Source organism: Aegilops tauschii, chromosome 5 (assembly GCF_002575655.3).
Source record: "Aegilops tauschii subsp. strangulata cultivar AL8/78 chromosome 5, Aet v6.0, whole genome shotgun sequence".
NCBI classification, from domain to species: domain Eukaryota; kingdom Viridiplantae; phylum Streptophyta; class Magnoliopsida; order Poales; family Poaceae; genus Aegilops; species Aegilops tauschii.
Window position 1 is genome coordinate 484,722,592 of NC_053039.3, and position 71,662 is coordinate 484,794,253.

At 46.3% G+C, this 71,662-nt stretch overlaps 3 protein-coding genes and 1 long non-coding RNA gene across 4 annotated transcripts; 2 read left to right on the forward strand and 2 right to left on the reverse strand.

Moving 5' to 3' along the window:
* Positions 1 to 6,082: 6,082 nt before the first annotated feature.
* On the forward strand, positions 6,083 to 7,800 carry LOC141022435 (uncharacterized). Its single transcript, XR_012183743.1, has 4 exons — positions 6,083 to 6,188; positions 6,281 to 6,343; positions 6,434 to 6,513; positions 7,490 to 7,800. It is a non-coding gene; the product is annotated as an uncharacterized lncRNA (long non-coding RNA).
* Positions 7,801 to 31,114: 23,314 nt separating this feature from the next.
* LOC109758700 (uncharacterized protein C630.12) lies at positions 31,115 to 37,783 on the forward strand. Its single transcript, XM_020317568.4, has 13 exons — positions 31,115 to 31,647; positions 31,894 to 31,932; positions 32,058 to 32,236; positions 32,686 to 32,821; positions 35,349 to 35,445; positions 35,626 to 35,688; positions 35,767 to 35,867; positions 36,110 to 36,144; positions 36,508 to 36,565; positions 36,633 to 36,707; positions 36,785 to 36,933; positions 37,035 to 37,295; positions 37,405 to 37,783. Exons 1-13 carry the CDS (start codon positions 31,510 to 31,512, stop codon positions 37,649 to 37,651), a joined length of 1,578 nt encoding a protein of 525 aa, XP_020173157.1. The 5' UTR covers positions 31,115 to 31,509; the 3' UTR covers positions 37,652 to 37,783.
* Positions 37,784 to 40,722: 2,939 nt separating this feature from the next.
* Positions 40,723 to 41,605, reverse strand: LOC109758707 (early nodulin-like protein 19). Its single transcript, XM_020317573.4, has 2 exons — positions 41,303 to 41,605; positions 40,723 to 41,227 (listed from the first exon to the last, which is right to left on the reverse strand). Exons 1-2 carry the CDS (start codon positions 41,451 to 41,453, stop codon positions 40,854 to 40,856), a joined length of 525 nt encoding a protein of 174 aa, XP_020173162.1. The 5' UTR covers positions 41,454 to 41,605; the 3' UTR covers positions 40,723 to 40,853.
* Positions 41,606 to 45,411: 3,806 nt separating this feature from the next.
* LOC109758719 (early nodulin-like protein 3) lies at positions 45,412 to 46,234 on the reverse strand. The gene is made up of 2 exons (XM_020317584.4): positions 45,993 to 46,234; positions 45,412 to 45,913 (listed from the first exon to the last, which is right to left on the reverse strand). The coding sequence occupies exons 1-2, from the start codon at positions 46,162 to 46,164 to the stop codon at positions 45,495 to 45,497; spliced, it is 591 nt and encodes a 196-aa protein (XP_020173173.1). The 5' UTR covers positions 46,165 to 46,234; the 3' UTR covers positions 45,412 to 45,494.
* Between the last annotated feature and the right edge of the window lie 25,428 nt (positions 46,235 to 71,662).

Genomic DNA, 71,662 nt, shown 5'->3' on the forward strand with positions numbered 1-71,662 from the left:
ATCAGTAATATGCAAGTAAAATTCTTGTAGCAATAGAACCCACCTAATGAGTCTAGGTTTATCATCTTTATTTTTCATAAGATATTTAATAGCATCATGATCGGTGTGAACAATTACTTTAGAATCAACTATGTAAGATCTAAATTTGTCACATGCAAACACAACTACTAAAAATTCTTTCTCAGTAATAGCATAATTTCTTTGAGCATTGTCTAGAGTTTTACTAGCATAATCGATAACATTTAATTTCTAATCAACTCTTTGTCCAAGAACAACACTGACGACATAATCACTAGCATCACACATAATTTCAAATGGTAAGTTACAATCGGGTGGTTGAACAATACACTACTGGAATCAGCTAATTTGCCATTTGCCAGCTCTTTGCCGTCTGCTAGCTGACGGCAAAGAAGCTCTTTGCCATCAGCTACCCAAAAGCAGACGGCAAAGAAATGGCAGATGGCAAAGAAGCTCTTTGCCGTCTGCCAGCGGACGGCAAAGACTTTGCCGTCCGCTGGCAGACGGCAAAGAGAGAGGTGGCCCCCACCCCCCGCCCGTTTGGAAAAAACTTAACGGCCCACCTCTTTGTCGTCTGCCAGCAGACGGCAAAGAGGCAAAAGGGCGGACGGCAAAGAGAGGCGGACGGCAAAGAAGACAGTACCTAACGGCCCGTACCACCCCCCCCCCCCCGCCCGTTACTCTGCTCTCTCCTCGCCGACGCGCCCCGCCACCACTTCCCACCCCACCGCCGCCGCCGCCGCCGCCCGGTCGCCCCACCACCCCGCCGCCCCACCGGCCCCCCGCCCCGTCGCCACTGCCGCCCGGCACCGTCGCCCCACCACCCGTCGCCCCCGCCGCCCCGTCGCCCCACCGCCCCGGCCCCCCGTCGCCCCACCGCCCCGTCGCCCCCCCCCCCCCGCCCCGGCCCCCCGCCGCCCCGGCCCCCCGCCGCCCCGCCGCCCCAGGCCGCCCCCGCGCCCCGGCCACCTCCTCCACCGGCCACCTCCTCCACCGCCCCGCCCCCCTCCTCCACCGGCGACGGCCTCCACTGGAACTACCCCAGGTGAGCCCCCCTCCTTTTTCTGTTTTTTCTGTTTTTTTCCTTTTTAGTTTTAGTTTAGATTTAGTTTTAGGTTTAGTTATAGTTTAGTTTAGATTTAGTTTTAGTTTTAGTTTTAGTTTTAGATTTAGGTTTAGTTTTAGGTTTAGTTTTAGGTTTAGTTTAGTTTGAGGAAAGAAGAAGAAGAAGAGAAAAAGAGGAGAGGAGGAGAAGAAGAAGAGGAAAAAGGAAAGGAAGAAGAAGAGGAGGAGGAGAAGATAAAAGAAGAAGAGGAAGAAGAAGAAGAAAAAATAGGAGAGGAGGAGAAGAAGAAGAGGAAAAAGGAAAGGAGGAAGAAGAAGAAGAAGAAGAAGAAGGAAAAAAAGGAAGAAAAGGAAGAATAGGAAGAAGAAGAAAAGGAAAAAAAACCCGACCCGACACGGCACCCCGACCCGACACGGCACCCCGACCCCGACACGGCACCCCGACCCCTAGACCCCGACCCCGACACCCCGACCCCGACCCCGACACCCCGACCCCGAGCCTGACCCGACACCCCGACCCCGACACCGAGACGGCACCCCGACCCCGACCCGGCACCCCGACCCGACACCCCGACCCTGAGACCCCGACCCCGACACCGACACGACACCCCGACACCGACACCCTGACACCACACCCACCCTTACCCCGACACCGACACGGCACCCCGACCCCGACCCTACACCCCGACCCGACACCCCGACCCCGAGACCCCGACCCCGAGCCTGACCCGACACCCCGACCCCGAGACCCCGACCCCGACCCGACACCCCGACCCCAAGACCCCGACCCCGAGCCTGACCCGACACCCCGACCCCGACACCGACACGGCACCCCGACCCCGACCCGGCACCCCGACCCAACACCTCGACCCCGAGACCCCGACCCCGACCCTGACACCCCGACCCCGAGCCTGACCCGACACCCCGACCCCGACACCGACACGGCACCCCGACCCCGACCCGGCACCCCCCGTCCCGACACCCCGACCCCGAGACCCCGACCCCGACACGGCACCCCGACACCGACACGACACCCCGACCCCCGACACCTCCCGAAAAGGTGTTCTTTGGCCTTCCAGAAGCCGACGGGGTCATATATTTGTGAATTATTAGTTAGGTCATATATTTTTCGATTTTGTTATGAAAAACATCATATATAATTGTGTTGATCGGGTAGTTTTAAATGTGCAGTTGTTTCATCGCTGCGAGGTTTGGTGTTCGACGACCTCGTCGTGCGTTTGACGAGCTCTGCCCCTTCGTTCGTGGGTGAGCACAAATGACATGTCCTCCTCACCCATTAATTATTTGATATATTCCGATGAAACTTGATAGCTAGCTATATATGTGTCTTGAATCATCAGTATGCGTAACCAATATGTGTCTCCCGTTCGAAAGCGTCATAGTTATAAATATGCATGCATTTGCATATTTATAACCTTGATTCTTTTGAATTGTCCAACGCTATCCATGGACAGCCCGAGTATGTTTAGATTGGGTTCGTTTTCCCATATGCTTTGCTCCGGATCCGACGCATAAATTTCGTCACTGCCTCCCCTGTTGTTCTCCGGGTACACATCCTCTCTGTTTATTGCAGAGACGTGTATCAGGAGAACAGCGGGGAGGTGTTGCCGAAATTTTGCGTAGGATCCGGAGCATAGCATGGGAAAATGAACCCAATCTAAACATACTCAGGTGGGATTAGGACCTATCATTACCTATTAGAGTGTAGGTTGCATGGACGTAATGACAAAGTAGATCAACTGATGAATATATACATGGTGAATTATATATATATATATTTGTTGTGTGTCTAGTAGCTCTGAAAGTCAAGATGAGTGATCGTGCGTGGATGTACACCGGTCACACTGGTCAGAACAAATGGAGCACTGAATGGTTCACAAAAACCAAGGGGTTTGTGCGAGCCGCATTTGCAAATGGCCAGAGGAAAACCTGGTGCCCCTGTTTATGGTGCGGCAATTGGGAAAAGAGGACAGAGGCTGAAATGGGCAAACACCTGCAGAAGAGTGGTTTTACACCCGATTATACGGTGTGGACATTTCATGGTGAGTCTGCCCAACGTGACCGAGCTGAGGTGGATCGTCGTCGCACCGACGAGCATGGTACCGGGATGGAAAACATGGTGCAAGACTTCGATGATGCTCGGGATTTGGACGAGGAGATGGAGGAATCTGCAAAGGCCTTCAATGAAATGTTGGAGTCTTCAAAACGTCCGCTCCATGAGCACACTGAGCTTTGTCAGTTGAATGCCATCTCACAAGTAATGGCTCTGAAGGCTCAATTCAACTTGGGCAGAGAATGCTACGATGCAATGATGATAGTATTTGGACGCTTTCTACCCAAAGGCCATGTAATGCCTGCAAACCTATACCAGTCGGACAAAATCCTCCGTGCACTGAAGATGCCCTATGATAAGATACATGCCTGTGAGAAAGGATGTGTCTTGTTTAGGCTTGACTATGCAGACTTGAACTATTGTCCCATTTTCAAGTCTTCCAGGTATGTTGTGGTAGACAACGGTATGGGTGAGAAGACACAGACCAAAATCCCCGTTAGTGTTCTTCGGTATATGCCAATCGTACCAAGACTTCAACGTCTTTTCATGGTCGAAGAGACGGCCAGACAGATGACATGGCACAAAACGGGCAAAAGAACCGAACTAGATGCAGATGGGAATCTGATGATTGTACACACATCGGATGGTGTTGCGTGGAAAAAGTTTGATGAATTACATGGTGACAAAGCGGCAGATCCGAGGCATCCTCGAGTCGGCATCAGCACGGATGGGTTCAGTGTGTTTGGTATGACGGCAGCCCAATACAGTTGTTGGCCTGTATTTGTCTTTCCACTCAATATCCCCCCCGGACATATTATGCAAAGAAAGAACATTTTCCTGACGTTGATAATTCCAGGGCCCAACTATCCGGGCCGGTCGCAAGTTTTCTTGCTTCGACATGCATAGACAGTTCCTGAATCCTCGCCATAAGTTCAGGAAAGACAAGAAGAACTTCATCAGACGCACCTCTCCGCCGAGCGTTGCTGGACAGTATGGCCACACCGCCGGGCCCTTCTTCGTCGACCGCGGTGCCCAGCAGGGGACGAGGTAGGAAGAGAGGAGGTGGGGCACGTGGTCGTGGGAGAGGAGGTAGGGTGACTGCTAGGGCGCCTTCCTCGCCGCCACCCCCAGCTATTTCACCCGAGCACGTGACTGCTAGGGTGGACTCGTCCGAGGAGGAGGCTACACGGACTCCGGTCCACGAGCCTCCGGTCCACGGGTCTTGGGCCCACGAGCCTCGGGTCGACTGGCCTTCGGCCCATGAGAGTTCGGCCCACGAGACCCCGGAGGAGCACACGTCCGGATGGGGTACCTGGCCGGATCAGCCCGAGGAGCCGAGTGGCCATGCTGATGATGGCGGCGAGCCGACTGATCTTGAGGAGGAGGGGGGCACCGTCTACCAGCGTGGTGCTACACGGCTCCCGTCCGTGCCGGCGACCCGCGAGCAGAGGTGGTTGATTTTCCCTGATGGGGAGAGGTACGTAAGTGCATTTAATATTTTTGTACCTTGTGCATTCACGTTTCTTCAAATAACTAATGCGTTGGCCTTGTCATGCTGCAGGGGTTGGGACCACCATCATAGTGTCCGCCGGCCCAACTCCATCCTTGGAGTTCTTTGCCGGCAAAACTTCCCGGGGTTTGTCACGTTGCCTGGTGAGGGTCGGCTTCCAGAGCTTGGATTGAGCTGGGAGCACTACGTGGCTGCCCCGGCCCCGCCGGATGAGATTATCGACGGTGTCGTGTGCGACACGAGGGCAGACATGGTGATCAGAAAGTTCTGGGTAATTTCTCCTTTACACATTTAAAAATCTTCAACTAGCTAGTTATTAATTGTACTAATCAATATTGTCTCATTTGATTGCAGACATTCTACAGGTGTGAGGAGGGATACGAGGAGGACGCGGCACATGTTATCGAGAACGTCTGCAAGCGCCTACTCCAGAACTTACGGCACGAGGCTCGGGTGCAGGCCGTTCGAGACTACTACGCCTTGCGTGGTATCAAGAAGACCAAGCCGGCGTGCCGCGATAAGTTCCTGAGTAAGGAGCAGTACATGAAGGTAATTCTTAAGGCCTTCTACTTAAGTTCCTTCATTTAGTAATTCTTAGCCGTAGCGCTCAAGTTTCTATTTGCTAACTTAGGCGCCTCCGAGATGGTGTGCGGATCGGATGGATTGTTGGGAGGTGTTGGTCGATGAGTGGTGCTCAAAAGAATGGCTAGCCCTCCACAACGAGGCCAAGGACAAACGTGCCCAAATGGAAGGTGTGCCACACCATCAAGGCAGCTCCAACTTATATCAGTTCGGGCGCAACTGGGTATGTGGTTTGCTTCATGATTCATGCAATTCATTCATCATGCTAGCTTGAGCCCTTTAATTACTAATTTTCATTGTTTCTCTCTTTCAGGCACGCTACAATAAGGCGGATAAGGTGCCAGAGGTGTATGACCTGTATGCCATGGCCCACACTGCCTCTTTCAAGAAAGTCAAGGCTTTCTCTCAGTCTGACCTCGATGATGCAAACAACTTCACCAACATCTCCTCCCACAACAAGCTCGTGAGATATAGAGATGAGGGGAAGGCGAGGAAAGGGGAGGACTTTAACCCGAGCCAGGGTCCCATTGATCCAGAGCTGGTGATGATATCTGGTGGCGGGAGGTCCCATGGCTCCATAGCCATTGGAGATGGACTTATCCGTTGTCCTAGCACTCTCCCGGAGATCAAGGCGCGCCAGTCGAGCTCCGCTCCTGAGATAAGGCCTCGTGAACGGCCAGTGCAACTCGCCATCAAGGTTAGTGATACGTACTCAGTTATCTTTCTCCATTACTTTGTGTGCGCTTCCATCAATGATTACAAATGGTCATGTGAGTGGTGTTGCAGGCTGCTATACAGAGTGAGAGAGATAGAACGGAGAAACTTCTAGCGGAGGCGGCGGAGAGGCAGCGGGAGTTGGAGGAGAGGACGACAAAGATGATGGAGGAGGAGAGGGCACGGAATGACATGCAGGCAAGGGACATGTACGAGCTCCTTGTGGTAAGTTTCTTCTGCAGATTAGCCAAAACATTCATGTAGTGTTTGTCTCATTACTAACTAGTATGACTAAGTCGTCAAAACCAAATGTGCAGTCTGTGTGCGAGAAGACAGGTCAGACCGCTCCGCCGATGCTAGTGATTGCTCCTGGGACCACGGTGAGTTTTATTTGAATGGACATTACTTGCTAGTCTTAACATTTGAGTGTCATCATGCTAACAAGACATTGGAAATTATCTTTGGTGCAGCGTAACTCCAGACAAGCATCGCACGATCCTTCTCCAGCTACCGACACGAGCCACCCCGCTCCTACACCTCCTGGATCTTGGTAAGTTTATCTAGTATTTTGCTTAACACATGCATAAAGACCTAGACTTAGCTTTATTTCCTCCAATGCTTACCATAATGACCTAGACTTAGCTTCTTCTCCTCCAAAATGACTTAATAAGCTTACTGACCTCCAAAACCATCCATTTTACCTAAGTTAGCTCTAAAACGATCTGTACTTAGCTTACTTATGTCAAAAATTGCATAATTAGCTTAGTTAGCTCATAGACGATCCATTTTACTTAAGTTAGCTCTAAAATGACCCATTTTACCTAGGTTAGCTTATAAATGATCCAGTTCATCCAAGTTAGCTCAAAAATGACCCATTTTACCTAGATTAGCTCCTAAATGATCCATTTTACCTACGTTAGCTTTAAAATGACCCATTTCAACTAGGTTAACTCCAAAATGACCCATCTTACCTAGGTTATCTCATAAACGATCCATTTCAACTAATTTAGCTCATAAACGATCCATTTCACCAAGTTAGCTAAAAACGATCCATTTCACCTAAATTAGCTCTTAAATGATCCATTTCACCTAAGTTAGCTCAAAAAGATCCATTTCAACTAAATTAGCTCATAAATGATCCATTTCACCTAAGTTAGCTCAAAAACGATCCATTTCAACTAAGTTAGCTCATAAATGATCCATTTCACCTAAGTTAGCTAAAAAATGATCCATTTCACCTTAGTTACCTCAAAAACGATCCATTTGACCTTAGTTAGCTCATAAACGACCCATTTCAACTAAGTTAGCTCATAAATGATCCATTTCACCTTAGCTAGCTCATAAACGACCCATTTCAACTTAGTTAGCTCATATATGATCCATTTCACGTAAGTTAGCTCATAAATGACATACTCTTCTTGTTCTAGTCTTCTTCTTGTTCTAGTCTTCTTGTTCTAGTCTTCTTCTTGTTCTAGTCTTCTTATTCTAGTCACCTATTTCTAACTTTCTTATTTTTCATTTTGCAGATTTCATTCACTTGACGAAAGCTTGCATAGATGGAGTGCTCCTTATCCCTTTCTCTGTTTCTTTTGTATCGTTGAACTATGCATGTATCGTTGGATGAAACTATTGTAATATATATGGTTGGATGCCTCTATGTTGAACTTGCTATGTATGATGGAACTATGTGATGAAGTTATGTGATGGAACTATGTATGATGGAACTATGCATGTTGGATATCTTATATGTTTGCTCTGTAATTGCCTTGTGAAATATATCTATATATGTCATATATATTTTCTGTGAAAATTGTTGGATTTAATAAAAAACAGAAAAAAAGACCCAATATGCAGGCTCTTTGCCGTCTGCCAGCGACGGCAACGGCCTCTTTGCCGTCTGCCGCGGACGGCAAAGAGGACACGTGGCATCCAGCTGTGCTTCCTGGGAGCTGACCCATTTGGTCAGTTTGCCTACAGTGGCAGACGGCAAAGAGTTTGCCGTCAGCGGCAGACGGCAAAGGCCTGCCATGTAGTGACGTGTAGATGACATCATACGGCGGACAGCAAAGACAGTAGAAACTTTGCCGTCCGCTGGCAGACGGCAAAGGCCTGCCGTTAGCCACTTAACGGACTGAGAGCACAATTATTGTCGTCCGCCCTCTTTGCCGTCCGCGGCAGACGGCAAAGAGCCTTTGCCGTCAGCCGCCAGGAAGCAGACGGCAAAGTAGCTGTTTACCATAGCCTACTTTGCCGGAGCCTTTTGCCGTCCGCGGCTGACGGCAAAGGCCTTTGCCGTCCGCCGTTCATGCCTTTGCCGTCCGCCATGGCAGACGGCAAAATAGCTGATTCCTGTAGTGATAGGTGCATAGGTTAAGGCTTTCTTAAGTGTTTCAAAGGATTCTACACAATCATCATAAAAACAATTGGAACATCCTTTTGCAACAGATTAGTAAGAGGCCTAGAAATTTTAGAGAAGTCTTTAATAAACATTCTATAGAAATCAACATGTCCAAGGAAACTTCTTATACCTTTAATATCTTTAGGACATGACATTTTCTCAATTGCATTGACCTTGGCTTTGTCTACTGATACGTCTCCAATGTATCTATAATTTTTTATTGTTCCATGTTGTTTTATTATCAAACTTGGTTTTATAATCATTTTATAGTCATTTTATATCCTTTTTTGGTACTAACCTATTGACATAGTGCCAAGTGCCAGTTGCTGTTTTTTCCATGTTTTTTACATCGCAGGAAATCAATATCAAACGGAGTCCAAATGCCCCGAAATTTTACGGAGATTTTTTATGGGCCAGAAGGAAGAAGATGGGCCCTGGTTGCACCTAGGGGGAGTCCTGAGGAGAAGACAACCCACCAGGGCGCGCCAGGAGGCCCAGGCATGCCCTGGTGGGTTATGCCCACCTCAGGTGCCCCCGGACCGCCTCTTTGCTCTATAAATACCCCAAAAATACCAGAACCCTGGTGAAAGATCGTGGATGTCGCCTAGAGGGGGGTGAATAGGCGCTTTAAAATGATTACGGTTTAGGCTTGAACAAATGCGGAATAAACCTAGCGGTTAATTTGTCAAGCACAAAACCTACAAAAACTAGGCTCACCTATGTGCACCAACAACTTATGCTAAGAAAGATAAACAACTAGGTGATAGCAAGATATATGACAAGAAACAATATGGCTATCACAAAGTAAAGTGCGTAAGTAAAGGGCTCGGGTAAGACATAACCGAGGCACGCGGAGACGACGATGTATCCCGAAGTTCACACCCTTGCGGATGCTAACCTCCGTTTGGAGCGGTGTGGAGGCACAATGCTCCCCAAGAAGCCACTAGGGCCACCGTAATCTCCTCACGCCCTCGCACAATGCAAGATGCCGTGATTCCACTAAGGGACCCTTGAGGGCGGTCACCAAACCTGTACAAATGGCAACCCTTGGGGGCGGTCACCGAACCCGTACAAATTGCTCGGGGCAATCTCCACATCCTAATTGGAGACCCCAACGCTTGCCCGGAGCTTTACACCACAATGATTGAGCTCCGAACACCACCAAGGTTGGGGCTACCTCCACAACTTAATTGGAGGCTCCCAACGACACCATGAAGCTTCACCACAATGGAATATGGCTCCGCGGTGACCTCAACCGTCTAGGGCGCCCAAGCACCCAAGAGGAACAAGCTCAAGGGTACCAAGCACCCAAGAGTAATAAGCTTCTCAACTTGTAACTTCCACGTATCACCGTGGAGAACTCAAACCGATGCACCAAATGCAATGGCAAGGGCACATGGAGTGCCCAAGTCCTTCTCTCAAATCCCACCAAAGCAACTAATGCTAGGGAGGGAAAAGAGAGGAAGAACAAGAAGGAGACCACCAAGAACTCCAAGATCTAGATCCAAGGGGTTCCCCTCACCTAGAGGAGAAAGTGATTGGTGGAAATGTGGATCTAGATCTCCTCTCTCTTTTCCCCCCAAAACTATTAAGAATCCATGGAGGGATTGAGAGATAGCAAGCTCGAAGAAGGTCAACAATGGGGGAAGAACACGAGCTCAAGAGATGAGGTTCATCGGGGAAGAAGACCCCCTTTATAGGGCCTCCCGGATCCAACCGTTATGTGCTCAGCCCGCACACGAGCGGTACTACCGCTGGAGGAGCGGTACTACCGCTTGGCACGGTCAAAACAGCCCAATGAGAGAGAAAAACACGAGTTGAAGTTCTGCCAGAGAGGTAGTACCGCTCGAGGAGAGGTAGTACCGCTTATAAGAGGTACTACCGCTCGAGGGTAGAGGTAGTACCGCTTATAAGAGGTACTACCGCTCGTGGGGAGAGGTAGTACCGCTTATAAGAGGTACTACCACTCGAGGGGAGAGGTAGTACCGCTTATAAGAGGTACTACCGCTCGAGGGGAGAGGTAGTACCGCTTATAAGCTGTACTACCGCTCAACTACCGTGAAACCCGACACGAGAAATGCAAGACAAAATCGAGGCGGTAGTAGAGCGGTACTGGAGCGGTACTACCGCTTGACGCTACAAGTGGTACTACCGCTGCCGACCGCGGTACTACCGCAGGGAGAAAACCAGAACTGCCATAACTTCTTCGTATGAGCTCCGAATTGAGCAAACTCAAGCTTGTTGGATAGAGGAAGACGAGTAGCATCAAAACAACATAACCTCCAACATCGAAAACATCATAGAAGATGCATGAGTGAACTCCGTTTTCAATGAACTTGAGCTTGTCATCAAGATGACCATAAGCTCCAAAACTCACAAAGAGAAACACCAAACAAGAACCAAGAAAGATGATGCAAGGATGCAATGGTTTGAGCTCTCTATGAACGATACGATCAAGTTACTTATCGAGAGCCCCCCTTGATAGTACGACAATCGATCCTATAACCCGGTCTCCCACAACTACCATGAGACCGGTAAAATAGAAAACCTATCAAGGGCAAACCTTTGCCTTGCACATAGTCCACTTGAGCTGGATGATGACGATCTTGACTCCCTCAAGCTGGACCACCTTTCTTGATTGCATTGGCTCGGTGAAGACTAGTAGATTGCTCCCTCATACACCACTATGGGTGAGCCACTCTTCGGCACATCTTCACAAGTCCATTGCCACCACAATGGACGGCAAGCTTCAAGCATATGATCTCTTTGTGATGATCCTACTTGAACTTGCACATCACAACCTAACCCCACAAAGAACTCTCACGAAGACCATGGGTTACTACACAAAGCCTAATTGACAATGCTTACTATACCATGGGATCGCTTGATCCCTCTCGGTACACCTTCTGTGCTTTGTGTGTTGATCAACTTGATTCACTCTTTGACTTAGTCTTGATCAACCTTGAATCTTTCCAACTCTCTTCATTTGGATGATGTCTTGAAGGTAAACATGAATGATCACACACTCTTCTTCTTCAAGACATGCTTGCAATAAGCTCAACCCTCACAAGACCAAACTTTGGATAATTCCTTAATAGCACCTTGGTCATCACGAACTCTCCTTGAAACCAACAAATGGACTCCAAGAAAAGCCTATGGACAAACCCTTCAAATATAACTCAAGGCAACCATTAGTCCATAGAGATTGTCATTAATTACCAAAACCAAACATGGGGGCACCGCATGTTCTTTCAATCTCCCCCATTTTGGTAATTGATGACAATCACTTTCAAGAGAGTTTATATAAGGAATTATACATCACCATACCATGCAACAATAATGTATGTGCATGAGATGCACAAGCTTAGGAACAAAACCAAAGCAATAAGAGAGGAAACAACTCTCTAAACTTCCTCACAAAACTCTCTGAAACTTCTCCCCCATTGGAATTGATTGCCAAAATGGGCGAAATGCTTAGAAGGCCAATATAACTTGTGTTCCTCCATAAATTGTGTACTTCTAAACTAGAGAGTGGAAGCAATACACATATCCAACAGTAAATACTTTGGGAAAGACAAACTATATTGAGGCCCAAAGATTGCCAAAGAATGATATGCCACAAAGACATAATCAAAGAGAGAGACACGCAATCAAGCAATCAAAGGATACCAATTGAAGCAAGCTATCAAAAGATACCAATTGAACCAACTAGACCAATGATCCTACGAGCCATATGAATAAAAGATATTATGATGTGAGCAAAGGAGTGTCCTAGAGAAACTAGAGAAGCTCCCCATGTATTGTGCACAATTTAGTTTTGTATTTGGACACAACAAGCACAAAATAGGATCGTCGCTCCCCTAAGATCAATAGAACCTCATGACAAGTGGAAGAGAGCAACGGAGTGTTCTAAAGACACTAGTGAAGCTCTCCATGATTTGTGCACTCCTTAGAATATTTGCATTAGGATACCAAGTGACCACGAGGACTGGAGGTGTCCCTTGCTTGGTGCCGGCTCTGCGTAATGAGCGTTTGTCCAAGGATTTCAAGGGGCCTCGAAAGGTGCCTAATTACACGGTCGACTTACAGCCTGGGGCATGGATTGAAAGCTATGAGATGGCCATGGAGCTACTGGAGGTCAGTGACGCAGCAATGGCCAAGTACTTCACCATGATGTTGGATGGAACGGCCCGCACTTGGTTGAAGGGGCTGCCACCTAATTCCATTGGTTCATGGGCAGAGTTAAAGGCCCGGTTTATTCAGAACTTCAAAGACACATGCAAGTAGCCCATGTCAATTGTGGATTTGACTAATTGCAAGCAAGAGGAAGGTGAATCCATGACCCATTGGGTGCGCCGGGTCAAATCCATAATACATTCATCTGATAAGATGGATGCCGGCTCTGCAGTCTTAAGGTTGGAGAAAAAATGTCGTTTTATGCCTCTGAAACAGAAGCTGGGGCGGCTCAAGCGCGATTGTAATGACATGGGCCAGCTAATGGCAGCTCTAGTCAAGTACGCCGACTCTGATAGTACCAAGGATACTGAGTCAGACGATGAGAAGACAGGGAAGGGAAAGAAGAACGGCAATGCCAAGGGTCATCAGCATAACCCGGCGAATCAAGGAGGCAATAATAAACATAAGGCTGGCGATAGCTCGGAGTTTGTGGCTAACACCAATGCGCAGGGAAACAATCAACAAGGTAAGGGGAGACCACCTCCTCGGTCCGGCGGGTCAGGTCCCACTCTTGAGCAGTTGCTAAATGAGCCCTATCCAAGGCACGGTACTCGGGAGAAGTCAGCCACTCACCTATGGAAGGACTGTATGATCATGAAGGCTTTCAAGAACTCTAACATGTTCGACGGCAATCATGGGCCGGGCGGCGGCTCAGGTGGCGGCGGTTTTCATGGCCCAGGCAGCGGCTCAAATTCCAACTTTCAAGGCTCTCAGGGAAATCAAGGTGGTTATAATCAGCAAACTGGCCAGGGAGGTCAACAGCAGCAGTCTGGATATCAGAGCAATCCAAAGCAGCTGAATAGTGGACAGTATCATGTGTTCACCACTAGTTTGTGCAAAACGGGACCAGAAGCTTCATAAGAGGGCTGTGAATGCTGTTGAGCCGGCAATTCCTCGTTATTTGAGATGGTCTGAACAGCCTATTCTATGGAGTAGGGAAGATCACCCTCCCCGGGTTGACAATCCGGGTCACCTGGCCTTGGTGGTGGCACCTCAGGTTGGTGGATATAAATTCACTAAGGTGCTCATGGACGGAGGCAGTAGCATCAACATTCTCTATTATGAGACTTTCCGTCGCATGGGGTTGACTGATAAAAATCTTAAAACGTCCAACATTGTTTTCCATGGAGTGGTGCCTGGTAAGTCGGCGTACCCAGTGGGTAAGATTGAACTGGAAGTAGCCTTTGGAGATGAGCATGATTCTAGGGCTGAGAAGTTAACCTTTGAGGTGGTCAAAATTAAGAGCCCGTATCACGCCCTGTTTGGGCGGCCGACTTATGCCAAGTTCATGGCACGGTCGTGTTACGTTTATCTGCAGCTCAAGATGCCGGGTTATAAGGGCACCATCACAGTGCATGGGAGTCGGAAGATAGCCTTGGAATGTGAGGAAGGTGATGCGGCTTGCACTGAATCTGTTTGTGCAACAGAGGAATTGAAGTTTTACAAGGACAATGTTGACCCGGCGGACATGACGTCTTTGAAGAAACCAACCACAGAACATGAGCCGGTGCTGAAGTTTAAATCGGCTGATGAAACCAAGCTTGTTGATTTTGTTCCAGGCGACTCATCTAAGCAGTTCAGTATCAGTGCTAATCTGGATCCCAAATAGGAAAGCGCGCTCATCGAGTTCATCCATGAGAACCGGGACATCTTTGCATGGAAACCTTCTGACATGCCGGGTGTATCGAGAGAACTCGCTGAGCACACTCTCAATATTGATCCAAAGTTTAAGTCGGTCAGGCAGTTTCTTCGATGGTTCAATGGGGAGAGGTATAAGGCCATTGGTGAGGAAGTGGCCCGACTCTTGGCGGCCGGGTTCATTATTGAAGTTTTCCATCCGGAGTGGTTGGCTAACCCGGTGCTCGTGCTTAAAAAGAACGGCACCTGGCGTATGTGTGTGGATTACACGGACTTAAACAAGGCTTGTCCGGCTGATCCTTTCACTCTCCCTCGTATTGATCAAATCATTGATGCTACGGTGGGTTGTGAGCGTTTGAGCTTTTTGGATGCTTATTCTGGTTATCATCAGATCAAGATGGTAGTTAAGGACCAGGAGAAAATGGCTTTTATTACTCCGTTTGGAGCCTTCTGCTATGTGTCTATGCCTTTTGGGCTTAAGAGTGCCCAGGCGACTTATCAGCGATGTGTGCAGAACTGTCTTCACAGTCAAATTGGGCGCAATGTTCATGCTTATGTGGACGACATTGTGGTGAAATCCAGAGAGAAGGAGACCTTGATAGATGATCTGAAGGAAACCTTTGATAACCTCCGGGTCTACAAGATGATGCTTAACCCGGCCAAGTGTGTTTTTGGAGTGCCAGCAGGCAAGCTTTTGGGTTTTCTGGTTTCTAACAGAGGCATCGAGGCTAACCCGGAGAAGATCAAGGCAATCACTTCTTTGGCTAAGCCGGCGTGTATCAATGATGTTCAGCGTTTGGCGGGTCGTATTGCTGCTTTAAGCCGGTTCATAAGCCGGTTAGGTGAGAAGGCCATACCGTTGTATCAGATGATGAAAAAGACAGACGACTTTGTCTAGAGTGATGCTGCTAACACTGCCTTTGAAGATTTGAAGAGACAGCTCGCTGAGCCGCCGGTCCTTGCTGCTCCTATTGATAAGGAGCCAATATTGTTATATGTGGCTGCTAACACACGTGCTGTCAGTGTGGCCATTGTCGTAGAGCGCAAGGAGGCGGGCAAGGTCCGGTTCAACAACCGGTTTACTACGTCAGTGAGGTGCTTATTGAGTCCAAGCAAAGATATCCACACTGGCAGAAGCTCGTTTATGGGGTGTTCATGGCAAGCCGGAAGCTTAAGCAATATTTTCGGGGTCATCCCATCACTGTGGTTAGTTCTGCTCCTTTAGGAGATATCATTCAAAATAGAGAAGCCACAGGACGAGTCGCCAAGTGGGCCATTGAACTTGGGCCTCATGGTTTAAAGTATGTGCCACGCACTGCTATCAGGTCTCAAGCACTGGTGGACTTCATTAACGATTGGACAGAGTTGCAGATGCCTGAAGAGAAGCCGGACAACACATATTGGACTATTCATTTTGATGGGTCCAGGCAATTGGAGGGCTCGGGGGCTGGAGTTGTTTTAGCTTCCCCTCGAGGTGACAAATTTTGTTATGTGTTATGATTGATGTTTCCCTGTACTAACAATGCAGCTGAGTATGAGGCCTTGCTCCATGGTCTTCGGATGGCTAAGGAGATGAGCTTAAGCCGGGTAAGGTGCTTTGGCGACTCAGATTTGGTGGCTCAACAAGTATCAGGCAAGTGGGATTCCTAGGACCCTCTCATGGCGTCTTATCGCCGTGAAGTTGATGCCATTGCTGGACACTTCAAGGGTTACCAAGTGGAGCACATTGATCGCAGAAAGAATGAGGCGGCTGATGCTTTAAGTCGGCTAGGGTCTCAGCGTAAGCCGGTGCCACCTAACGCTTTCTTATATATTCTGCATAACCCTTCTGTCAAGTTGCCTACGGAGGCAGACTTGGCTGTTCCAGACCCGGAAGCACAATTGGTGGCGGCTCTTCATGTCATCCCAGATTGGACAGTGCCATATTTGGCTTATATGACCCGGGGCGAGTTGCCTGAGGATGAAACCTTGGGTAGACAAATAACCCGGCGGTCTAAGTCAATGACAATTGCCAATGGTGAGTTGCATCATCGCAGTGTCACTGGGGTGTTTCAATGTCGTGTCTCTCCTGAGGAAGGTCAAGAAATTCTTCGCGAGATCCATGAAGGAGATTGCGGCCATCATGCCGGTTCAAAGTCTCTTGTGGCCAAAGCTTTCCGTCATGGTTTTTATTGGCTGACGGCTCAAACTGATGCGGAGGATCCAGTCAGTAAATGTGATGGTTGCCAGAAATTCTCACGACGGGCTCACATGCCGGCTCTAGAATTGAGGATGATTCCAATTACTTGGCCGTTTGCAGTCTAGGGGCTTGACATGGTTGGGCCTTTCAAAAGGTCCAAAGATAAAAAGACACACCTTCTGGTGGCGGTGGATAAATTCACAAAGTGGATTAAGGCAGAGCCGGTTAGTAAGTGTGACGCAGCCACGGCGGTTCAATTCATGAAAAAGGTGATCTTTCGTTTTGGCTTTCCACACAACATTATAACTGACAATGGTACTAATCTGTCCAAGGGTGCCATGGAGGAGTTCTGTCAACGTGAGCATATCCGGCTTGATGTTTCATCAGTAGCTCACCCCCAATCCAATGGTCAAGTTGAAAGAGCCAATCAGGAAATCTTGAAAGGTATCAAGCCCCGGCTTATGGTTCCTTTACAACGGACGCCGGGTTGTTGGGTGGAGGAGTTACCCTCTGTGATATGGAGCATCAATACTACCCCTAACAGGTCTACGGGTTATACGCCTTTCTTCATGGTTTACGGAGTAGAGGCAGTTCTACCTAGTGACATCCGTCATGACTCGCCCCGCGTGGCGGCTTAGGTTGAAGCTGATAATGAACAAGCCCGTCAGGATGCACTTGACCTGTTAGATGAAAAGCGTGACTTGGCAGCAGCCCACTCGGCGATTTACCAATAGGGCCTGCGTCGTTATCACAGCCACCGAGTTAAGTCCAGAACCTTTCAAGAAGGTGACTTGGTGCTCCGGCTCATCCATGATCAAACTGATGCACACAAGTTATCCCTGCCTTGGGAAGGGCCCTTTGTGGTCAGCAAGAACTTGCACAATGGGTCATACTACCTCATCGATGTTCGAGAGCACAAAGACTCACGTAAGTCGGAGGAAGAGACCTACCGGCCATGGAATATCGCTCATCTTCGGCCTTACTATACTTGAGCCACTGGCTCTCATGATGTACATATTTTGACGATGTATATATTATGATAAGTAATAAAGCAGGACCTCTGTCCTTTTTATCCTCAATAATCATATGTCTTCATCATCATAATTTCAAATGACCAATTGGGGGCTGATCCTATTTGAATCTAGCTTAACACTTTGGTCCGGCTCATGACCACTAGGGGGCTTCCTGTTCAAACATAGGTCGTATTCGAACCAAAGAGAACATAGCTGTCGGTACCTTCTTGATCGGCACAATGCCAAACTCACTAGGGGGCTTCTTGATCATATTCGAATCATAGCTTAACCCCTTTTGGGTCCGACCTTGATCGTATTCGAATCAGGGTCGTTAAAAAACTCTCAAGGTCATTTGGGGGCTTCCTGTTCAAACATAGGTCGTATTCGAACCAAAGAGAACATAGCTGTCGGCACCCTCTTGATCGGCGCAACGCCAAAGCCACTGGGGTCTACATGATCGTATTCGAATCCTAGCTTAACCCCTTTGGTCCGGTTTACTGATCTTATTCGAATTAGAAGCCTCAAATTTTTCTTTCTATTTTGTTTAAGTTTTTTGCAAACAATCTTTGTTTTTTGTCTGAAGGTTTTTATCCAGATCTAAGTATAAGTGTGGTTTAAATTTAACCCGACTTGATTTTGGATGCAAATTGCCAGCGTATGGCAATCATCATACATTTGGAAGTATTGACTTCTAAAGGATTGGGTTATCACCCTTACTGTTCAGGTCACATGAACCGGCAGTGCAAATTCAAAATCACAGGTATGATATTATAGTTGTGTTTCAAAGCTATAATTCATAACAGGCTCTTTTGTGCCCTTTATTTCAATATTAATGGTTGTATGCAAGATGTTATGACCCACCCTGCGGTAAGCCGCCAAGGGTTCTTGTGATCTACTTCTGTGTGCAGGACAGTTCAAAGAACTTTCTTATGCAAAAAGAAAACAGATGACAAGTTTAAAAAGGGGCAAGAGTATAAGGTGGCGGCTTAACAGTGTTGAGCACCAAAACGTGCACGATGGCACGACAAAGCAAAGTCATTTCTACCCTATTACATGACTCGCCGAGTCCAAATGATTAAATTGTTTTCCGGCAAGGTACAAGTATGAGCCGCCCAGCGGGTCAATTCTCTTGTTGGCCTGAAGCTTCTGGATCAACCCTTTCCGCTCCTCCGTCCTGTTCCCTGTCCTGGAAGGTTGATGATGACCATTCAATGCCATTCAAAGCTTCAAATTCAGCTTCATCATCAATTAGTCCGCCGGGTCAACTTCAGGGGCGAAGGTATGCTTACGGATTGGAGGAATCAGGCTGGTCACTTTATAATGCAGCGTTGAAATCCTCCGATTTTCCGTGTCATAACCCGGCTGGTACTTGGCGAGATTCGCGTCATCAGCAATCAAGGTGGCCACGGGGCGTATTTCCTTCACACAAGCGGTGAAGTCCTCCTGTTCAAATGACGTGACGTCCTCCTTAAGGCTTGGATATCCAATGGCGATGTCGGCCGGGTCTAACTCCGGTAGCCACGCCTTGGCCCGGCTTAAAGCAGCTACGACTCCGGCTCTTGCAGTTGATCGCCTTAATTCATTGAACCGTTGGGGTAGCACAGAAAGCCGCTTTAATTATCACATCCGCCAGGAGTGTGGGAACTTCATTTGACAGGGCAACTGTGGCCAAGGCACGCTGGGATCCAGTGTAAAGTTGTTCCACAAGCGTGTAAACCGCCTTCAGCTTCACCAGCATGTCCTGGTTGAGGTTGGAGCTCCCGAGGTCTGCATAGCAATATCAGGTGAGTTAATGTCAATTCATATGATCACTAGAAAGATTCATTATTTGACACTTACAGGGCGACTTACCAAAGATTGCTGAGACCATTTGAGATACATGGCGTTTTAAGCCGGACAATTCAATGGTCACCTCTTCAAGAGCCTTTTCTGCTGTTTCAGCTCGTTGGGTTAAGGCAATTTTTTCTTCAGCCCAGGCCTTTTTCTCAACCTCAAACTCGGATTTCAATTTCTCCTGTTCAGCCACGCTGAATTCAAATTTGGAGTTGGCCTTTTGAGTTTCAGTTTCCTGAGCCTCCAGGCGGTTCTTCAATTCAGACAGTTCTGATTGCAGTTGAGTAGTGGTGGCCTGTACAAGTACCAGGTCAAAAATAATGAATATTAGCATACAATATTAAGTCCCAAGCCTTTTGTAAACAACAACACTTGGCACTTGGGGGTTAATGTCTAACGAAGGTTTTATCTAACTGGCGGTTCATGAGAGTAAGTCCCAAACACTTTGCAAGCAAGAGTACTTGGCACTTGGGGGCTAATTCATATTGCTGTTAAATCTACACAAGGACTATATTCTGTACAAGCATGCGAAGGACCGGCTCATTCATATTGATTAACCCGGCCCTTGGGTGCTATGGGTTAAGCCGGATTTTTTACAAGTTTGACCAAAGGATATTACTACTGTTTATACATCTGTTCTAAGTCTACAGCATATTCATCATAAGCAATAGACTTGGGGACTGGCATAGTAAGGATAATTCAATGAAAGGAAAGAGTTTATACCTTAAATTTTTGGTGCATTTGCTTCACCATATCAACTTCGAGGTCACGGCTGCTGTGCACTTGGCTAAGATATCCAGAAAAAACTTCCCCAATGCTCATGTGAGTATAATCAGCAATGTCAAATCTGACCTTACGGCGTTCCAGGTGCTCTTCCTTGGCAGAACACTTGGCTAGCACAGTAGGTCTCCCTGGCTCAGTGTAGCCAGTCTTGGTGATTTCAACATCAGCATCTTGTGGGTCGTCTGTCTTGGCCGGGCTAGAGACTTCAGGGTTTTCAGAGGCATCGGCGGTTTGATCGGCACGCGGGTCAGTAGTTGATGTTGGCGTGTCATGCACCGGTTCAAGAGGCGGCTCAGGAACAGAGGCCTTAGGAGCGGCCGTCTGGAGTTCCGGCTCTTTGAAAGATGGCTCTTCGGCCGGCTTGTTCTTCTTCACCTTCTTGATGGGTTTCGCTTTTCTGCTGCATAAAGATCAAAATGTTAGTACAAATATAAAAATTGAAATGAATACAGGATAAGTAAATTATCATTACCCTGGAGCGGTCTTAAAAGCCGGCATGTTGGACTGGAGCGAGTCGCCGGAGGAAGGCGAAGTGTCCTGATAATTCGAGTCGGAAGAGTTGAGTGGTTGACGAGTGAGACCCGCCAAAGGATAAAAAGGAGTTAAGTCGGAGGTGACCTCGTTCTGATGCTTCCTTGGTGTATTTGGTAAGCCGGAGGAGAGTTCTGCGTCCTTGCCGGTTCGGGTCTGCCTCCAGCTCTCATGAATCTGTCGCTTCAAAATAAATTGAGGATCTTGATAAGCTAAAGGATGTGAAAATCTTACTTTTTGGGTTACTCTTCGGACTTTCTGTCTTGGCAAAGGCTCGGAGTCGGAGGAAATAATAGTTACCTCTTCATCCACTCCGTGACTCGTTCCCGTGTCCTCCTGATGATAATCAATGTCAATAAGGTGGTTAAAAAAGGAGCCTAGAGAGTCAAGGGCTACCTCCGATTCAGAGGTATCTTCTAGTCGAAGCAAGTCTGAAGCGCTGCTCTTGTTTCCTTTCTTCTTGGCGGCGGCTTTCCTGGCGGCTCTCTTGGCGGCTTCATGATCGTATTTTGCTTTCCAAAATTGGTCATTATCCTGTGAAAATCGGCAAAAGTCTGAATAAAGACAAAACATCAAGGATGAAGGTAAAATGCTCAATTTAGCGGCTTACTGCTGGAGCTGGGTTAGCTTTGCAGAAAGGGCTTAAGCCCACCTTGCCACAGTCTCCTAGGCTTTCGTTCAAGAGCGACTTTGTCATATCATCAATGACGTCATCAGGTAAGTCGTCAGGGCTGTGCCGCAAAGGGTCATTCTTCTCGCCTGTGTAGGTGCACATCAAACCAGAACGGCGGCTCAATGGGATGATCCGCTAGGCAAGCCAAACCCGGACCAAGTCGATACCACTTAAGCCATTCCCCAAAAGAGCCTTGACTTTAGCCATGGTAGGGGCGAGTTTCTGGCGTTCAGCAGCGGACAGCTTGTCTGGTAGAGGATGAGTAGACTCAAGGCGCAGGGCGCGAAAGTCGGGCAGAGGGTTGTCATCGGCCGGAGAAGTGTCTTGACAATAGAACCATGTCTGGTTCCATTCTTTGGGGTGACTTGGTGGGTTCGCATAAGGGAAATGGTGTCTCTCCGTCGTTGGATTGAGACCCCACCAAGTTCCGAGCTAGGCCCGTTGGCACGTTCATTCTGGCGGTTCAAATAAAATAACTCTCTGAAGAGCAGCAAGTTGGGTTCTTCTCCAAGATACACCTCACAGAACACTTGAAAGTTGCAAATATTAGACACGGAGTTGGGTCCGATGTCTTGAGGACGGAGGTCAAAAAAGTGTAGGACGTCTCTAAAAAACTTTGAGCTGGGTGGGGAAAAGCCCCGGTTCATGTGGTCAGTGAAGACGATGACTTCCCCCTCTTTGGGCTGAGGCTTTTCCTCGGTTGGATTAGGTGCGCGGTAGGACATGATTTCCTTCTTTGGCAGATAGCCAGTCTTTACAAAGTTGTCAAATGTTTTATGTGTGACGATGGACTTGACCCAATTGCATGAAGTAGGTGTTCTGGGCGGCATTATGAAGACGGAAGCCTAACAAAGAGTGAAATTGCCGGTTCAAAATTAAGCCGGAGGAAAAAATATTATAGTACATATTCAAGATGGCGGCTTACAAAGGGGCCTAATGGCATATGACTAAATTATGTCAGGTTACGTAACCGCCATGAGCAGTGCAAATTATTTAAGCCGCCATGATAAGTTGGATGATGTCTATTGAGCATTTCAATTTAAGTCAGCAACTTAAGCTGCCATGGCTAGATGGATCTAACAAATGCAGTTTTTTCCTAAGTGTTACATAAACAAGTTTCACAGACTACAGATATTATTTTGGATCAACGGCTGCTCCGGAAAAGAAAAATAAATCTAGACCTAAAAACCAGTACATATGAGTTCACGAGCTTTCATAGGATCTTTTCTTCCAGGAAAGGGGATCTACTGATGTCAAAGGTGGAAATAAAACAACTACCGCATTGGTGGAACACCATTTTCAGATCAAAGAAGCTTGTGGTACAGCCTGGAAGTTGAACTACGATGAACTACGAAGAACACAGAGGAACTCGCAAACCCTAATGCGGATCTGAGGTATGGGCAGGCAGAAACTTACAGCTGCAGATCTACTGCGGAGGGTCACCGCCGTTCTCTGGATCGACTCAGGTTGATGCATCGGTCGAGGTTGAGGAGGACGAGGTGCTCTGCGGCGACGGCGAAGCTCGAGCGGCAGAAGGGTTGCGAGAGGAAGAAGACACTGGAAAGGGGGAGAATGAGGAAAGACCGGTCGTGCCTATTTATAAGGAAAAACTCTTAAGTGGGCGCGAAAAATGAGGAGGCCAAAAATATGGTTATCCAGCTATCAGGACGCCTTGATTCTCGGGATGGTGATTAAGATAAGGATCCGTTGAGATACGTCGGATAAAGTGTGAAGTAATGGCAGATGACGTCATGGCAGGTTATCACAAATCCAAAAGATGGCGTCATGGCGGGTTACAAATTCTTGCACAATGAAGAGCAGAAGATTTTCTATAAGTGTTGAAGATTGACATGAACCAGTTCAAATCACTCTGGGGCCTAATGTTGGGGATATAACTATTAGGTATGACCTGCCCAGGAGGGGCCGGGTTATACCTATGGCGATTCATGAAGCCCAAGACAGCTCTGGAAGATGGCGGTTCAGTTAAGGGCCCAAGGCCCAAAAGGCGACTCAAGGCCAGTAGAGATAAACCGCCATATGTACATAACTTGTATTGTAAGGCAGGGATAGTTAGAGACCGAGCCGGACACTATTTATGAGCCGGTCGGGACTCTGTGAGCCATTGGGCGTCGACCTCTATATATAAAGGGACGACCCGGCGGCGGTTCAGGGCAAGTAAGATCGGATCGAAAACTAGGTCAAGCGGATTCGCTCCCTAGTAATCGAAACATAAGCAATACCACCTCAAACTGGATTAGGCCTTTACCTTCACCGCAAGGGGCCGAACCAGTATAAACCCTCGTGTCCTTTGTCCCGTTTTAACCCCTTTAAGCTTCCTAGTTGCGATGGCTCCACGCTTAAGTCCTTTCACTAGGACATCTCCCGTGACAATTCCACGACAAGATCCAATCTAGACACCATCACGGAGGGGTTTACCACTTCCATTGGTGCCTCTCCGATGATGCGTGAGTAGTTCTTTGTAGACCTTCAGGTCCGTAGTGAGTAGCTAGATGGCTTCCTCTCTCTCTTTTGATTCTCAATACAATGGTCTCTTGGAGATCCATATGATGTAACTCTTTTTGCGGTGTGTTTGTTGGGATCTGATGAACTTCGAGTTTATGATCAGTTATATCTTTTTATATCCATGAAAGTTATTTGAGTTTCTTTGATCTCTTATATGCATGATCTCTTATAGCCTCGTATTTCTTCTCCGATATTTGGGTTTTGTTTGGCCAACTTGATCTATTTATCTTGCAATGGGAAGAGGTGCCCCGTAGTGGGTTCGATCTTACGGTGCTTGATCCCAGTGACAGAAACGGAACCGACACGTCGTTGCTACTAAGGATAAAAAGATGGGATCCCTATCTGCCACAATAGATAATGGATCTTGTCTACATCATGTCATCGTTCTTATTGCATTACTCCATTTTTCCATGAACTCAATACACTGGATGCATGCTGGATAGGGGTTGATGTGTGGAGTAATAGTAGTAGATGCAGGCAGGAGTCGATCTACTAATCTTGGACGTGATGCCTATGTAATGATCATTGCCTGGATATCGTCATGATTATTTGAAGTTCTATCAATTGCCCAACAATAATTTGTTTACCCACCATTTGCTATTTTTCTCAAGAGAAGCCACTAGTGAAACCTACGGCCCCGGGTCTTCTTTCTCATATATTTGCCTTGCGATCTACTTTTCCTTTGCGTTTTTATTCAGATCTATTAAACCAAAAATACAAAAATACCTTGCTGCATTTTATCTTTATTTATTTTATTTGGCGTTCGATCTATCAATCTACTACAATTTACCTCACGTCCGTTTGCCTATCTTGAGGCGCCGTACCCCGGAAGGGATTCACAACCCCTTTAACACGTCGGGTTGCGAGGTGTTGTTGTTTGTGTGCAGGTGTTGTTTACGTTGTGTTGCTTGGTTCTCCTACTGGTTCGATACCTTGGTTTCATCACTGAGGGAAATACCTACCGTCGCTGTGCTACATCATCCTTCCCACTTCGGGGATATACCGACGTAGTTGCAGCTACCATCAAGGGGAATTTCTGGTGCCCTTGCCGGGGAGGATCTTCAACATAACCAGGTTCCTAATCACAAAACTCATCTCCATGCAATTTACATTATTTGCCATTTGCCTCTCGTTTTCCTCTCCCCCACTTCACAAAAATTTGTCGTTAACTCATCTCCATGCAATTTACATTATTTGCCATTTGCCTCTCGTTTTCCTCTCCCCCACTTCACAAAAATTTGTCGTTTTATTCGCCTCTCTCTTTTTCCGTTCGCCGTCTTCTCATCAGATCTATTCTCTGTTTGCAATCATGAGTGATTTTGGTATGACACAAACAGATGATGGCCTGACTCCTAAGATTGGACATACAAGCAATCTGGATGCTAAAACTTTTATCTTGGAGCAAAGGAACATTATGGGAAAAGAACGTATCCAAGAATTTTTCAATTGTGTGGGAAATCTGAGTCTTGATGATGCTCCTATAGTTAAAACTACTAGATCTTATGCGGATGCTATTTCAGCACTAGTTTTGAAACTTGAAAGTAAATTTATCCGCACTCATCCTACTTTGCAAAGATTGTTTTTTGAGCTTCCCAAAATAAAGAATCCTAGAGCCAAAAAGTTGGCTACTCTCGTTCTTATGCACGAGTTTGACTACATAATTCGGGAAGCTAGGGAAATATTTGACTTTTATGGTATGAATCGTGAAAAACCCGTGATAGATGAAATTCTTTACAATAGTGATTATGCACTAAGGCGTTTGCTTGGGGATAATAAGATCTTTGATGAGAATCTTAAAAAGGAAGTCCCAGTTCTAGATATAATCCAACAGGTTTTCAATAATGTTAATCAACATTACTCTTGGATTGTTGCGGGGAATCAAAGGGGTTATGATGAAAACAACTAAGGAATGCTAAAGTTTCCATGGATAATATGTTTTATGTTTTGTTTACAAAACCTCATGATGGAAACACCTCTAAGAAAACTAAGAAGAAGAAGGATGACAAAACATAGATCCTTGCCTTACGCCTAGCTAAGGGCGTAAAACTATAGCGCTTGTTGGGAGGCAACCCAATGAATAAAATTTATTTTTGATTTTTGCTTTCTTTTCTTGTGTGTTTACACAATTATGCTACTGGTATGATTGTGTTTTTTGTGTTTTAGTTAGTGTTTCAAGTAAAGCCTTTGGGATCTTCTTGGGTGATAGTTGTTTGATCTTGCTGAAAAACAGAAACTTATGCACTCACGAAAATAATGTTCATAAATCACAGGAACGTGCTTTTACCCTGATTCTTTTTGCAGAAGATCAATATACAAATTACCCTGATCGTCCTAATTTTTCAGGATTTTTGGAGCTACAAAAGTATTCGAAAGTGTCAGATTACTACAGACTGTTCTGTTTTGACAGATTCTGCTTTCTTTGTGTTGTGTGCTTATTTTGATGGCTCTATGATTTTTTTTGATGAGTTTTTGCCATAGAAAAGTTGGAATACAGTAGATATAATACAAAAACAAAATATGAATTGGTTTGATATGGCACTTATAGTAGTGGTTTGCTTTCTTATACTAACGGATCTCACAAGGTTTTGTTGAGTTTTGTGTGATTGAAGTTTTCAAGTTTTGGGTTATCTTACGATGGATGAAAGAAGGATAGAAGAGCCTAAGCTTGGGGATGCCCCGGCATCCCAAGCTATTATCCAAGAATGAGCAACCAACTAAGCTTGGGGATGCCCCCGAGTGGCATCCCCGCTTTCTTCTAACGACCATCGGTATTTTACTCGAGACTATATTTTTACTCGTCACACGATATGAGTTTTGCTTGGAGCGTCTTGTATGATATGTGTCTTTGCTTGTATTATTTTGTGTGTTAAGTCATCAATCCTTGCTGGACACACCTATTTGAGAGAGCCAAAATATTATCATGACTTGTTAGTATTGCTCTCTGTGCTTCACTTGAATCTTTTATGAGCTAGGACTTGCTCTAGTGCTTCACTTATATCTTTTTTAGCACGGTGTGCTTTGTTATTTTTGAAGAAATGCTCTCTTGCTTCACTTAGATTTATTTGAGAGTTAGTAATTTTTTTTGAAGAAATTCTCTCTTGCTTCACTTAAATTATTTTGAGAGAAAGAAATTTTTTATGCTCATGATCTTCACTTATATTTGTTTGAGCTTACGAAAAGCAACACATAAAAATTAGTCCCAAAGTGATAGATATCCAAGAAGGATAAAGTGAAAAAATATGTCATGAAGATCATTGGACAAAATAAACTTGATTCTTAGTAATAGTTTTGAGATATGATGATGTGATATGTGAGTTATGTTGATGAGTAATTGTGCTCTAGTAAGAATATTGTTGTTAAGGTTTGTGATTCCCTATGCATGCACGAAAGTCAATAATCATGCAATGAAAATTATATCCTACTTGTGGTGCATTATTCGGTGTTAATTATGCCTAATGCTTGCTTATGAGATTATTCGTTTCTTGGTTGGTCGCTTCCCAATCTTTTTGCACCAAGTATGACCTCTACTTGTGCATCCAAAATCCTTTAAACCAGTTTTGCCACATGAGTCCACTATATCTACCTATATGTAGTATTCTTTTGTTGTTCTAAGCAAATTTGCATGTGCCATCTCTAATCTTCAAAATAAACTTCTCTTTTGTGTGTTTGTTTCACTCGCAGAATGGTAACGGGTGGCTAATATCTTCCATGCTGGATGTGTTATTCTCACGATGAGTGTTTATTCACTTGTCATTGCACGAGAGTAAGGCAAAGGTTTTAGGGATGCTCAGTCCCGAAATGCAAAAATGAATTTACTTTATGTTGTCAAATAATAAATTCCTTGGAAAGTGTTGGTATGGAACGCACCCATGGATACGGCTAGCCATGGAAAGTGAAAGAATGGTGGAAAAAGGAATAAACTTTATTTCCTGTTTGGGAACCGCCTATGGCATATCTAGCATGGAAAGTGTTCGTAGCTCTATGTCTTTTTCGTTGGTGGGATGGATACACCTCCCAAAATGCTTTTATCTCTAATTTTTCGCTTTGAGCTCTGGCACCTCTACAAATCCCTACTTCCCTCTGCGAAGGGCCTTTCTTTTACTTTATGCAATTTTTATTTTGAATTTGAGTCTCCATCTTCTCTTACAAAAGCACCAACTAGGAGGCAATATGATCATGCTTAAGTATTGTGTGTAGTTAATATTCAAGTGTGTTTCATGAATGGATCAATGTTTGAGCATGATGGGCTAGGGATAACTTATTTTAGCGGTGATATTTTGAAAGACATGGTTGCTTGTTGATATGCTTGAGTATCTAAATTATTATGTCAAAATTAGGCTATTGCTTTGAATCACATAAAAGTCCAAATGTCCATGCTATAAAGAAAAGAATATGATATGACATGATAGACAACACTCCACATCAAAAATTCTGTTTTTATCACTTACCTACTCGAGGACGAGCAGGAGTTAAGCTTGGGGATGCTGATACGTCTCCAACGTATCTATAATTTTTGATTGTTCCATGTTGTTTTATTATCAATCTTGGATGTTTTATAATTATTTTATATCTTTTTTTGGTACTAACCTATTGACATAGTGCCAAGTGCCAGTTGCTGTTTTTTCCATGTTTTTTACATTGCAGGAAATCAATACCAAACGGAGTCAAAATGCCCCGAAACTTTACGGAGAATTTTTATGGGCCAGAAGGAAGAAGTTGGGCCCTGGTTGCACCTGGGGGGAGTCTCGAGGAGGGGACAACCCACCAGGGTGCGCCAGGAGGCCCTGGCGTGCCCTGGTGGGTTGTGCCCACCTCGGGTGCCCCCCGGACCGCCTCTTTGCTCTATAAATACCCCAAAAATCCAGAAACCCTAGGGGAGTCGACGAAATATTCATCCAGCCACCGCAGAGTCCAGAACCACCAGATCCAATCTAGACACCATCACGGAGGGGTTGACCACTTTCATTGGTGCCTCTCCGATGATGCGTGAGTAGTTCTTTGTAGACCTTCGGGTCCGTAGTTAGTAGCTAGATGGCTTTCTCTCTCTCTCTCTCTCTCTCTCTCTTTTGATTCTCAATACAATGGTCTCTTGGAGATCCATATGATGTAACTCTTTTTGCGGTGTGTTTGTTGGGATCTGATGAACTTCGAGTTTATGATCAGTTATATCTTTTTATATCCATGAAAGTTATTTGAGTTTCTTTGATCTCTTATATGCATGAGCTCTTATAGCCTCGTATTTCTTCTGTGATATTTGGGTTTTGTTTGGCCAACTTGATCTATTTATCTTGCAATGGGAAGAGGTGCCCGGTAGTGGGTTCGATCTTACGGTGCTTGATCCCAGTGACAGAAAGGGAACCGACACGTATGTATCGTTGGTACTAAGGATAAAAAGATGGGAACTATGTTCGTGGAAATCCAGGATGTTTAAAATGACGTGAACTATTAGTTTGAAAATCAAGTAAGAACTCCGGCGATGTTTACGGGATGTATTCTGCTGATCCGTTTGTCGTCCTGCAAATTTAATTTACGGAATACCATAAATGAATTTGCAGGACGGCAGTTTACCAGATCTGCTGGAGACGGACGCGGATGGAGCAAAATGGGTCGCGCCATTAGAGCATCTCCAGCCGCGCCCCCAGAACGGCCTCCCAGGCGATTTTTTTGCGTCGGCGCCGAAAAAACGGCCCAGTCGCGCCCCCAGGAGTCCGTTTTTCGCCGGCTTGGGCCGAAATCAGCGCCGGCAGACCCAGGTCGAACCCGACGCGCCGAGGGCGCCCGGGGGCGCCGGGGCGAGTGTTTTGGCGCGAAACAGCCGCGGGCCCGCCGAGTCAGCAAGACAGCCGCTTCGTCGACCTCATCGCCCCGGTTCCCGCGGGAATCAATGCGAAGGCTGTCGCGCTGCCGCGCCGGTCGCCCTCCATTGATGCCTCACGGGCGGCGCAGTGAAGACGCCGCCGACGCGTGTCCCGCCCGCATGCGCCACGCGTCCGCCCGCATGCCGCCCCCGGCCACCCCGCTTCGGCTATAAAAGGCGCCCTCCCCGCCGGTGAGCGCCACAGCCTCCCCCTCTACCTCCAGTGAAAGCCTTTTCCCCGCGGGCGAGCTCTCCCACCACTCCCCTGCCCACCGACGAGCGAAACCATGGCGGAGAGATACCCAGCCGAGGGCGCAGCGGCGAACAGCTTCGGCCGCCGACACCTCCAGGAGCCGGAGGCGCGCCTTCTGTACAAGGCCGAGTACCCGGCGCCCCCCGACATGCGCATGCCTGGCTCGTGGAGACTGAGGGCCGCCGGCGTCCCGGTGCCGCCGGTGCCCGAAGGGGCGGCACGGCGGGCGGAGATCGCCCGCATCCGCTCCTCGTTGACGGAGGAGCAGCGGAACGAGCCGAGGTACGCGCCCGACAGCGAAACGCTGTGGACGATGTACTTCCAGCACCGCCGCGAGGAGCAGATCGCCTCCGTCAACAGCATCGTCCCCCGCGGCCGCCACAACTCCGAAGGACGGCGCGAGTGGTGGGGCGTCCCCGGCCGCACACTCGACGCCGTCCTCGACCACATCGAGACCGGCAATGTGCCGCGGCTGGAGTACCCGACGCGGCCCTCCTTCTCTCGTCGATGCGGCAGTTCCTGGATGCCGCGGCGAATGGAGCCGGGGTCGTCCTCGTCGTCGGGCTCCGGCTCGCCGGCCCTCCGTCCCGTCAAGCCCGAGCCGGAGGAGACACCGCTCGGGCGTCGTGCTCGCAGCGACGCCCTCGTCATCAACGAGCCCTCGCCTGCGACTGCACCGACGAGGCGCTCCCTCCGCCTGGTCCGGCCGAAGCCCGACCCGGACATGCTTCCCGTGAAGCCGGAGCACGCCGGCATGGTGGCCCCCGACGACGAGTCCGCCCTCAAATGGGCGAGGGAGGACTACGTCCGTGAGCAGGTGCGCCGCCAGCGTCGGGCGTACCTGGAGACCCAGGCTCGTAGCCGCGCCGAGGAGCGTCGCCGTGTCGCCGAGGAGGGCGGCGTTATCATCATCGACAGCGACGACGAGGGCGAGGCCAGGCCGTCAAGCGCTGTCGGCGACCCCGACGAGGGATGCAGCAGGCACGCCGCAGGTGAGGCGCGCGGCAACGACGACGACGACGGCGACTACACCCGCTTCTACAGGCTTCTCGGCATGTAGACGGCAGCGGCGGCGACGGTGGCGGCAGCGGCTAGGCTTTTAGTTCGTTTTTAAGTTAGTTCATGCATGATTTTAAGTTTTTGTACAAATTTCGTCAAAAATTGGCCGAACGTCCCCGAGTTTGCAAAAGAATTGAAACGAAGTTCGTCGAACCAATGGCGACCGTGGGCGCGTGACTGGGAGCAAACCGAACCCCAGGGGTGATCTAGCGCCGGCTCGCCCCCTGCTCTTAGAGTAGCCATTACAGTGTACTGCACGCCAGTAAGTTGAATGACTATTTTTTCCGAGTAAAAAAATGCTATTCGTGTGATTTTCTCAAAACCAGCGTGACATCGGCACAATTATCGAACGAGTTGACCTCCGCATCGCAAGTATTCTCTCCTTTCTCTCGGCACTTCTTGACCAAGTCATCCCAATTCCTCTCTAGAACCCTAGAATCGCCATTGCCACCGCGAGATCCCTGCCGGGGCCTCACAGGGCCGGAGGGTGGAGCTTTAGATCTCGACTGCAACGGCGCTGCTCCTCCCTCCCGTGGGCCGTGGTGCAGTAAGCCACCTCGCCGGGGGACGATGCAGAGCGCGACGCGGCTGACTCTGCTGCTGTGCGCGGCGTGGGTGGCGGCGCTGCTCTACGGCGAGATGGGCGCCTACTGGGCCGCCCACCTCTCCTGCTCCTGGCCATCCGCATCCTCTTCCTCCCCATCGCCGGTCAGTAATAAATGCCGTCGATTCGGTTTAGACATTAAGTTGCTTTTTTGAGAGTCTGGATTGGGACGGGGTAAGAGCATCTCTAGCAGCTTGGAGCCCTCCCAATCCTGACCAAAATGCTAATTCGACCTTCATCTCGTCCAAGTCATGCTAGGCAGTGAAACTTGCATTTCTACCGCTTATTATTTGACACTAGCCCAAGTTTGCACCTTTACCTTATTACCATATCTACCACTTGTTGTGCAGAGTAACCATGTCAAGGTTGCCGTCATTGCTGATCCACAGGTCAGTTTCCCTTCTAACATCACATCATGTAATTGTGCCGATAAACCCAAAGCAGTAGTAGTACATAGTAGTACAAAATATGTTCGAGTATATGTTGCTCCCTTCTGAAAGGTTTTCCCTTGTAGCTTATGGACAGAACCTCCCTTAGTCTACCACCAGGGTCAGTTGCGCTGCAAGCTGCAGAGTTCTTCACAGATTTGAACATGAGAAGATCCTTCCAGTCTGTGGTACTGCCATTCAAGCCTGATGTCGTCTTATTTCTCGGTGACTATTTTGATGGGGGCACATATCTTTCGGATGAAGAGTAAGGCACGGGTGCTGAATTCTTTTTTGCCTTCTAAATAATGCAACACGTTTGCTTTTTCAACATTCCATCTGATGCCAGCTGGTCGTTCTGTACCTTGTTGGTTAGAAACCACAATTGTTTGTTTGTATGTGCTTTAGAGGATGATGGTGTTATATAAATTGATATGACTGAATATGCAATAAAATATATCAACAGGAAAATAATTTTCAAGACACCTTATTGGTCCTAATTATATTTCATCTCAAGTGTCCATATCGCTTCTCATAAATGAATAAATAAAAACTTCTCAGTCCTCGTTCTCTGCTTTCCGATTCATTGCTTTTACCACTGTACCTTCGTTGTTGCCATTGTGGTTTACAAGTTATGCCATATTTCCCACAAAATCATCAAAGGGTTCTAGGTTCCACTTTATCTTTTTTTCCTAATTTATGTTTAAAAACTTTCAGGTGGCAGGATTCTCTATTTCGATTTAAGCATATATTCAGCATGAGCGAACAGAGAACAAATCCACATGTCCCAATCTACTATCTGTCAGGAAATCATGATATTGGTTACTCAGCATTTCACTCGGTTCATCCTGAGGTGATTGACTATCATTGCCTCCTTCTCGTGACTTCCATTTGTATATTTACATTTTTCTCAAATCTCAAGTCATTGTTCCCTTTATGAAAATATTGTTTCCATGGATGAGCTGCTTGCCATCGCCAGCTAATAATTTTTTGCCTTGTTCACGAATTCAATTCTCTGATGCAAAAATTCCAACTTTTTTCCCTAAGCTGCTGAACGGAAGTTTTTGGTGCGCTGCATGTCTCCCAAAATTATTGAGGGATGCATTCTTTGTCTTTACTATGAGGTGCAGCTACGTCATGTATTATCTTCAGTTTGGTGCTTCCTTGGACTGTAAACGTGGCCACCTCCTCGCGGCTCAAGGATGAGCTGCATGCCAAGGAGGGGTATGATGTTATGTACGGAAGTACATGGCCCCACCATGGAAGCTTCCATTTATGGCATGCGATCCCCAATCTCTATGTTAGGTAGTCTATCTGTAAAACTAGGAAGATATCTTTTAGCTTTGGCCTTAATCTAATTAGAGATAAGATCTATGATTTGTTACTTATATTCGATTGCTAGCCCCCTCATAAGTAGGACCCATATGAGGAATAAAGCAAGCAAGAATTAGAAGAACAGTTATTCTATCTTCCCTCCAGGGGTAAAGTAAGTTCATGTTGTTTGTTCTTACTTTTAGAGATATATACAGATTCGTATTTTGGTGACAGTGCTACAGAGCATAAACAACAGCTTTAATAAAGAGTCTTAGGTTGCTGCTTTGAACAAGGAAATAATCAGGCAACCGTGAAGAACTTTAGCTATTTCACGGTGGATGTGTGTGTGTGTTCCCTGTGTGTGCGTGGAGGGATTAAAAGTACCCACAGTATTGTGTTTTCTGTAATTTACTCTGGTTACCAATGCATGGTTGTGATGTTCTTTTGCCGGATGGCCCTGTAACAAGTTTATGGCCGTGCACTGATATATCAGTTATCAACCTCTAGATAAAATTAGCCCACCTCAAGTTGAAGATTATTTTCACACTATTCTCATTTTTTGGTTACCCACATCCTTTCAGACGCGGTGCAACCTTTTGCTTTCACTGTTTTTTGGCATGAATTTGCTCTCTCATCATTGTCATCAAGGACATAGCCAATGATCTGGATTTTTTTTAGTTGATAGGTGTTGTGAGCTTCTTGTGTTGGATCTTCATTTTTCAGTAATTGCTCTTGGTGGGTTTCTGGTCTTGTTGAATGGGTATTCATAACATGCTATTGCACCCTATTCATGTTTGACCTCTCTGCTCTTAGTGTCTTTACTGTATAGTTACTTAAAGGCATTTACATTTGTAATGTTTTTTTGCTTTTGTAAACTTGCAATTATTTGTCAAATTTGGATTTACTGTCCACATCCATAACTGGAACTACATAGATAAACAGATTTATATACAATACATTCGACCTGATGTAGTAGCTTGACGAGCTTCAAGAAATGCTATGAGCATACTTTTCAAAACACTCAGCCTGCCCCGTTTGACTTGGAATTATTTCTCAGATTTAGGTTTACAGACCACATGTCTTGACTGAAATTACAGATAAACATATTTTGTATTCAATACTTTCCACCTGATATTTATAGTTACGAAGAAGCTTGAGAAGCTTCAAGAAATACCAATTGGAAGCACATATCTTTTGCAACTCAGCTTACCCCCTTACCTGCGATGATCTGGAAATGCAAGTGTGCCTGAATCTGGAAGTTCTTTCTTTGTTACTTAAGTGATCGTCTAACACCAGAGACATCCTCATGTGAAGGAACATCAACATTTTTGTAGACTCTTCTTGCATCGTTCGCTACAACACATTTTCCAGTGCTCGTTTAAACACATCCGAGATGTACTCATCCAAAGGAAACATCAACATGTTGAAAAACTCTTTCTGCGCTATTGGCAACAATGGCACGCATGAAACGTGAGTTCACCTATTCTTTGATTGCCTTCCAGCCTTGCCTGCGAGCATAAGCTTGACTTATAGTGGGGCGACAATTACAATTCTGGAGTAGAAATGATCCATGGACGTAATATTTTTCAAAACGACCTTCATGGATATTTTCATCATGTCAAACATGGCACATTTGGAAACAATGGAATGCTCAAACGTTTGACAATGTCCCTAGCCTTAGTCTTGGATTCATCTCTATAAAAAGAAGTCCCTCTTTTCATCTTTTAGATTTAGGTAGTCCCTCCGATCCAAATTAATTGTCGCGTCTTTAGTACAACTTTATAATTTGGATCGGAGGGAGTAGTAGTATATGAATATTCTTTGAAACTGCGCTGGTTCTCTTTCAACCTTTGATTTGCCTAGATTGCTGGCTTGTAAATAGTTGCTGTACATTCCTGGTCTCTTTCTCTTGTAAATGTTGTTTCTATATTAACATGTTATATCTTGGGCCTACAGTTTTTTCTCAAATTTATGTAGTAATAACATTATTGTGACTGCATAGAATATATGAGAACATACATTGTTGACATACTACAACCTACAAGTTTGCTATTCTTTTCTTGTAGGTTATCAGTCGATACGAAAAAGAATTTGGACCAAGAAACTTCCAATTTTTGTCTGGGAAGGTGGACTTTGTTGTTGTTGATGCTCAAACTCTTGATGGTATGCTACAGCGCCTCCAAAGTTTTGTATTGTATATGTGCTTCAGTGCACTACAAAGGAATCGTACATCAGTAGTGCAATAGACTCCAGATTTTGGTTCTTGAATAAGAGTAAATTGTTTTGTAGCCCCCTTTCATGCTTCTGCTTTGTATAGCTAAAGAGTTGTTAGTATCTGTTCAGGAGGAGCCACACAGAGCAAAGAAAGATCCTCTTCTTGGGAGTTCATCAAAACACTATCAGCTGGTATGGCATTGAATAGACGATTATGCGTAGTGTTACAGTTACTATCAGACAATTGACTACTTTTATATCTTCTTTAAGGCAATGAATCAAATCCAAAAATTCTACTAACGCACATTCCCCTGTACCGACCTGACAATACTCCGTGTGGCCCACATCGTTCTTCACCTGCTATAAATCAGGTATGTTCTCTCAAAAGTGTTTTTCCCTGCTAATTAAAAGTAAAAAGGAATTTATGTACCTTCCTATGATTTTTTGTTCATATACAGTGAAGATATTTCTGTTTCATATGTAGCATCAGTGCCCCAGCCTATCCACTAATTTATTCTGCAAGTTGCAACACGTTTGTGCTTGGATTTCTGCAAGCTATTCGACCAACCACATATTTTTGTAGCTGATTGGTTCTATTCTCTTCCATTTCCAGAGGATATATAGTGCTGCTATGGACCAAGGAATCAAGTATGTCCTTCCTCAAGTATTGCTGTTTCCTGCTTTTGACTAACATAGCATGTAAACATTGTGATAATTTGACTGGTAAACTTAGGATCATTGAACACTCCGTCTGGTATATGTCACTGAACTCTCTCAAGTATTAGTTTGTTTTGGGAACTCCTTGTCAATATTTTTCTTGGTAAAAGAATTGCTATGTGATTAGCTGTGCACCCAAAGTTCTTTCAAATTTTCCTGGTTGAGTGTTTCCCTATGTGTTCTCTTGAAAATTACTTTTGGTTAAACCAGTCCAAACCGCTGCCTAACCGAAGTTTCTCCATGTGTTAACATAGGGCAAAGGCATATACAATTAACATTAGTTCTTTTATGCAGGTATCAGAATTATCTAAGCAAACAGACTTCCGATCTTTTGCTAGGGTTGCTGAAGCCGGTAAGCTTCTTTTGCAATTTCTGGAGATTTTTGAGTCACATCTGAAAATATCTTGACTGGTCTGCAGATTCTTGTGCTCTCAGGGCATGACCACGACCAGTGCACAGTTGTCCACTCCACTCCTTTTGGGCCAGTAATGGAGGTAACAAAAGTTTTAAGTTATCTTGTTGCTGCATGTACCACGCGTTGCATCTAATGGCGCTGTTAATGCCACAACAGCACACCCTTGGGACAATAAGCTGGCAGCAAGGAAATCTGTATCCATCTTTTATGCTGCTATCTGCTGGGCCCCGAAATTCTACTGATTCTAGTCAGGAGGTTCTGACGAATCTTTGCTTCCTGCCTAAACAAACTCATATCTATATCTGGTAATGCTTCTAGCAGGCGCCTGCTGATTCTTTTGCTTATATTGCAAGAGATGTACAACTGAATTGTTTGACAAGTTTGTTTGTGTCTGCTGTTTCTGCAGGTATATCTTTCAGTTTGTGCTTACCGTCCTTCTGCTGATGTTTTGGCCAACAAATGGTCTAAGCTCTCTTCCCTACGTGAACGCATTTGTGAGCTTCATGAGTTCGGCGGGTGCTGACCTGTTTCCAAGAAGCAAAGAAAAAGATGACACGGAAGATGGCGAATATGAAATGGTTTGGGATGCAGAGGGATCCATGCACCTGGTTAAAAAAGCAGTGGCAAGGCCCCCCATCACTAACGCAGACTCCAAAACTACAGGACGGTACGTGTGTATTTTTGTTTTGGGTAATGCTTTCAGGTACTTTGTCGAACAGAAACTTGCCTGGTGCTTCTACAAATAATAACTGAAAGATCTCTAATATTCATGGCAGAGGAAATGTTGTGGCAAGGCCAACTGCGAGAAAGCACCAACCTGAACCTGATTCATCATCCGTTCATGTTGAGATGGGATCTGAAACGGCGCCAGAAGATGGAGGGAAGGCGCCTCGCCCGAGCAAATGGAAAATAAGGACGGTCCTCCAGAGGCTGTTCCGTGTCGTTCAGTCGGTTGCCATTATCGCCGTGCTGAATGTTCCTCTATACATGATGCTTCTGTTTAAGGATTGGGTTGACCGTTGAGAGTACCTTCTCAAAGCCTAGCTCTATAATTGCTATTTAGTAGACTGTTATACGCCGGATCTGCTCTTGCAAAGCCGATATGAAGCACCGAAATGTGCGTCAGATAATTGATCATTGCCACTGTGTGCATCATGTTTTTGTTGTGTTCCTGAACCCTATGGCAGCACACCAAGTCGAATTCAGGAGAGCATATCTCTGCTTCACATGTTCAGGTTTACCCATCGGCAGCCAGCGACATACGTTTGGATTGAACTCATTTCCTAAAACAGATTTTCAGAACATGGGGGCAACGGAGCAATTTATTTTTAACCCCCCAAAACAAGTGCTTAAAAGGTTTGAAAAAAATTGATTTTTTTTTTACATGAATACACATGCATGTGGTCTAAGTACGTGTGAAAATCCGTTCAAAAATATGCTGTATTGTACGCAGCACAAAAAAGACAAAAAAGTCAGGCCCAAAAAGGAAAAAAACTGGCCCCAAATTTGCATGTATTTTGTCATTTTTGGATATCTCATATGCAAGCACGTATATTGGTGAAATTTTGGCACGTCATACTGCACTTCTATATGTGCATGTACACAAAATTTTGGATTTTTTCAAGCCGTACAAATCCCTTTTTTTGAACTTCAAAATAAAGTGCTCCATTGTCCCTGCGCTCAGAACTCAATTTTAGCTCATTTCCATGCTTCTTCTCGTCAGCCTTGCCAGCGATTGCATCCACCGAGGGCGTGTTTGGTTGCAATAGTGAACAGTAGCTGCATTGCATACACATGTCAACCCAGACTGGCTCTGAAAAAACAACCTCATATGCGACATCTGCAAGTTATTTGGTTGCCTGCATATGGACTTCCTGCATTAGGGGATCAACTTTGGCACGTTGTTTGGTTGCCTGCATTGTCTCGGCGCATACAACTACGCGCTGTTTGGTTGCCCGCAAGGGGTATGATTAAGAGCTAGCACTTGCACTTAGCACACAGGGTTAAGAGCTAGCAGAGGAAGGGGGAGAAGAAATGCAGTGTGCGCCGGACCATGGCGACTGCGGTGGATAGTGGTCGTGTCGCCGTGTTCGACATGACGAGCATGGAGTCGTGGACGAGCGACCCTGTCGGCGGCACGGCGAGTGACACCGTCGGCGAACTAGTTGCGGTGCTCGCGCAAAGACAGTCGACAGAGGAGGAGAATGCAGTGCTCGCGCCATGGTATCGTCAGTGCAGTGGACGAGAGAGGAGGCCGAGATGATCGACGCCGGAAACGACTCCAGTGTAGTAGGGCGAGAGAGAGGAGGCCAAGATGATCGACCCCGTCGGCGGCGCGGCGAACTGCAGTGTGCACGGATGCAGAGGACATAAGAAAGCAGTGTGCGCGTCATTGCAGCGTCAGTGCAGTAGGAGAACGAAAGAGAGTAAGCCGAGATGAGTGACGCCGAAAACGACTCTAGTGTAGTAGGACGTGGGCAAGGAGATCAAGGGGAAGTGCTTCGGCGTCGAGAGGGACGAATAGGAGGGGTCTGAGCAGAGGACAGAGGCGTCAGTGCAGTAGACTGCTGTTCAAAGAGAGATGAAGCTACGATCGTTGAAACCAAAAACTTACAGCACGAATGTTGTGAGGAACTGCGAGATTAGGCTGCTGGTCAAAGGAAATTTCAAATGATCGATCGTGTGCAACGAATCTGACAAAATTCGTCAAGAATAGCTCCAAACGGGAAGACGAAATTAAGAACTTACAGCCGACGAAACTACGAACCGATCGCCTGAATGGAGCCGTAGCATCGAGGTGCATCTTTTTCGTGTAGAGCTTACCTCGAATCGAAGCACCGTTGTGTAGATAGGAGGGAGGAGATTAGATAGGAGATTGAAGAAGACCTCACCTAATCACCTCGCATCCCTCCCGTCTCCACTCGTGCAAGGGTCTGCTCGCTTGAGCTCGGCTCGGCCTGGCTCACGAGAAACTGCCGATTCGAGCGTTTCTAACGAGCTAGGCTCTGGACTACTTTAAAAAGCGTGCGATGCAGGCCCAGCAGTGAAACCAGGCAACCAAACAGGCCTCTTTCTTTCCGCGCGGGCCTAGTTGGGCTTGATGCGGGCAACCAAACACGCCCCGAATGTTTCTTGACATTCCCATCCGGTTGGGAGACAACTTGTCCCCAAGCTGCTGCTGTAAGATGGCGAATACTCAGGCCCCTGCTAGTTCTCTCATGTCTGCCATATGTTTTGCACCCTTGATTTTTTTAGGGCTTTTCCACTTTTGATTTCTTCCCTTATTTCCATTTCGACCCCTTTTTATAATATCATTTGCTTTACATTCGGTGGACCTAATTTATGGGCCAGACCGCAGCCCAGCCCGTGCGTGGATCCATGTCTCCTTTTCTTTTTGTCCTTCTCTAGAGGAAACAAACAGAAATCAACAAGTCTCATATTGGTTTCACATTATGGCGGATTATATGACAACCAATGAGCCTTTCCACATCCACATATATTTTTGATTTATCAATCCTTTTCAGTTTTCATGGCTATTTTTCATAAGAAATTATAATTATGTCAGGGGTAACATAATTTAGAAAACCGCAAACTGGCCTTAATTTGAACCTCAAAACATTTTTTTCTTCTATTTTTAACCTCACGGGGAAATTTCTTCAAGAGAATTAGTGATATCACATTTTTTTTCTTGAAATAGAGGGATGTCTGTTCATACTTCATAGCAAAGATTTTTTGTGCAAGGATGTTCGGAAGATCAACATTTTACATGGCGGTTACAGATTCTTTCAGAAAATAATCATTTCCGAACAGAACATTGTAGTATCATTTTTCTAAAGGACTTATCTTGTAAATTATACGGCCCACCATTCTCACGAGCCATGTACATACATTTCTGGAATGGTGTTAATTTCCATTCTAACAAAGGAGTTGAAGTATTTCATGCGCACTCTTAAGTCTCAATTACATATGTTTTAAAAGTGTCGAAGTATTTCCAGTGCACTCTCATTTTATTCTTGTATCATCTTATACTTGTTACACTTATGGAATGGTTTGTATATTCATTCTTAAATTATTGTTCTTTCTCACAAAATGAGTTACCAACATAAAATGATCCATTTTGCACCTTTTAATTTGTTCTCTTATTTTCATTTGGTCTATTTATTTCGGAACATCATTTGACTTTGGTCCATATGAGTATGAGTATCTTTTCAACGAGACGCCTAATTTACGGGCCGGGCCTGGAGGACTCCATGTCTGCCCATTTTGTTCCTTGTACTCCATCGTCGCTTCGTCGGGGTCCAGGCGCCGGTGAGGTGGCGCTGCTCTCCACCATGGCGGTGCCGGACGTGTCGTCGCGTGCGGAGTCCGGCGTCCGCCGCCTTTCCTGGACCGGGATGTCGAGGCGCATCCCGGCAGGGCAGAAATAGCGGACGCTGCAGGTGAAGTAGTAGAACTTGGCCTCGCTGAGCAGGACGAAGGTAGTACCACGGTGAGTACCGCCGCCGGGGTAGCGGTGGATAGGGTTTCTAGTGTCGCACATGTCGAACCCGCGTTTGTTCACCTCCACCACGTCCAACTTCTTGTCCGGGTGATAGAACGCTTCGCACGATGACACAGATTGAGTCAGCCGGAGAAACCACGGGAGAAAAAGAAACGTCGAATCCTTCTACGTACCGAGGTAGTCGCCCTTGTAGAAGGGCCCATTGAGCTTGGCCCAGCCGGAGAAGTTATGGCGGGGCATCCAATCGATGTAGACCCTGCGCTCAGCCATCACCATCGTCGCCGCCAGCAACAGCGCGGCCACCACTGTCTGCCGGCAGCCCATCACTCCCTCCTCCGACTCCGAGTCAGAGAGCGGCCTCGGTGTTTGTTGTTGCTCGCTCCAAACGAAACGTGCCGAGCGGAGCGGGAATGGGTTATGGTTGTGGCCGTGGCTGCTGTCTTAAAATGGAGGGTGGGATGCGTCGAACGAGGACGCGTGTGGCGTGCTTTGTGTGGCTTCTACACGTGCATACATAAAGATCATATATTAGCAGATATAAACCACAAGCAATCTATCTAGACCAACGCCGATCTATCCACAAGATAGATGGATAGATCTAGATAGATTACCAACGCTGATCTATCCAGATTGCTTTTGGTTGTCGATCTATCCACAAGATAGATTGCTTTTGGTTGAACATATGGCTATTCCTCCGCCGTTTGATTGATTACACAACATCCATGTTGTAGATAGATTACACAACAAAACGATTTAGATGTTATTGGTTAAATATATGACTATTTCTCCACCGCTTGATTAATTTATTTAATGCAGTTGCGTGCCTGCTGGCTAGCACCGCTTTGACTATGAACATGTAATGGCATCTCCAAACACGCAAATTCCCTCTCGCATCCGTCCTCGGACAGAGGGACCAGTCCATAGACACTGATGCTGAAGGTCGTCATCCAACGCTGTCCGCATACGTTTGAACCATGATTCAAACTAAGCGGACCAAATTCATGCAAACCGGCTGATATTCATGAAAGTTTCAATAGAAAATAGCAAAAACATCCATACATAGCACGCAAATAAGTCTAGTACAACAATGTCTCAAATTTGATGAGATTAACCAGATGTCCAACAAGTATTTCATCAACGGATCATGTCGTCCTACACATACTGCCCCTTTGGTTTCATCCAACAGTGTGCGTACGTAAATGGCCGTCCCTCTATCGTGTGGTGCATCACAGCAACTCGTGCGAACTACATATGAGAGAATGAATGATTTAAACAAGTTGAGCAAGAAGCAAAACTTAGGACCTTCCCCTTTGCCACGTTCAATGGCCACCCTGCCTCCAACTGACCAACCATCGTGAGAGCATCTACACCTGGGCGCCCCAAACCCTGCTCAAATGCCCGGGCGGCCCGCCCCGTCACTGACCGGCCATGAATTTTCGACCCAGACGGATGCCTCAAATGGGCCTCAAACGCCCGGGCTGACCGGCACCCCTCGTATCCAGCCCAAATATGGGGCGGATATGGGGCGCCCGGGCGCGTCCGCCACAACGGACCCGGCCCACGTTGGCCTACCCGACCCCACACATATTCGTCCACATCCGCTCGTCGGACCAAACCCTAGCCACTTCACACTCCTTTCCCCTCCATTCCCTCCGCCACCCGAGCTCACCTCCGGCGATTTTCATCCATCTCCGGCATGGCGGGCAGCGGATCTGACTCCGACCAGTCCGGATCCGTCGACTAGGGTGTCATCCCGTGAATAGCGGTTCGCATTGCACTCCGATGCTCTCGGGACGACAACGCCCGGCCGACGGACGGATCTATCCGGCGCAACTCCATTGTGTCGGCTCAACGGGCGCTTGGGTCCTTTGGGGCTGGATCATCACGGTCCCGACAGCAAAAAAAACTCTCCTTCCCCATCATCGGTCGGGCAGACTATGAGTCCTACCGGAAACGGGCAACCCACCGTGGGAAGGAGAGGATAAGGGCCGCCAAGACCTGTATCGCGGCGGAAATGGCGGCAGCAGAGCGGCGCCAACGGCCGCAGAGGAGGAAGCCATCCACGCCCGCATTGTGAAGAAACGATAGCGGAGGAACACGCACGCCCTCGCCCGAGAGTAGAATTGGGCGGTCCGTGTCATGGCCGAACTGCCACCGAAGGAGGAGAAGGAGGACAATGACGGCGAGGACAGCTCCGGCGACGAGCAGATCTGGCTTGACCCCTACTGCATCTTCAACTGGTACTACCGCTGCAAGGGCACCGGGAAGGGCAAGGGAAGCCGTGAATGATCTCCACCATAGCCAAACATGCCCAATTTTGGTAGTCCGATGGCATGTTTAGTGGTGTGATGTAGTAGGCGGACGATGTGTGTGCGTCAACATAGTTGCATGAGTTTGTGTGGATTTGAGATATGATAATTGAGGTGTCCGGATGTGGATTGCATTATTTGAGGCGTGACCGGCAGTGTCCGCGGACGCCCCCGCGGGCGTTTGTGGGGCCGGATTTGCAAAGTCCGACTATAGATGCTCTGACAAAACTTGGTGATGTTGGTCTGAATGGCGTACCGGCGATACGATAACGACCTCACATTACGTTCTTAAATGATGTGCATGTCGTAGGGCACAATGTGCTTTTGTGCGCGAATGATTTATGCGTTTGCTGTCAGAAGGTCTCCCTCTGCTCCTGCCTACGAAATTCACGGATACAAACAACCATGTATCGCACAACAGTTCATTCTTCATGGTTGAGTACCTGCCATCCTTCGTACTCTGAAAAAACGACATGGCGTCCGAAGTTCAGTCGGTTGCCATTATCGCCGTGCTGAATGTTCCTCTATACATGATGCTTCTGTTTAAGGATTGGGCTGACCGTTGAGAGTAGCTTCTCAAAGCCTAGCTCTATAATTGCTATTTAGTAGACTGTTATACGCCGGACCTGCTCTTGCAAAGCCGATATGAAGCACCGAAATGTGCATCAGATAATTGATCATTGCCACTCTGCATCATGTTTTTGTTGTGTTCCTGAACCCTATGGCAGGGCACCAAGTCGAATTCAGGAGAGCATCTCTCTGCTTCACATGTTCAGGTTTACCCATCGGCAACCAGTGACATACGTTTGGATTGAACTCATTTCCATGATTCTTCTTGCCAGCGATTGCATCCACCGAATGTTTCTTGGTGTCTTGCTTGGTCGTGGCATTCCCTTCCGCTTGGGAGACAACTTGTCCCCAAGCTGCTGCTGTGACCTGTGAGATGGTAGTTCTCGCATGTCTGCCATATTTTTTGCACTTCTGATTTTTCAAGGCTTCACCATTTTTGATTTGGAAATTTTTTTAGAACATCATTTGGTTTACATGGGTGGGCCTAATTTACGGGCCAGACCGCAGCCTAGCCCATGCGTGGCGCTGTCCTGGTTTCGACCTTACTCCATGTTGAGCCTTTCCATATATATTTTTGGATTGACCAATCTTGTTCTTCATGCCTATTTTTCATAAGGAATTATAAATTTGTTAGGGGTAACATAATTTAGGAAACCGCAAACTAGGCCTTAATCTGAAACTAAAAAAGAAGTTCTCCATTTTTAACGTCGGTGGGGAAATTCTTCAAGAGCATTTGTGATGCCACAAATTTTTTCTTGAAATAGAGGAACATCTGTTCATAGCAAAGATTTTTTGTACAAGCTAGTATGTTCAAAAACAGTTGTTCGAAAGATCAAACATTTTGCACGAAACAATTTTTCGAAAGATCAAACATTTTGCACGGCGGCTACAAATTCTTTCAGGAAAAAAAACATTTCCAAACAGTACATTGTATCATTTCCTAAAGAACTTCTTTTGTAAATTCTACGGCCCACCGTTCTCACAAGCTACGTACATAAACACTTCTAAAATAGTTTTAATTTATAATTTCCATTCTGATAAAAGAGTTGAAGTATTTTACATGCAATCTCAAGTCTCAACTATTCTCTCGGCTTGCTTTCTTGCCTTTCTCGGGCCATTCACCTAGCCAATACTTAGATTCGGCTGTATCCAAACTTTCTTGGTTCATCCCAACATTATCTATTTGTCCGATTGTATCTAAGCAGACACTGGATACATCCGTTCGAGCGTTGACTAATTACGGATGGAGGAAGTATGTTTTAAAATTGTCGAAGAATTTCCCGTGCACTCTCGATTTGTTCTCGTACCATCTTATATTTGTTGCACCAGTGAATAGTTTATATGTTCATTTCTAAATTATTCTGCTCTCACAAATGAGTTACCAACATAAAATTATTAATCCATTTCACTTTTTAACTTGTCCTTTTATTCCATTAGGTCTAGTTTTTTGAGAACACCATTTGATTTTGGTCTATATGAGTACTGCCTAATTTACAGGCCGGGCCTCAGCTAGCCCAGCGTGCTTGTTCCTTCTAGTTTTCCGGAACAGATGAACAGCATCGTCGCTTCGTCCTCCTGCCTGCCCCTCTCCCTCGCTCTCCGAGCTCGCTCGGGGTCCAGCCGCCGGTGAGGTGATGTTGCTCTCCACCATTGCGGCGCCGGACGTGTCGTCGCGTGCGGAGGCCGGCGTCCGCGGCATGTCATGGACCTCGATGGCGAGGCGCATCCCGTCGGGGCAGTACCTGCCGACGCTGCAGATGAAGTAGTAGACCTTGGCCTCGCTGAGCAGGATGGGGATATCACGGCCGCCGGAGGAGCGGTAGATGGGGTTTCTGGGGTCGCACCTATCGAACCCGCGCTCGTTCACCTCCACCACGTCCAGGTTCTTGTCCGGCGTGTAGAACACTGTGCACGATGACACGAAGCGAATCAGCCGGAGAAACCATGGGAGAAAAAGAAACGTTGATTCCTTGTGCGTGCGTACCGAGATAGTCTCCCTTGGAGAAGGGCCCGTGGCTCTTGGCCCAGTCAGAGTAGTTGCTGTGGGCCAGCCAGTTGATGTAGATCCTGTGCGTCGCCGTCGCCGGCGTCGCCGCGCACGCGGCCAGCGCCGCCGCCAGCAGCAGCGCGGCCACCACCGTCTGCCGGCAACCCATCACTCCCTCCTCCGAGTCAGAGAGCGGCCTCAGTGTCTGTTGTTGCTTGCTTCAAATGAAACGTGATGAGCGGAGTAGGGATGGGATGTGGCTGTGGCTGCTGTCTTATAATGAGTAAATTGCTCAAAGCCACCACATTTGTGGCTAGAGTACTCCAAAACCACCGCTTTTGCCAAAAATCATGAAAAACCATCGACTCCGGTGCAAGTGAGTAACAAATCACACTAAGTCGAAGCTGAGACACGTCTAACAGTGGAACTGACGAGTTGGGCCCACATGTCAGGCTGATTTGGCGTGCCTAGCTGGATATTATGCTGAGGTAGCAAAGGGCCCACATGTCAGCCTCACACCTCCGTCTTCCTCCTCACATCTGCTCGGGGGCGCTCCTCGACGACTGGTGGCGGCGGACGCGGCCGTACCCAGCTGTCGCCGCACTGCCGGACTCCAGATCCGACCGGAATCAGTCTCCCGCCTCCAGATCCGCCCTCCGCCGTTGTTTCCCGTCCAAAACGGGCTCCAACCACCGCCGTAGGGCCCGGCATCGCCGCCGCCGATTGGACTCGAACCCCACCGCCGCAGGGACCCTGCATCGCCGTCGTTATCGATTCACTAGTGGCCGGCCATGACAGGAGCATCTGGCGGCGAGGAGTCGCTCCGCCCGAGCCGCTCACCAGGGTCAAGCGGCTGGCCACGGTCGCGTCCGCCGCGTGGCCTTGAACCCACCGCCGCAGGGCCCCTGCATCGCTACCGCCGCCGCCTGGCCTTGAACCCACCGCCGCAGGGCCCCTGCATCGCCACCGCCGCCGATTCACCAGCTTCTCACGGTTGGGCATGGCCGCGTTCACCGCTGCCGACTGACCTCGACCCCGTGCGTGTTGGGCGCACGCGCACGGCAGCTCGGCCTTGTCGGAGCGGGCCGGGGCGCGGGCTCACGCCGGCTCGGCCTCGCCGGAGCAGGCAGGGGGGCGGGCGCGCGGCGAGGAGCAGGCAGGGGGAGGGAGCGCGCGCGACGAGGAGCAGGCAGTGGGCGGGCATGCGGCAGCTCGGCCTCGCCGGAGCAGGCAGGGGGCAGGCGCACAGGGGCTAGGCCTCGCTGGAGCAGGCAGGGAGCGGGCGCATAGGGGCTAGGCCTCGTCGGAGTTGACTGGGGTGTAGGCAGGGGGCGGGCATGTGGCAGGAAGGACATGAGAGAGAGAGGAGATAAGAGTTGTGGCAGACAAGTGGGACCCATGTCCACCTCAGCAGGTCAAACATTGACTAGAACTAGTCTTTGCCACATTAGCCTAGACATGCGGGTCCCACCTGTCAGTTTTGCTATTAACGCGGGTTAGTTTTGAATCAGTGGGATTTGTTACTCACTTGCCACAGAAGTGGTGGTTTTTTGTGATTTTTGGCAAAAGCGGTAGTTTTGCAGTACCCTAGCCACAAATGTGGTGGCTTTCAGCAATTTACTCAATATATGGCGATGCCTCCACCGTTTGATTGATTTAATACAGGGCCTGCTGGCGCACCGCTTGTTGGCGTGCTCTGTTGCGCCCGTGTAATATTAGAGCTTATCCGATCCCTCAAACGCCCGCGTTCGCGTCCGCAGACAATGATCGGTCACGCCTCAAAAAATGCATTCCACATCTGGATAACTTAAATTAGAAATCTCAAATCCATATTATTATTTGCAACACACCAACGTGGCCATGTCCGGCGGTTGGCTGCACTTCTCAGAGTGTCGGTCTGGTCGCTGACAAGGTAGAGTAGGGCATGGGACACGAGCCGGCTCACAGGACTCAATGCGCCGCCGTCTCCCATGCCCTACTCTTCCTCTTCGGAACCCAGAACCCGTTGGGTGCCGGTGGACGTCAGATCGATGACGGATCCGTCCTGGGACGAGCCGTCGACGTCCACCACGATGCGGTTGTGGCGCCTAGACTGATGCGCCATACAGGGCGCCGAAGAATGCGACTCCGCCTCACCGATGTCCACCGCCGCGAGGGCTGCCGCCGCCTCCCGCACCCGGTGGCTTGCACGGCGGGCACACCGTGCCATGTTATTGTCGGATGAGGCCCATGGTGCGTCCCGATGCTCGGCGCACCAACGAAGGGGTTGCGCGTCCGCCAGCGCGTTCGGATGCCAAACGGACCGCACGGGCTCCGGTGAGGTAGCTACGGTTGGCCTAGCGCCGGATCCATGCGCCATTTGGGCGGACGCAATGGATTCCCGATGGAAGGAGTCCGAGCATCGCCACGGGCCACCTCCCAGGCGCGACGGAGCGCAAGCCGGAGGACCATCTCCTCCTCAGGGCCGCATGGGATGAGCTCGGGGTCGACGAATCTGGAGGTGAAGGACTCGGATCCGCTGCCCGCCATGCCGGAGACGAGCTTGGGTGGCAGAGGGGAGTGGAGTGAAGTGGCTAGGGTTTGATACGGTGAGCGGATGGAAAGGAATATATGTGGGGTCGGGTGGGCCAGTGTGGGCCGGGTCCGACGTGGCGGGCATGGATATAAGGGGTGCCAGTCAGCCCGGGTGTTTGAGGGCCGTCTGGGTAAAAAATCATGACCGGACAATGACCGGACGGTCCGTTCGAACATATGAGGCGGGTTTGAGACGTCTGGCTGTAGATGCTCTCATGCAAGTGATAGGCTTTGTATCACAATGGTTGATTGCACTATATAATGACTAATGACTGACATTCGTTAGCTCGTCGTAAATTCTAAGTATATACTACTCTCTCCGTTTGTAAATATAAGCCATTTTAAAGATTTTAATATAGACAGATATATATAGATATATTTTAAAATATAAATTCATTCTTTTACCTCCATATATTGTTTATATTAAAATCTTTAAAAGTTCTTATATTTAAGCACGAAGGGAGTATATGTCAACATTGCAACATATGTTTGAGATATGGAGAGCCGGGATTTAGTTTCTTATCCATCTCTAATTATTATAGAAGAATTATCCTCATACTAAGGGAATCCCAACGTCTATCCACAAATTTTCTCTCGCATCCGTCCGTGAACAGGGGGACCAGTCCGCGGACAAGGATGCAGGAGGCGGCCATACAACGCTGCATGCATACATTTCAGCTACTTTTTAAACTAATCGGACGAAATATGTGCAAACACGGCGGATTTCGTATAGACCGGACAACATTAATGCAAACACGACATCTTTTCATTAGATTTCGAACATTTAGAAGAAGAAAAAATCCATTCCGACCCGACCCTAAACCTATTATACGGTGGCGTCCGACGTCCAAGCTCTTGTCGTCTTCCATCTGTTGTCTCCATGAACACCGACGATAAGGCCGATGAAGTGAAGATGCGGTCTCCGGTAAGGAAGAGCAGAACACGAAAGACGGGCTAGTCCACATGGGATACAAGGCCATGCCGCCTCCCGTTCCCTACTCATCCTCGGAGGAATCCTCACCTTAGCCGGCCTTGGTGGACGTGAGGTCCACGATGGAAAAGGTGGCGCCCGCGCTGTCGTCATCCCACTGGGCCGCTTGATAGTTCGTCCACGGCGCGTAGGAGGCGCAACTGGCGTTGTTCTCGTCCGCGATCACCTCCAGCTGCATTTCCGCGGCGGCCATTTCCTGACGAGCGGCGGCTTGAGCGCAGATGGCCTCGGAGATCGCATGCTGCTCCGCGACGAAGTTGGGGTTCGCCTCGGCCATGGCTGCCATGACCGCCTCGCTCGTGCGCTCGCCGTCGATTTGGCCCTCCGCCAGCCGGTGCTGCTCTAGGAGGAACATGTTGTACCGCTATTCCTCCTGTGCCTGTTGGAACGCCGACATAGGCACCGGCGCAGGCTGCTCCTCCACCATCGGTGTTGTAGGAGAAACAAAGCATAGCACTTGCAACAAGCACATGGTTGAGCAACACGTAAAAGAGACAACTTAAGAATAGGCTCAACCAAAATGATGTGTGTGAGTCATGGCAAAGCACTTGAGAAGACTAATATGAGGTTGAGCATTAAGCATCAATATAGTCTTGAAAATACAAAGTGCAATACATGTCCTCCCCCCCACACACAACTAGCAAATGGATTCACAAGCTCACTAATATGTGAATTAACAACAAAGCTTGTGACAAACCAAGGCGAAGATAGAAAATTAGCCTTGTCAAGAGCAGAGATACCAATTGAAATGGCAAAAGCCTCATCAAGACAAGCATGAGGAAAACAAACTTCACCACAAATGAGCGCATGATACGTCTCCAACGTATCTATAATTTTTTATTGTTCCATACAGTTATATTATCATTCTTGATGTTTCATATTCATTTTATAGCAACTTTATATCATTTTTTGGGACTAACCTATTGACATAGTGACCAGTGCCAATTGCTATTTTTTGGTTGTTTTTACTTCACAGAATATCCATATCAAACGGAGTCCAAATGCAGCGAAAGTTTTTGGAATTTTTTTTCTGTGCAGAAGACAACTTGGGAGCCAAGGAAGTGCAAGAGGGTGAAAGAACATGCGGTGCCCCCATGTTTGGTTTTGGTAATTGATGACAATCTCTATGGACTAATGGTTGCCTTGAGTTATATTTGAAGGATTTGTCCATAGGCATTTCTTGAAGTTCATGTGTTGGTTTCAAGGAGTTTCTGTGGTGACCAAGGTGTTATTAAGGAATTATCCAAAGATTGGTCATGTGAGAGTTGAGCTTATTGCAAGCATGTCTTGGAGAATAAGATTGTGTGATCATTCATGTATATCTTCAAGACATCATCCAAATGAAGAGAGTTGAAAAGATTCATGTTTGATCAAGACTAAGTCAAGAGTGAATCAACTTGATCAACTCACAAAGCGTAGAAGATGTACCGAGAGGGATCAAGCGATCCCATGGTGTGGTGAGCATTGTCAATTACGCTTTGTGTACTAACCCATGATCTTCGTGAGAGTTCTTTGTGGGGTTAGGTTGCGGTGTGCAAGTTCAAGTGAAGCATCATGAAGAGATCAAATGCTTGAAGCTTGCCGTCCATTGTGGTGACAATGGACTTGTGAAGATGTTGCGGTGTGCAAGTTCAAGTGAAGCATCATGAAGAGATCAAATGCTTGAAGCTTGCCGTCCATTGTGGTGACAATGGACTTGTGAAGATGTGCAGAAGAGTGGCTCACCCATAGTGGAGCATGGGGGAGCAATCAACTAGTCTTCATCGAGCCAACGCAACCAAGAAAGGTGGTCCAACTTGAGGGAGTCAAGATCGTCATTATCTAGCTCAAGTGGACCATGTGCAAGACAAAGGTTTGCTCTTGATAGGTTTTCTATTTTACCGGTCTCATGATGGTAGGTGGGAGACCGGGTTATAGGATCGATTGCCGTACTATCAAGGGGGGCTCTCGATGAGTAGCTTGATCGTATCATTCATAGAGAGCTCAAACCATTGCATCCTTGCATCATCTTTATTGGTTCTTGTTTGGTTCTTCTCTTTGTGAGTTTAGGAGCTTATGGTCATCTTGATGACAAGCTCGAGTTCATCGAAAACGGAGTTCACTCGCATCTTCTATGATGTTTTCGATGTTGGAGGTTATGCCGGTTCTTCTCGGTTGGAGGTTTCACTCGTCTATTTGTTGGCATACCTCCCCTGCCTCTTCTTACTATAACCAGCCGCTGTTTTGATGCTACTCGTCTTCCTCTATCCAACAAGCTTGAGTTTGCTCAATTCGGAGCTCATATGCAGAAGTTATGGCAGTTTTGGTTTCCTAGCGGTAGTACCGCGGGCCGGAGCGGTAGTACCGCTTGGGTGCTACAAGCGGTAGTACCGCTCTAGAGCGGTAGTACCGCTGGTAGCCCCCAGCCGTAGTACCGCTGCGGTCTCGTGCTAGTACCGCCTCGATTCGAGGGGTCTTTTTTTCGTGTCGGGTTTTACGGTACTGGCCACGGCAGTGGGGGCCGTTGTACCGCTTGTATGCGGTAGTACCGCCCTGCCACCGCGGTAGTACCGCTCTGGGCCCAGCGGCAGTACCGCGAGGGGGAGCGGTAGTACCGCTTATAGGAGCAAGCGGTAGTACCGCTGGCCAAGCGGTAGTACCGCTCTCTGCGGGGCTGAAGTGGGGGTAACTGTTGGATTGTTCCCCCCACTATATAAGGGGGTCTTCTTCCCCATTCTACTTTATCTTTTGAGCTCGTGTTCTTCCCCCATTGTTGACCTTCTTCGAGCTTGCTAACTCTCAATCCCTCCATGGATTCTTGCTAGTTTTTGAGGGAAAAGAGAGAGGAGATCTAGATCCACATTTCCACCAATCACTTTCTCCTCTATGTGAGGGGAACCCATTGGATCTAGATCTTGGAGTTCTTGGTGTTCTCCTTCTTGTTCTTCCTCTCATTTTCCTCCCTAGCATTAGTTTCTTCGGTGGGATTTGAGAGAGAAGGACTTGGGCACTCCGTGTGCCCTTGCCATTGCATTTGGTGCATCGGTTTGAGTTCTCCACGGTGATACGTGGAAGTTACAAGTTGAGAAGCTTATTACTCTTGGGTGCTTGGTACCCTTGAGCTTGTTCCTCTTGGGTGCTTGGGCGCCCTAGACGGTTGGTGGTGTTCGGAGCTCAATCATTTTGGTGTAAAGCTCCGGGCAAGCGTCGGGGTCTCCAATTAGGTTGTGGAGATCGCCCCGAGCAATTTGACGGGTTCCGGTGACCGCCCCCAAGGGTTGCCAAAGTGTACGGGTTCGGTGACCACCCCCAAGGGTTGCCATTTGTACGGGTTCGGTGACCGCCATCAAGGGTCCCTTAGTGGAATCACGGCATCTTGCATTGTGCGAGGGCGTGAGGAGATTACGGTGGCCCTAGTGGCTTCTTGGGGAGCATTGTGCCTCCACACCGCTCCAAACGGAGGTTAGCATCCGCAAGGGTGTGAACTTCGGGATACATCATCGTCTCCGCGTGCCTCGGTTATCTCTTACCTGAGCCCTTTACTTATGCACTTTACTTTGTGATAGCCATATTGTTTCTTGTTATATATCTTGCTATCACCTAGTTGTTTATCTTGCTTAGCATAAGTTGTTGGTGCACATAGGTGAGCCTAGTTGTTGTAGGTTTTTTGCTTGACAAATTAACCGCTAGGTTTATTCCGCATTTGTTCAAGCCTAAACCGTAATTATTTTAAAGCGCCTATTCACCCCCCTCTAGGCGACATCCACGATCTTTCAGAGGGGAGGCCCGTGGGGCCCACAAGGCACCAGGGGCCCAGGGCGTGCTAGAGGCCCCAGGCGCGCCCTGGTGGGTAGTGGAGCCCATGGTAGTCCTTTCCACCGCCTCTCAGCTCTATAGATACCAAAATATTCCAGAAACCCTAGGGGAGTCGATGAAACAAAATTCCAGCCGCCGCAAGTTCTAGAACCACAAGATCCATTCTAGAGCCCTATTCTGGCACCTTGCCGGAGGGGAACACGATCATGGAGGGGTTCATCATCCTCATTGGTGCTCATTCGATGATGCGTGAGTAGTTTATCACAGACCTATGGGTCCGTAGGCAGTAGCTAGATGGCTTCTTCTCTCTTTTTGATTCTCATTACAATGTTCTCCTTGATGTTCTTGGGGATCTATTTGATGTAATGACTTTTTGCGGTGCGTTTGTTGGGATCCGATGAAATTGCGAGTTTATGATCAGTTCTATCTATGAATATTATTTAAGTCTTCTTTGATCTCTTATATGCATGATTATTATAGCCTCGTATTTCTTCTTAGAAACTTTGGTTTGGTTTGGCCAACTAGATTGATTTTTCTTGCAATGGGAAGAGGTGCTTTGTGATGGGTTCGATCTTGCGGTGTCCTCACTCGGTGACAGAAGGGGTAGCGAGGCACGCATGTATCGTTGCTATTAAGGATAAAAATATGGGGTCTATTCCTACATGAATAGATCTTGTCTACATCATGTCATCGTTCTTATTGCATTACTCCGTTTCTTCATGAACTTAATACACTAGATGCATGCTGGATAGCGGTCGATGTGTGGAGTAATAGTAGTAGATGCAGGCGGAAGTCGGTCTACTAATCTAGGACGTGATGCCTATATATTGATCATTGCCTGGATATCGTCATAATTATTTGAGGTTCTATCAATTGCCCAACAATAATTTGTTTACCCACCGTGTGCTATTTATTGAGAGAAGCCACTAGTGAAATCTACGGCCCCCGGGTCTATTCTTTATCATATTTGCATGCGATGGGCTTGGGGATGCCCATGGCACCCCAAGTTAGTATTCGAAGAGAACCAAGCAACTAAGCTTGGGGATGCCCCGGAAGGCATCTCCTCTTTCTTCTAACAATCATTGGTAATTTTACTTGGAGCTATATTTTTATTCGTGACATATTATGAGTTTTGCTTGGAGCATGTTGTGTTATATGAGTCTTTGCTTGTTTTGCTTTTTAGTTTGTCACAATCATCCTTGCTGGATACTGCTACTTCTTGAACTTGTGTTGGTTTTTTCCTTAAAGAGAAAAGGGTGATGCAGCAAAGTAGAGATAAGTATTTCCCCCAGTTAAGAACCAATGTATCAATCCAGAAGAAGAAGAACGCACAAACAATCAAACACTTGCACCCAATGCGATAAAGGGGTTGTCAATCCCTTCACGGTCACTCGCAAAAGTAAGATCGGATAGAGATAGATAAATAAAACTAAACAAAAGATAAAATATTTTCAATTTTTGGTTTATAGATCTGAAAGTAAAAGATGGCAAAATAGTAGATCAGAAACTAATATGATAGAAAATAGACCCGGGGGCCATAGGTTTCACTAGAGGCTTCTCTCTTGAAGGCAAATAATACGGTGGGTGAACTGTTGGGAATCGTTGCATGGAAAACAAAACAAAAATTTTTACGCACACGCAATGATCTATCCATGGAGATGCATAGCAACGAGGGGGAGAGTATGTCTACGTACCCTCGTAGACCGTAAGCGGAAGCGTTTCTCAACGCGGTTGATGTAGTCGAACTTCTTCGCGCTTCAACCGATCAAGTACCGAACACACGTCACCTCCACGTTCTGCACACGTTCAGCTCGGTGACGTCCCTCGCCTTCTTGATCCAGCAAGACGTCGAGGTAGTAGATGAGTTCCGTCAGCACGACGGCGTGATGACGGTGATGGTGAAGTTATCCTCACAGAGCTTCGCCTAAGCACTATAAAAATATGACCGGGGTGTAAACGGTGGAGGGGGCGCCGCACACGGCTAAACAATTGTCTGGGGTGTGCTAGCCCCCCCCTCATATATATAGATGGGAGGGGGAGGGGAGAGGCCAGGAGGCATCCCAAGTAGGACCGACTCCTACTTGAGCTCCTCCCAAGCCGCGCGCCCCCTGCCATATATATCGGAAGGGGAAGGAAAGAGGGGGAAGGGGGGGGGGGGAGGAAAGGACATTTCCTCTGCAAACGGGCGCATACCCCCGCACCGCGCTGGGCCGGCCCATTTCCCTCTTTTTCTTTCCTGTTAAAAAGCTGCAGCAAAAATCTTATTTCAGATGTGAGGGCTCAAACTCGCAATCTCTCCGTTGAAACAACAGCTCACTAACCAACAGACCACCGTACCAATTGTGTAAATTTACTTATTTTGGTTCTTTTATTTACGTAGGCTGCGAGAGCCCACCAAATCAGCTTTCACTGCTCGCTGATTTCTGGGCGTTTTTTTATTTTTTTCTGGTTCCTTTTTTCTTTTTCTTTTCTCATTTTCCTTTTTTTATTTTCTTAAAAATGCGAACTTTTCAAAATTCGTGATTTTTTTAAATTGAATGAACTTTTTTTAAAATTCGATGAAAATTCTCAAATTCCATGATTTTTTTAAAACGTGAACAATTATTGAGAACATGAACAAAAATTTATATATGACTAGCGATTTTCAAATATACACTGAACATTTTTTCGGTGTACGATGAACAATTTTTAACTACACAGCGAACATTTTTGTGATATACATTGAAATAATTTAAAACATATTTATACATTTTTATATAAGATGAACAAATTTTATACATTGAACATTTTTGTAATATAATCTGAACAATTTTTAACTACACATTGAACAATTTTGTGATATGCGCTGAAAAACCATTTAAATACCCATTGAACATTTTTTGATGTACAGTGAACAATTTAAAATTGTGAACAAAATTTAAAAAAGTGAATAAATTTGAAAGCTATGAACACGTTTTGAAATCACGAACAAAAAATGGAAAATACATTTTTTAAAAAAATTCGATGAACTTTTTTCAAATTTGATGAACTTTTTCTAGATTTTGATGAACTTTTTTTTTCAAATTTGATGAACTTTTTCCAGCTTCGATGAACTTTTTTTTAAATTCGATGAACTTTTTTCAAATTCGCTGAACTTTTTTTAAATTCGAATGAACTTTTTTGATATTGATGGACTATTTTTCAAAATTAATGAACTTTTTTGAAATTTGTGAACTTTTTTAAAATCAATGATTTTTTTAGTTCGTTAACCTTTTCAATTCGTGATTTATTTTGAAATCTGTGAACTTTCAAATTTCTTCCCAAAAAAATTACGTTTTCCCAAATCTGTGCGCAATTAATAGCGCGACTTTAATTATTCTTAACTCTTTCGCGCTGAAAATATCCATGATCGATTGGTTGCCCTAGTGGTTTAGCGACTAGAACAGGTACTGGACGTCCCGTGGTCGAATCCTCACGGGAGCAACCTTTTTAGGGGATTTTTGTGTGGTATAAATAAGGCTTGTCGTGGGCCGGCCCAGCAGGTGCGGCTGTGAGCGCTAGCTTCGTGAACCGGAGGAAAGGGGAATCGTATTCCCTTTCTTTCCTTTCCTCCTTCCCCTTTCCTTCTCCACCTTGGCCGGCCCATATGGGGGGCGCACCAGCCCCTTGTGGTTGGTGCGTTTCCCCTCTTGGCCCATAAGGCCCATATTCTTTGCCGGGGGTGCCCAGAACCCCTTCCGGTGATCCGATATGTATCTCGTACCCTCCAGAACACTTCCGGTGTTCGAATACCATCATCCTACATATCAATCTTTACCTCTTGGGGATTTTTGTGTGGTATAAATAAGGCTTGTCGTGGGCCGGCCCAGCAGGTGCGGCTGTGAGCGCTAGCTTCGTGAACCGGAGGAAAGGGGAATCGTATTCCCTTTCTTTCCTTTCCTCCTTCCCCTTTCCTTCTCCACCTTGGCCGGCCCATATGGGGGGCGCACCAGCCCCTTGTGGTTGGTGCGTTTCCCCTCTTGGCCCATAAGGCCCATATTCTTTGCCGGGGGTGCCCAGAACCCCTTCCGGTGATCCGATATGTATCTCGTACCCTCCAGAACACTTCCGGTGTCCGAATACCATCATCCTACATATCAATCTTTACCTCTTGGCTATTTCGAGACTCCTCGTCATGTCCGTGATCTCATCCGGGACCTTTTTAGGGGATTTTTGTGTGGTATAAATAAGGCTTGTCGTGGGCCGGCCCAGCAGGTGCGGCTGTGAGCGCTAGCTTCGTGAACCGGAGGAAAGGGGAATCGTATTCCCTTTCTTTCCTTTCCTCCTTCCCCTTTCCTTCTCCACCTTGGCCGGCCCATATGGGGGGCGCACCAGTCCCTTGTGGTTGGTGCGTTTCCCCTCTTGGCCCATAAGGCCCATATTCTTTGCCGGGGGTGCCCAGAACCCCTTCCGGTGATCCGATATGTATCTCGTACCCTCCAGAACACTTCCGGTGTCCGAATACCATCATCCTACATATCAATCTTTACCTCTTGGCTATTTCGAGACTCCTCGTCATGTCCGTGATCTCATCCGGGACTCCAAACAACATTCGGTCACCAAACACATAACTCATATAATACTATATCGTCATCGAACGTTAAGCGTGCGGACCCTACGGGTTTGAGAACTATGCAGACATGACCGAGACACCTATCCGGTCAATAACCAATAGCGGAACCTGGATGCCCATATTGGCTCCTACATATTCTATGAAGATCTTTATCGGTCGAACTGTTATGAGAGCATACGTAATTCCCTTTGTCCATCGGTATGTTACTTGCCCGAGATTCGATCGTTGGTATCTTCATACCTAGTTCAATCTCGTTACCGGCAAGTCTCTTTACTCGTTCCGTAATACATCACCTTGTGACTAACTCCTTAGTCGTTTTCTTGCAAGCTTATGATGTGTATTACCGAGAGGGCCCAGAGATACCTCTCCGATACTCGGAGTGACAAATCCTAATCTCGATCTATGCCAACTCAACAAACACCTTCGGAGATACTTGTAGAGCATCTTTATAATCACCCAGTTACGTTGTGACATTTGATAGCACACAAGGTATTCCTCCGGTATCCGGGAGTTGCATAATATCATAGTCGAAGGGATATGTATTTGACATGAAGAAAGCAATAGCAATAAAACTGAACGATCATAATGCGAAGCTAACGGATGGGTGTTGTCCATCACATCATTCCCCTAATGATGTGATCCCGTTATAAAATGACAACTCATGTCCATGGTTAGGAAACCTTAATCATCTTTGATCAACGAGCTAATCAAGTAGAGGCTCACTAGGGGCATGGTGCTTCTTTATGTATTCACACATGTATTTAGGTTTCCGAACAATACAATTCTAGCATGAATAATGAACCTTATCACGAATAAGGAAATATAAAATAACAACTTTATAATGTCCTCTAGGGCATATTTCCTTCATGAACAAATTACTATCGAGCAATTGATAGAAAAGCGCAAAGTTATGACAATATCCAAGCCAATGATTATGTAATATAGGCATCACGTCCGTGTCAAGTAGACCGACTCCTGCCTGCATCTACTACTATTACTCCACACATCGACCGACTCCTGCCTGCATCTAGAGTATTAAGTTCATGAAGAATAGAGTAACGCTTTAAGTAAGATGACATGATGTATAGGAATAAACTCAAGCAATATGATGTAAACCCCATCTTTTTATCCTCGATGGCCACAATACAATACGTGCCTCGCTACCCCTACTTTGTCACTGGGTGAGGACACCGCAAGATTGAACCCAAAGCTAAGCATTTCTCCCATTGCAAGAAAAACCAATCTAGTTGGCCAAACCAAACCGATAGTTCGAAGAGAATTACAAAGATATAAAATCATGCATATAAGAATTCAGAGAAGATTCAAATAATATTCATAGATAAGCTGATCATAAATCCATAATTCATCGGATCTCGACAAACATACCACAAAAGAAGATTACATCGGATAGATCTCCAAGAACATCCAGGAGAACATGGTATTGAGAATCAAAGAGAGAGAAGAAGCCATCTAGCTACAAGCTATGAACCCGTAGGTCTGAGGTAAACTATTCACGCTTCATCGGAAGGGCAATAGAGTTGATGTAGATGCCCTCCGTGATCGAATATCCCTCCGGCAGGATGCCGGAAAAGGCCCCAAGATGGGATCTGATGGGAACAGAAGGTTGCGGTGGAAAAGTGTTTTTGTCGATGCTTCTGGTGGGTTTGGGAATATATGTGAATATATAGTAGGCAGAACTAGGTCACGGGAGTCACGAGGGGCCCACAAGGTAGGGGCGCCCCCTCCACCCTTGTCGCCGCCTCTGGCTCTTCTGACTTGAACTCCAAGTATCCTGAGTGTCTTATGGTCCAAGAAAAATCATCGCGAAAGTTTTATTCGTTTGGACTCCGTTTGGTATTCCTTTTCTGCGAAGCTGAAAAACAAGGAAAAAACAGAAACTGGCACTGGGCTCTAGGTTAATAGGTTAGTACCAAAAACAATATAAAATAACATATTAATGCATATAAAACATCCAAAACAGATAACATAATAGCATGGAACAATAAAAAATATAGATACGCTGGAGACGTATCAAGCATCCCCAAGCTTAATTCCTGCTCGTCCTCGAGGAGGTAAGTGATAAAAACAGAATTTTTGATGTGGAATGCTACCTAACATATTTACCCATGTAATTTTCTTTATTGTGACCTGAATGTTCAGATCCATAAGATTCAAAACAAAAGTTTAATATTGACATAAAAACGATAATACTTCAAGCATACTAACAAAGCAATCATGTGTTCTCAAAATAACATGGCCAAAGAAAGCTTATCCCTACAAAATCATATAGTCTGGCTATACTCCATCTTCATCCCACAAAATATTTAAATCATGCACAACCCACATGACAAGCCAAGCAATTGTTTCATACTTTTGATGTTCTCAACCTTTTTCAACTTTCACGCAATACATGAGCGTGAGCCATGGACATAGCACTATAGGTGGAATAGAATATGGTGGTTGTGGAGAAGAAAAAAAGGAGATAGTCTCACATCAACTAGGCGTATCAACGGGCTATGGAGATGCCCATCAATAGATATCAATGTGAGTGAGTAGGGATTGCCATGCAACAGATGCATTAGAGCTATAAGTTTATGAAAGCTCAAAAAGAAACTAAGTGGGTGTGCATCCAACTTGCTTGCTCATGAAGACCTAGGGCAATTTGAGGAAGCCCATCGTTGGAATATACAATCCAAGTTCTATAATGAAAAATTCCCACTAGTATATGAAAGTGACAACATGGGAGACTCTCTATCATGAAGATCATGGTGCTACTTTGAAGCACAAGTGTGGAAAAAGGATAGTAACATTGCCCCTTCTTTCTTTTCTCTCATTTTTTTGTTTGGCTTCTTTGGCCTCTTTTTGTTGTTCGCTTCTTTGGCCTCTTTTATTTTTTCCTCACATGGGAAAATGCTCTAATAATGAAGATCATCACACTTTTATTTACTTACAACTCAAGAATTACAACTCGATACTTAGAACAGAATATGAATCTATATGAATGCCTCCGGCGGTGTACCGGGATGTGCAGTGACTCAAGAGCGACATGTATAAAAAATGATGAAAGGTGGCTTTGCCACAAATACGATGTCAACTACATGATCATGCAAAGCAATATGACAATGATGAAGCGTGTCATAATAAACGGAACTGTGGAAAGTTGCATGGCAATATATCTCGGAATGGCTAATAGGTAGGTATGGTGGCTGTTTTGAGGAAGGTATATGGTGGGTGTATGGTACCGGCGAAAGTTGTGCGGTACTAGAGAGGCTAGCAATGGTGGAAGGGTGAGAGTGCGTATAATCCATGGACTCAACATTAGTCATAAAGAACTCACATACTTATTGCAAAAATCTATTAGTCGTTGAAACAAAGTACTACACGCATGCTCCTAGGGGGATAGATTGGTAGGAAAAAACCATCGCTCATCCCGATGCCACTCATAAGGAAGACAATCAAAAAATACCTAATGCTCCAACTTCGTTACATAACGGTTCACCATACGCGCATGCTACAGGAATCACAAACTTTAACACAAGTATTTCTACAATCCATAATTACTCACTAGCATGACTCTAATATTATCACCCTCATATCTCAAAACAATCATAAGGAATCAAACTTCTCATAGTATTCAATGCACTTTATATGATTTTTTTATATTATATCCCTCTTGGATGTCTATCATATTAGGACTAAATTCATAACCAAAGAAAATTGCCATGCTGTTTAGAAAGACTCTCAAAATAATATAAGTGAAGCATGAGAGTTCAACAATTTCTATAAAATAAAACCACCACCGTGCTCTAAAAAGATATAAGTAAAGCACTAGAGCAAAATTGCCTAGCTCAAAAGATATAAGTGAAGCACATAGAGTATTCTAACAAATCACGAATCATGCGTGTCCCTCTCAAAAGGTGTGTACAGCAAGGATGATTGTGGAAAAATAAAAAGCAAAGACTCATATCATATAAGACGCTCAAAGGAAAACACATATCATGTGGTGAATAAAAATATAGCCTCAAGTAAAGTTACCGATAGACGAAAACGAAAGAGGGGATGCCTTCCGGGGCATCCCCAAGCTTAGGCTCTTGGTTGTCCTTGAATTTTACCGTGGGGTGCCTTGGGCATCCCCAAGCTTAGGCTCTTGCCACTCCTTATTCCATAGTCCATCAAATCCTTACCCAAAACTAGAAAACTTCACAACACAAAACTCAACAGAAAATCTCATGAGATCCGTTAGTATAAGAAAATAAATCACCACTTATGGTACTGTTGTGAACTCATTCTTTATTTAAATTGGTGTCATATCTACTGTATTACAACTTATACATGGTTCATACCCCCTGATACTACCCATAGATTCATCAAAATAAGCAAACAACACTTGGAAAACAGAATCTGTCAAAAACAGAATAGTCTGTAGTAATCTGTAACTCTCGAATACTTCTATAACTCCAAAAATTGTGAATAATCAGGACAACAGATGCAATTTGTATCTTAACCTTCTTCAAAAATAATCAGTATTTTTATCACGCTTATGTGATTTTTAATAATTCTGAGACTGGGCTCAAAAGTTTCTGTTTTTCAGCAAGATAAAATCAACTATCACCGTAAGCTATCCCAAAGGTCTTACTTGGCACAAACACTAATTAAAACACAAAAACACATCTAACCAGAGGCTAGATGAATTATTTATTGCAAAACAGAACCTAAAAAGCTAGAAAATAAAATAAAATTGGGTTGCCTCCCAACAAGCGCTTTTCTTTAAAGCCTTTTAGCTAGGCATTGAGGTTTAAATGATGCTCACATGAAAGATAGCAATTGAAAAACAAAGAGAGCATCGTAAAACATGTGACAAACAAGTTTAAGTCTAACATGCTTCCTATGCATAGGGATTTTATAAGCAAACAAATTATCAAGACAAACAAAAACTACCATATGCAAGGAAGAAGAAAGAAACAATAACAATCTCAACATGACAAAAGGTAATTTTGTAACATGAAAATTTCTACAACCATATTTTCCTCTCTCATAATAATTACATTTGGGATCATATTCAAATTCAACAATATAACTATCACAAAAAATATTCTCTTCATGATCCACATGCATGCAAAGTTGACACTCTTCCAAAATAGTGGGATTATCATCAAATAAAATCATGACCTCTCCAAGCCCACTTTCAATATTATCGCAAACATATTCATCATGAGGCTTAAATAAATTTTCAAGATCATAAGAAGAATCACCCCAATCATGATCATTGCAACAAATAGTAGACATAGCAAAATTAGCATCCCCAATCTTAGGGTTTTGCATATCATTAACACAATTGCCATTAATAGAATTTATAATAACATCATTCAATCATGCTTTTCATTCAAGGAGCTACGTGAATCACTTTATAATTTTCTTCTTTCAACACTTCATCACAATTTTCAGATTCACGAATTTCAAACAAAACATCATAAAGATAATCTAGTGCACTCAACTCACTAGCAATTGGTTCATCATAGTTGGATCTTTTAAAAAGATTAGCAAGTGGATGAGGATCCATAAACTCCTTGCTCCTGAATTTCAATAAACACACAATTATACAAAGCAAAGGAGCAAACAAACCAAGTAAGACATAAGGGCGAACGAAAAGACGAACGGAAGAAGGGTGAATGAAAAAGGCAAATCTTTTCAAAAATCGTTTGAAAAGTGGCAGAGAGGAAAACGAGAGGCAAATGGCGAATAATGTAATGCAAGAGATGGGAGTTTTATGATGGGTACTTGGTATGTATTGACTTGGCGTAGATCTCCCCGGCAACGGCGCCAGAAATTCTTCCTGCTACTTCTTGAGCTTGCGTTGCTTTTTCCCTTGAAGAGGAAAGGGTGATGCAGCAAAGTAAAGATAAGTATTTCCCTCAGTTAAGAACCAAAGTATCATTCCAGTAGGAGAATAACGCACAAATCACCAATACCTGCACAAAAAATCAAACACTTGTACCCAACGTGATAAAGGTGTTGTCAATCCCTTCACAGTCACTTGCAAAAGTGAGATCTGATAGAGATAGATAAATAAAATAAACAAAAGAAAAAATATTTCTGGATTTTTGGTTTATAGATCTGAAAGTAAAAGATTAAAAAATAGTAGATCAGAAACTAATATGATGGAAAATAGACCCGGGGCCATAGGTTTCACTAGAGGCTTCTCTCTTGAAGGCAAATAATATGATGGGTGAATGAATTACTATCGAGTAATTGATAGAAAAGCGCAAATTTATGACGATATCCAAGGCAATGATTATCTAATATAGGCATCATGTCCGTGTCAAGTAGACCGATTCCTGCCTGCATCTACTACTATTACTCCACACATCGACCGACTCCTGCCTGTATCTAGAGTATTAAGTTCATGAAGAGCAAAGTAACGCTTTAAGTAAGATGACATGATGTAGAGGAATAAACTCAAGCAATATGATGTAAACCCCATATTTTTATCCTCGATGGCAACAATACAATACGTGCCTCGCCACCCCTACTTTGTCACTGGGTGAGGACACCGCAAGATTGAACCCAAAGCTAAGCATTTCTCCCATTGCAAGAAAAACCAATCTAGTTGGCCAAACTAAACCGATAGTTCGAAGAGAATTACAAAGATATAAAACCATGCATATAAGAATGTGACAACCTGGTTTTTGCCCTCCTTTATTTGCCTGATTTTCATTTGGATTGATTTTGAAATTTGGAAGTTTTTGAATCTTTTCATATGGACTTAAACACTTGGGTACCCTTGGCTTTCACCCAAGTGCCTCATTTCCCTCTCCAACCATCATTCCCTCTCTGGTTCTACCCAAAATTATATTTGGAATATTTTTCTTTAATGAAAAATATCCATTTCCCTCTCTAAAACCCTAACTAGCTCAATGTGCTCCAAAGCAACCCCAAATTTTCTAGCCCACAAAAATCTGACAAAATTCACAAATATTCTTTGAACCCTAGGGCACCTTCCTGAGCAAAAATATTGCATAACTTTTTGGAATATTTTTGCTACAGAAAATATTTTCTGTTCTCGACAGAAATGGTGGTTTCTACAGCAACTAGCATTTTACTTGCTCCAATGTGGCTGATTTTTCTTGTGCATCATCACCTTAGTAGATGATTGCTAACCTTCAAAGCTCAGCTCCCAACTCCCAGCTGTTTGACCTCAGTAACCTCTCAAAGTTACTGATCAGAAACTTACTTGGCTTGTGAAATCTTTTCTACTGCGTCTGGGTCCAAACCAAAGCGTGGTAATCTTAAAAACTACCACGAACAACAAGCCAGACATGAACTTTGGACGTAGGTCTACCTGAGGGCAAAGTTCATGTGGTGACCATGCGTGTACATGATGCCAGCCTGCGTGTCGACGCGTCTAAGTGCCGCCGAGCGCTCTGTTTCGCGCGTGCTCGCTTCCCCGACTGCCAAAGCGTGCCAAACCTCGCCACCATCTTCGTCCAAACCCCCTTAACTCTCCCTTGGCACTCGCCGACGCTGGAGCTCACCGCAACAAGCACAGGCGCGGTCCGGCCAACGCAACAGTGCGCTCTGCACTGTGCTCGTCGCCTTCCTCTCGATCCTGTGCTCGTCCCCGTTCGCCCACAGTCCCCGCGTGAGCTGCGTCGCCTTCTCCCGCTCTCACTGACGCCACTCGTCGCCGGGCGCCCTGTCCAGGTGTCCACCGGCGGAGCCCGAACCCCCCTCGCTGCTCGCCTATAAATAGAGCCACCCCCAGCCTCCTCGAGCACAACCCTCCACTCCCACACACTCCACAACCTCGTAGATAGCCGTAGCCCGGCCGGGCAGGCCGCGGGCCGCCGTCCCCGAGCTCGAGCTCGCCGGCGATCCCCTCGGGTCGTCGCGGTAGCTCCAGCCCCTCCCAGGCCTGGGCAACCCTTCCAGGGCCTGTGCCACTCTGCAATGGTGCCGTCCCGCCTGGTTGGAGCCCCTAGAGTCGTCTTTGCTCGCCGTCGTCTTCGTCTCCGGCGAGCTCTGCTTCCTGTCTCCGCTAGAGAGGACGATTCCGACGCCGTCCGACCACCCCTAGCTACTCTACGGGTACGGGCAGGTGCGCCTCCGTCCCCTCTCTCGATCCCTCCCTCTCGTTTTGGCCAAGGAGCCCTCATCGCCGGCGTGCGCCCCGGCGAAGCCGCGCCGCGCTCTATTTCCTTCTCCCGCTCCACCTCACCTGACTAGCGGGGCCTGCTAGTCAGCCACTCAGTACGCGCGCAAAGCGGTACGAGTGGTGGCGCCCTGAGGCCTTATGCCTTCGACGTCACCCCCCAGTCTGTTTTATTTAAATTCAAATTCATATATTTTCCAGAGAGCTTCAAACAGCTATAACTCTTCAAGCATAAGTCCAAATGAATTGATTCTTTTTGCATTGTGTTCTTTGCAAAGAAATCTAGCAGCTCACCAAAAATGAGATTTTTCTATGATGTCTAGATTTTCTGGTGATTTTCAGAAGGGTTCTTGATATTTTCTTCTTGTGTTTAAAATTATTTTCAGAGGGCGAGGCTTGTCTTGAGGATCACCAGGAGGCTTGTGAACCTCATCTGCACTAAGGCAAGCCACAACAACAATTTCATGGTGCCATTTCAATATTTGTGATTTTCCTACTTGAATGAATGATTTAATCCATGCATTTAAATAATTATTATGTTATTTATATTCTGTTAAGTGCTTGTTTAAGTGAATATGCTTGATTTAAAGAAATTTTGTAGCTAACTAAGTTGGTAAAGAAACTACAATAAATTTTGCTATAAGAAAAGTAATATGGTTATGGGCATAATTAATTATTTGGAGTTATTTTTCTTGTATGAGAAAACGATAAAATTTGTTAGAAAAGATTTTGTTTAATGTGAGGTTTAATCCTAACCAGAGAAGTATAAGGAGTTGTTGATGTTTATGCTTAGTGTGGATTTAGTTGACTCAGTCATTACCGTTGATATATGATGCATACGTTAGTGTTGCATTGTCATGGCATGTTATGACACCGGTTAATTGCATTTTAAGTTGAACCTGATAATAACTCAACTTGAATAAATCGTTGACCGGGTCATGGTGCCACTGAATCGAGTTTTTCCCAGTGCAACCACATTTGCCTTTATGGGAAGGCCTTTATTCGGTCCGTTGTCATGCCTCTGGTCAGTGCCTCCAACGAGGGAAGGTTATGGGCGTGCGGTACCCTGGCCCGGTAAGCAGACATAACCTTGTGTGCCCGTTGTTGAAATTATGGTACCGGGTCCCCGTGTGGGATCATTTATGTTTTGGCCACGACGGTGGTCGTTGTGTCTTTGGTAGACACGGGACACCCATGACTAGCCCGATGGGGAGTGAGTCGGAGTGGCCGAGAGAGTGTTATGGCAATGGAGGGGTTTCATCGGAATGCCGTTGGTCCACCCGAATGGGAGTACGAGGCCATGGGTTCCGTGGTGTGGGTAAAGTGCGCTACCTCTGCAGAGTGTATTAATCTATCGATAGCCGAGTCCACAGTTACGGACACCTCGAAAGTAGGTCACACCATGGGTCTACATTTAATTAATCTTGCACACTAATTCATGAACTTTGCACTGTTGATGATGGCGGGAAGGCCATCTTGTTGTTTGAGACCAAGTGTTGGTCGTGGTTATGATCGCCGGAATGATCACTGTTTGAGGACAAATGTTGGTCTAGGTTGTGGTCGCCGAAAAGAACACGAGATATCACTATTTAAGATCATGCGGTTGGTACGTTTGTGATCCAAGAGCGATCACCGTTGGTAAGCTAGTCCGAAGGACTGTTCTCATAAGAGCATGATCACAGCATGTTGGTTATACTGTTGCATTATTAATAATTGGATTAATTATCATGATATTGTTTGTCATTATGTTTATGCTTGTTGTGAGCTTGCAAGTACATTCAATGTACTGACCTTGCGTGTCATGCCAAATTTCAGGAAAGTCTCGTCGGAAAGGAGTGCTGTCCGAGTCTAGATCGTGTCCACATCGGTGTCCCTGTGCTATGGAGTTTCCGCTACGACGTTGTTCCGCTGCCGCGTAGTTGTTATGATCGAGGCCCCTTTATGTTCACTAAATAATGTACATATTGTTCAGCCGCACCGTGTGTGCCGCTTGGCCTCGATACCTGTTGTAATATAAACTATGATCCGCTAGCATCAATAAAGCGGTTGTTTTCTGTACTAAGATGTTGTGTGTTGCCAGAAGACATGGTCTCTGGGCTGGCAATGCATGGTAAACCGGTTGCTCTGAGCCGGGGTGCCACAACGCTTGGTATCAAAGCCGCGCTGACTGTAGGCCACACTAGACTTCGTCGTGTTAACTGGACGTTAGATACGAGTTTAAGTTGAGTGCCGGTAGCATTTGTAACTGGTTGTTGCATTGCATGCACTTATTTTATTTTTATGCTAACCTACTAATGGTTGGGATTGTAGATGGCTCCGGTGCCGTATCCATGCGAGTTGCAGCTGATGCCGTTCACGTCGCCGCATCTCCTTCATAACGTGTGGCGTCGGCTGTACCCCCTCGGTGACGATCCAGTCTATCGTGTGTACCGGGAGCGTCTAGCTGACTCAGTGTATGAGTATCACGCCGTGGTTACTCTGCGCACCAGTTCCGATTCCAGCACTTACACTCGTACCTCTCGGAGCAGTTACGCTTCTACCGCTTCTTAGGCTGTCCAGTTTGCTGCATTCGAGGTCCTTGTCGAGCTTCGTTACAACGAGGTCCGGATGCAGAACCACCCAGGTTTCTATTACTATCCTTCTCTGCACAACAACGGTCGTGTCCGTTTCCCTATCATTGCTCCGGAGTCTGATAGTGTCGCTAGCCATCTTGCTCGTTATATCACCGCTAGCTATCTTATGATCCACGAGCTGGCTCGAGAGCTGACTCGCGCTCGTACTGCTTTAGCCTTTGCTTTAGTCTCTACTAGATCTGCCACTACTCCATCCTCTCTGGGATTTACTCCTTATATTCTAGCCAGTTCTAGCTCCCCTGTTGCACCGGTTACTCCTCCGAGTAGCTCGGGCGCCTCGACCGTGAATCCTCTCAGTGCTCCTGCTGAGTGGGTTTCACTTCTCACTACTCCTGTAGCCCCGATGCTTCACCCTACACCTGCCCCAGAGGGAGAGCCCTCGAGGCAGCGCCGTCGCATTACCTTTAACCCGGAGGTCTCAGTTAACCTCATCAGTTCAGGATCCGAGTCCGCTTCAGGAGAGGACCCCACAACACCTGCAGAGCAGTAGAGCCTCTGAGTATCTGCAGTCGTCGGGATGATGTACGGATGTAGTAGTACGAGTCATGATGCTTCGTTTCCTGTATGAGAGTAGTTGAACCTGGCATGTTGGTTATCTTTCATGTATGAGTCTATGGATAATTATGTTGGAACTCTATTTTATTCGCCGTGTTTTCTTCGTCATTTCGGTTTTTCTCGGGCTTTTGTTGCTGGCTTTTCCCCAAACTTATTTTGAATGTTTCTCATCTCGGTTGCGTTGTCTTGGAAAAAATCACAATAGGATGCCGCGGGGAGGCATCAGTAAGAACGTTCGCGAGGGTACTCCTGTTCGTTGTTCCGCACGATAGGCAGGACATTCCCCCGAGCTGTACGTTCCACCACCGCCTCCATCGCCAAATCCGCCCTCCACCGAGCAAATTCTGCATATGTTTGAGGAAAGGAGGAATAATGATCTGATTGAAATATTAAGAAGTGTGCAAGCTGTGGTCGGACAAAATGGAAATCAGAACGGTCACCACTCCAAGCTCAGACTTTCAAAGGACCAAGCCTCCCAGTTTCAGTCAGGTTCTTGATCCCTTGGATGCAGACGATTGGTTACGAACCATTGAGAGAAAACTTGAGATTGCTCGTACTGAAGAAGATGATAAAGTTCCGTTTGCAACTCATTATCTTGAAGGCACTGCTACCATATGGTGGGAAAATGCAAAAGCCATGTGGCCTGCTGATGAAGAAATTACCTGGACAAAATTCAAGGATCAGTTCCGGAAATATCATATCCCTACTGGAATTATGAAGACTAAGCAACGTGAATTCCTCTCGCTCCTCCAAGGAAATCAGTCTGTGAGTGAATATTTGCAAAAATTCAATCATCTGGCCCGTTACTCTCTCTATGACGTAGCCACCGAAGAAAGAAAGATTGACAGATTTCTTGGTGGATTAAACCTGCAACTCTGGTGTACTCTCAGCATGTTTGATTTCCCAGATTTCCAAACTCTAGTGAACAACGCTTTCATTGCTGAAAGGGAGCACAAGCTCATAACAGACAACAGACCTGTCAATAACGATCACAAGCGCAAGTTTGAGACAAAGAAGGATGGGCAACCCGTGCAAAAGGCTCGTACCTGGCAGCAGACTCAGGTGGAATAGAAGCCCAATTGGCAACAGAATGTTAACAAGACCACCACCCAAGTTAAGAATGTCGTGCCCAACCCAGTGCACGAGGAGCGCCAGCGCATCAATGCTTGCTTTAGTTGTGGGCAAACCGGACATTATGCCAGACAGTGTCCCAAGAACAGCAAGGCAAATTCTCTATTCAGGGCACAAGTCAACTTTATGGAGTCATGCCCGACCCAGCAAAACATCATGGGGCACGTTCATCACCTCTCCACCGATGAAGCCCAAGAGAACCCCGAAGTCGTCATTGGTATGTTCTCTGTTAATACCATACTTGCAGTAATTTTATTTGACTCTGGGGCTTCCCACTCTTTTATTTCTCGGAGTTTTGTTGCCCAAAACAAATTCCCTTATTCGCTTTTGGGCAATAATATGCTGGTACAAACCCCGGGATCATTAATCAGGAGCAATCTGGTCTGCCGTAATCTGGAAGTCAATATCAACGGAGTCTGTTTTCCAACTTCTTTGATAATTATTGAGTCTGCTAAGTTGGATGTTATTTTGGGTATGAATTGGCTGACTCAATATCAAGTATGCATAAATTGCGTGACCCGAGAAGTTAATTTGACCAGTCAGAAAGGGCAGACTACCAATTTCTATGCTCGCAGAAGCATACCCAAGAAAGAAATGGCCTTCACTGTTGTGGCTGAATTGGAATTAATTCCTGTGGTCAGTGAGTTTCCTGATATATTTCTAGAAGAACTGCCAGGCATGCCACCAGATCGAGAACTATTGTTTGCAATAGATCTTGTGCCCGAAACCGCACCGGTATACAAGAAGTATTACCGGATGCCCTCATCAGAATTAGTGGAGCTAAAGAAACAGCTTGATGAACTACTCCAGAAAGGGTATATCCGTTCCAGCTCTTCACCATGGGGGTCACCCGCTATCTTCGTGGACAAAAAGGATGGCAGCCTCCGCATGTGTGTGGATTACCGTCAGCTGAACGATGTCACCATCAAAAATAAATATCCGCTGCCAAGGATTGATGACTTGTTTGATCAGCTCAGTGGGGCCAAAGTATTCTCCAAGATTGATCTAAGGACATGATATCATCAACTCAAGATTAAAAATGAAGATATTCCTAAGACTGCATTCACTACTCGATACGGTCTTTATGAATATACAATTATGTCCTTTGGTCTCACCAATGCACATGCCTTCTTCCTGCACATGATGAACAAAGTATTCATGGACTTCCTCAATAAGTTCGTGGTAGTCTTCATAGATGACATACTTATTTACTCAAGAAGTGAAGAAGATCACAAAGAACACCTCCGA

Coding starts and splice junctions, on each gene's coding strand:
- LOC109758700 (XM_020317568.4), top strand. CDS start 31,510: ATGCAGAGCGCGACGCGGCTGACTCTGCTGCTGTGCGCGGCGTGGGTG. Junction 36,566..36,632: donor TGCTAGGGTTGCTGAAGCCG/GTAAGCTTCTTT, acceptor ACTGGTCTGCAG/ATTCTTGTGCTCTCAGGGCA. Junction 37,296..37,404: donor GACTCCAAAACTACAGGACG/GTACGTGTGTAT, acceptor TATTCATGGCAG/AGGAAATGTTGTGGCAAGGC.
- LOC109758707 (XM_020317573.4), bottom strand. CDS start 41,453: ATGGGCTGCCGGCAGACAGTGGTGGCCGCGCTGTTGCTGGCGGCGACG. Junction 41,228..41,302: donor CTACAAGGGCGACTACCTCG/GTACGTAGAAGG, acceptor CATCGTGCGAAG/CGTTCTATCACCCGGACAAG.
- LOC109758719 (XM_020317584.4), bottom strand. CDS start 46,164: ATGGGTTGCCGGCAGACGGTGGTGGCCGCGCTGCTGCTGGCGGCGGCG. Junction 45,914..45,992: donor CTCCAAGGGAGACTATCTCG/GTACGCACGCAC, acceptor CATCGTGCACAG/TGTTCTACACGCCGGACAAG.